Source organism: Bos indicus, chromosome 7, assembly GCF_029378745.1.
Source record: "Bos indicus isolate NIAB-ARS_2022 breed Sahiwal x Tharparkar chromosome 7, NIAB-ARS_B.indTharparkar_mat_pri_1.0, whole genome shotgun sequence".
Lineage (NCBI taxonomy): Eukaryota > Metazoa > Chordata > Mammalia > Artiodactyla > Bovidae > Bos > Bos indicus.
The window spans coordinates 7,116,377-7,188,465 of NC_091766.1; the positions used below are offsets into that span (position 1 = coordinate 7,116,377).

Sequence of the window (72,089 nt, forward strand, 5' to 3'; positions counted from 1 at the left end):
GGCACATGTGCCGTGAGTAGGGGCAGGCCCAGTGTGGCTGAGGCATTGCGAGCACACGCCAGTGTTATTTGTTTGCAGCATCCCTCCCTCCCCACAGTGCGACCGAACAAGTGAGCCTAAAAAAACAAAACAAAACAAAACAAGTGTCCACCACCGCCCGCTTTGTGTCAGGGCGGAAATCAGACACTGAAGAGACCAGCAAACAGAAGAAGCTAAAATAGAGGGAACCGCCTTGGAAGCGACAGGTGCAATAGATTAAAACCCTATGGTTAGTACTGACTACATAGGACTGCTACTGCTACTGCTAAGTCACTTCAGTCGTGTCCGACTCTGTGCGACCCCATAGACGGCAGCCCACCAGGCTCCCCTGTCCCTGGGATTCTCCAGGCAAGAACACTGGAGCGGGGTGCCATTGCCTTCTCCCGACTACATAGGAAGGGGCCTATAGATCTTAAGAAATATAAGCCAGACCAAGAAACTAGCCGAAAATGAACTGACCCCACAATACCCACAACAATACCAAAGTAAGTCCTAGATATATTTTTACTATTTTTACGATAATTCTTTCTTTTTTTTTAATTAAAAAAAAAATTTAAGTCCTCTATTACTCCTTTAATTTTCACTTTTATAACCTACTATTACTTTGCAAAAATAAAGACCCTATTTTTTTTAAAAGCAAACTTCATATATATATTTTTTATAATTTTTGTGACTTTGTTTTTTTTCTCTCTTTCTTTCTTTTTTATTTTTTTTCTTTCTCTTCTTCTCTTTAACATTGTATTTCTGAAATTCCAAACTCTACTCTAGATTTTTAATTTTTTCTTTTTGGTATTTGTTATCAATTTTGTACCTATATTTTTAAAATAGTTTTTGTGATTTTTTTCCCCCTCTGTTTATTTTTCTTCTTCTTTTCTTTAACACTGTATTTTTGAAATTCCAAACTCTACTCTAAATTTTTAATTTTTTCTTTTTGGTATTTGTTATCAATTTTGTACCTTTAAGAACCCAATCTTCAGTACCCATTTTTACTTGGGAGAGAGATTACTGGCTTGACTGCTCTCTCCCTCTTTGGACTCTCCTTTTTCTCCACCAGGTCGCCTGTGTCTCCTCCCTAACCCCTCTCTGCTCTACTCAACTCTGTGAATTTCTGTGTGTTCCAGATGGTGGAGAACACTTAGGGAAATAATTACTGGCTGTATCTGTCTCTCTCCTTTTCATTCCCCCCTTTTATCCTCCTGGCCACCTCTGTCTCCTTCCTCCCTCTTCTCTTCTTTGTATAACTCCATGAACATCTCTGAGCGGTCCAGTTGTGGAGTGCACATAAAGAAGTGATTACTGGCTAGCCTGCTCTCTCCTCTATTGATTCCACCTCATCTTATTTGGGTCACCTCTAACTCCCTCCTCCCTCTTCTTTTCTCCATGTAACTCTGTGAACCTCTCTGGGTGCCCCTCACTGTGGAGAAAGTTTTCATCTTTAACCTAGATGTTTTATCAATGGTGCTGTATAGAAGGAGAAGTTTTGAGACTACTATAAAAATAAGACTGAAAACCAGAAGCAGGAGGCTTAAGTTGAAACCCTGACTCCAGGGAACTCCTGACTCCAGGGAACATTAATTGACAGGAGCTCATCAAACACCTGCATACCTACACTGAAACCAAGCACCACACAAGGGCCAACAAGTTCCAGAGCAAGACATGCCACGCAAATTCTCCAGCAACACAGGAACACAGCCCTGAGCTCCAATATACAGGCTGCCCAAAGTTACTACAAAACCATAGACATCTCATAAGTCATTACTGGACACTTCATTGCACTCCAGAGAGAAGAAATCCAGCTCCACCCACCAGAACACAGACACAAGCTTCCCTAACCAAGATACCTTGACAAGCCACCTGCACAAACCCACACACAGTGAGGAAACTCCACAATAAAGAGAACCCCACAAACTGCCAGAATACAGAAAGGACACCCCAAACTCAGCAATATAAACAAGATGAAGAGATAGAGGAATACCCAGCAGGTTAAGGAACAGGATAAATGCCCACCAAACCAAACAAAAGAGGAAGAGATAAGGAATCTACCTGATAAAGAATTCCGAATAATGATAGTGAAAATGATCCAAAATCTTGAAATCAAAATGGAATCACAGATAAATAGCCTAGAGACAAGGATTGAGAAGATGCAAGAAAGGTTCAACAAGGACCTAGAAGAAATAAAAAAGAGTCAATATATAATGAATAATGCAATAAATGAGATAAAAAACAGTCTGGAGGCAACAAACAGTAGAATAACAGAGGTAGAAGACAGAATTAGTGAATTAGAAGATAGAATGGTAGAAATAAATGAATCAGAGAGGAAAAAAGAAAAATGAATTAAAAGAAATGAGAACAATCTCAGAGACCTCCAGGACAATATTAAACGCTATAACATTCAAATCATAAGAGTCCCAGAAGAAGACAAAAAGAAAGACCACGAGAAAATACTAGAGGAGATACTAGTTGAAAACTTCCCTAAAATGGGGAAGGAAATAATCACCCAAGTCCAAGAAACCCAGAGAGTCCCAAACAGGATAAACCCAAGGTGAAACACCCCAAGACACATATTAATCAAGTTAACAAAGATCAAACACAAAGAACAAATATTAAAAGCAGCAAGGGAAAAACAACAAATAACACACAAGGGAATTCCCATAAGGATAACAGCTGATCTTTCAATAGAAACTCTTCAAGCCAGGAGGGAATGGCAAGACATACTTAAAGTGATGAAAGAAAATAACCTACAGCCCAGATTATTGTACCCAGCAAGGATCTCATTCAAATATGAAGGAGAAATCACAAGCTTTACAGACAAGCAAAAGCTGAGAGAATTCAGCATCACCAAACCAGCTCTCAAACAAATACTAAAGGATATTCTCTAGACAGGAAACACAAAAAGGGTGTATAAACTCAAACCCAAAACAATAAAGTAAATGGCAACGGGATCATACTTATCAAAAATTACCTTAAATGTAAATGGGTTGAATGCCCCAACCAAAAGACAAAGACTGGCTGAATGGATACAAAAACAAGACCCCTACATATGTTGTCTACAAGAGACCCACCTCAAAACAGGGGACACATACAGACTGAAAGTGAAGGGCTGGAAAAAGATTTCCCATGCAAATAGAGACCAAAAGAAAGCAGGAGTAGCCATACTCATGTCAGATAAAATAGACTTTAAAGCAAAGGCTGTGGAAAGAGACAAAGCAGGTCACTACATAATAGTCAAAAGATCAATCCAAGAAGCAGATATAACAATTATAAATATATATGCACCCAACACGGGAGCACCGCAATATGTAAGACAAATGCTAACAAGTATGAAAGGGGAAATTAACAATAACACAGTAATAGTGGGAGACTTTTAATACCCCACTCACACCTATGGATAGATCAACTAAACAGAAAATTAACAAGGAAACACAAACTTTAAATGATACAATAGACCAGTTAGACCTAATTGATATCTGTAGGTCATTTCACCCCAAAACAATGAATTCACCTTTTTCTCAAGTGCACATGAAACCTTCTCCAAGATAGATCACATCTTGGGCCATACATCTAGCCTTGGTAAATTAAAAAAAAATGAAATCAAACTATTAAAAATTCCAACATATGGAAGCTGAACAACACGCTGCTGAATAACCAACAAATCACAGAAGAAATCAAAAGAGAAATCAAAATTTGCATAGAAACGAATGAAAATGAAAACACAACAACCCCAAACCTGTGGAACACTGTAAAAGCAGTCCTAAGGGGAAAGTACATATCAATACAGGCATACCTCAAGAAACAAGAAAAAGGTCAAATAAAACACCTAACTCTACACCTAAAGCAACTAGAAAAGGAAGAAATGAAGAACCCCAGGGTTAGTAGAAGGAAAGAAATCTTAAAAATTAGGGCAGAAATAAATGCAAAAGAAACAAAGTAGACGATAGCAAAAATCAACAAAGCCACAAGCTGGTTCTTTGAAAGGATAAATAAAATTGACAAACCATTAGCCAGACTTATCAAGAAACAAAGGGAGAAAAATCAAATCAATAAAATTAGAAATGAAAATGGAGAAATCACAACAGACAACACAGAAATACAAAGGATCATAAGAGACTACTATCAGCAATTGTATGCCAATAAAATGGACAACGGGGAAGAAATGGACAAATTCTTAGAAAAGTACAACTTTCCAAAACTGGACCAGGAAGAAATAGAAAATCTTAAGAGACCCATCACAAGCACGGAAATTGAAACTGTAATCAGAAATCTTCCAGCAAACAAAAGCCCAGGTCCAGACGGCTTCACAGCTGAATTCTACCAAAAATTTGGAGAAGAGCTAACACCTATCCTACTCAAACTCTTCCAGAAAATTGCAGAGGAAGGTAAACTTCCAAACTCATTCTATGAGGCCACCATCACCCAGGTACCAAAACCTGACAAAGATGTGACAAAAAAAGAAAACTACAGGCCAATATCACTGATGAACATAGATGCAAAAATCCTTAACAAAATTCTAGCAATCAGAATCCAACAACACATTAAAAAGATCATACACCATGACCAAGTGGGCTTTATCCCAGGGATGCAAGGATCCTTTAATATCTGCAAATCAATCAATGTAATACACCACATTAACAAATTGAAAAATAAAACCATATGATTATCTCTATAGATGCAGAGAAAGCCTTTGACAAAATTCAACATCCATTTATGATAAAAAAAATTTTCAGAGAGCAGGAATAGAAGGAACATACCTCAACATAATAAAAGCTATATATGACAAACCCACAGCAAACATTATCCTGAATGGTGAAAAATTGAAAGCATTTCCTCTAAAGTCAGGAACAAGACAAGGGTGCCCACTTTCACCATTACTATTCAACATAGTTTTAGAAGTTTTGGAAGTTTTTCAGAGCAGAAAAAGAAATCAAAGGAATCCAAACTGGAAAAGAAGAAGTAAAACTCTCACTGTTTGCAGATGACATGATCTTCTACATAGAAAACCCTAAAGACTCCACCAGAAAATTACTAGAACTAATCAATGATTATAGTAAAGTTGAAGGATATAAAATCAACACACAGAAATCCCTTGCATTCCTATACACTAATAATGAGAAAATAAAAAGAAAAATTAAGGAAACAATTCCATTCACCATTGCAACAAAAAGAATAAAATACTTAGGAATATATCTACATAAGAAACTAAAGACCTATATATAGAAAACTATAAAACACTGGTGAAAGAAATCAAAGAGGACACTAATAGATGGAGAAATATACCATGTTCATGGATTGGAAGAGTCAATATAGTGAAAATGAGTATACTACCCAAAACAATTTATAGATTCAATGTAATCCCTATCAAGCTACCAACGGTATTCTTCACAGAGCTAGAATAATTTCACAATTTGTATGGAAATACAAAAAACCTTGAATAGCCAAAGCAATCTTGAGAAAGAAGAATGGAACTGGAGGAATCAACCTGCCTGACTTCAGGCTCTACTACAAAGCCACAGTCATCAAGACAGTATGGTATTGGCACAAAGACAGAAATATAGATCAATGGAACAAGATAGAAAGCCCAGAGATAAATTCACGCACGTATGGACACCTTATCTTTGAATAAAGGAGGCAAGAATATGCAATGGAGAAAAGATAGTCTCTTTAACAAGTGGTGCTGGGAAAACTGGTCAACTACTTGTAAAAGAATGCAACTAGAACACTTTCTAACACCATACACAAAAATAAACTCAAAATGGATTAAAGATCTAAATGTAAGACCAGAAACTATAAAACTCCTAGAGGAGAACATAGGCAAAACACTCTCCAACATACATCACAGCAGGATCCTCTATGACCCACCTCCCAGAATATTGGAAATAAAAGCAAAAATAAACAAATGGGACCTAATTCAACTTAAAAGCTTCTGCACAACAAAGGAAAGGAAACTATCAGCAAGGTGAAAAGACAGCCTTCAGAATAGGAGAAAATAATAGCAAATGAAGCAACTGACAAACAACTAATCTCAAAAATATACAAGCAACTCCTGAAGCTCAATTCCAGAAAAATAAATGACCCAATCAAAAAATGGGCCAAAGAACTAAATAGACATTTCTCCAAAGAAGACATACAGATGGCTAACAAACACATGAAAAGATGCTCAACATCACTCATTATCAGAGAAATGCAAATCAAAATCACTATGAGGTACCATTTCACGCCAGTCAGAATGGCTGCAATCCAAAAGTCTACAAGCAATAAATGCTGGAGAAGGTGTGGAGAAAAGGGGACCTTCTTACACTGTTGGTGGGAATGCAAACTAGTATAGCCACTCTGGAGAACAGTGTGGAGATTCCTTAAAAAACTGGAAATAGAACTGCCTTATGACCCAGCAATCCCACTGCTGGGCATACACACTGAGGAAACCAGATTTGAAAGAGACACATGTACCCCAATGTCCATCGCAGCACTGTTTATAATAGCCAGGACATGGAAGCAACCTAGATGTCCATCAGCAGATGAATGGATAAGAAAGCAGTGGTACATATACACAATGGAGTATTACTCAGCCATTAAAAAGAACACATTTGAATCAGTTCTAATGAGGTGGATGAAACTGGAGCGTATTATACGGAGTGAAGTAAGCCAGAAAGAAAAACACCAATACAGTATACTAACGCATATATGTGGAATTTAGAAAGATGGTAACAATAACCCTGTATACAAGACAGCAAAAGAGACACTGATGTATAGAACAGTCTTTTGGACTCTGTGGGAGAGGGAGAGGGTGGGATGATTTGGGAGAACGGTATTGAAACATGTATAATATGATACATGAACGAGTCGCCAGTCCAGGTTCAATGCATGATACTGGATGCTTGGGGCTGGTGCACTGGGACGACCCAGAGGGATGGTACGGAGAGGGAGGAGGGAAGAGGGTTCAGGATGGGGAACAGGTGTATACCTTTGGCGATTCATGTTGATACATGGAAAAACCAATACAATATTGTAAAGTTAAAAAGTAAAATAAAATAAAAGGAATTAATTAAAGAATTCTTGGATTATCTAAAAAAATAAAGATAAGTCTTTATAATACTTAATGAACACTAGTTATGGTAATTCTGTTATACACAGCAACAAGTGTAATTAAAACATACAAGCAATTAATTAGACAAAGTAGCCAAAGTTAAAGGAAAAGAAAATATGTGTATTTATGTTTAAGTTGATGGGCTTCCCTGGTAGCTCAGCTGGTAAAAATCCCCCTGCAATGCAGGAGACCCTGGTTTGACTCCTGGGTTGGGAAGATCCCTTGGAGAAGTGATAGGCTATCCACTTCAGTATTCTTGGTCTTCCCTGGTGGCTCAGACAGTAAAGAATCTGCTTGCAATGCAGGAGACCTGGGTTCGATCCCTGGGTTGGGTAGGAGGAGGGCCCAACTGGAGGAGGGCATGACAACGCACTCCAGTATTCTTCCCTGGAGAATCCCTTAGAGGAGTCTGACCACCTGTAGTCCCTAGGGTTGCACAAAGTTTGATATGACTGAGTGACTAAGCACATGCACACACACGTTTAAGTTGAAGAGTAAACTATACCTCATTTGTCCTAAAGTTGAATTCAGTCCTTCTTTATAAGTTGAGCAGTAAACACCTCTCATGTTAACATGAAGTGTGAGGATGTGGAAACAAGTCCAGTCAAACTGGGGAACCCTGAGCAGCCTCCTTTGCAGAATATACGGCAGGTTGCCTGTTATTCTTCACATATGTTATCTCATTACATATATGAATGAGCCTCACAAAGAGGGATCAGGGCAGATAAACTCACACCCACTACGTCTGATAGAGGGGAGACTGAAGCTCAGGATGGTTGTATGACTCATTCAAGGTCACTCAACTTAGGCTTCCAATGTTTGTCTTTCAATCCAGCCCTTCACACATCACTTTCCTGCAATATGATATATCCACATCTTAGAATGGGCTTCCCAGGTGGCATTAATGGGAAAGAATCTGTCTGCCAACAGAGATGCAAGAGACATGGGCTTGACCCCTGGGGGAGAGGATGCCCTGGAGAAGGAAATGGCAACCCCCTCCAGTATTCTTGCCTGGAAAGTCCATGGGCGCAGGAACATGGAGGGCTACAGGCCATGGGAGTGCAAAGAGTGGCACATGACTGAAGCACTCATGCAACCTTCACACTTAGAGAAAAGTTGAAATAAGAGAGTCGCCATGTGGTAAAGAATCTGCCTGCAATACAGGAGACCAGGGTTTGATCCCTGGGTCAGGAAGATCCTCTGGAGGAGGGCATGGCAACCCACTCCAGTATTCTTGCCTGGAGAATCCCTTGGACAGAGGAGCCTGGTGGGCTAGTGTTCATAGGGTTGCAGACTGAGACATGATGGAAGCTACTTAACACACACGCATGCACCTGTTGGGATGGCTCAGAGAGTTAAATAACATCCTCTATGTAGGGCACTGACCATGATTGGCATGCAGTAAGGACGCAGTAAATGCCAGCTTTCAAAGATCTATTTAATAGTTACCTATGGCCTTCTGTGTCTCAACTCTTGTACTAGTTTTGAGAGTACAGAGATGGATCTGTTGTTAGTCTCTCTCTTCGAAGAGTTTCCATGGTGCTTAGTGGCAAGACACACAGAGAAATGTCAGAGCTCTCCCCAAGACATGGATCAGGTTCTAGTGTTAGTGTGTTATTCACTCAGTCGTGTTTGACTCTGTGACCCCATGGGCTGTAGCCGGCAAGGCTCCTGTGTCCGTGGAATTCTCCAGACAAGGATACTGGAGTGGGTTGCCCTTCCCTTTTCCAAGGGATCTTCCCAACCATACTTCCTCCAGGGGGTCTTCCTGACCTAGGGATCAAAGCCTGGTCTCCTGCATTGCAGGCAGATTCTTTACTCTCTGAGTCACCAGGGAAGCCCAGACCAGGTGCTAAGGGCCATCAAAAGGAGTGTGACTCTGCAGCTTGGGAGCATCAGCCAGGTTGTCCTTCATTCCTGTACTCCAACAGCTCTCACAAGCGACCCCTTCAAAGGATACTTGGGACTTTCTGGAGACATTTTTGATTGTTACAACTGGGGGAGGGGGAGATGTGCTATAATGTCTAGTGGGTCAAGGCCAGGGATGCTGTTCAACTTCTTAGAATGCACATCGACTTAAAAAATAGTCACAACCTAAAAGTTGAGACTTAGGTTTTATTTTGGAAGACACTTGCTCCTTGGAAGAAAAGCTATGAGAAACCTACACAACATATTAAAAAGCAGAGGTATTACTTTACTGACAAAGGTCCATCTAGTCAAAGCTATGGTTTTCCCAGGAGTCATATATGAAAGTGAGAGTTGGACCATAAAGAAAGCTAAGTGCCGAAGAATTGATGCTTTTCAACTGTGGTGTTGGAGAAGACTCCTGAGATTCCCTTGGACTGTAAGGAGATCCAACCAGTCCGTCCTAAAGGAGATGAGTCCTGGACGGATGCTGAAGCTGAAACTCCAATACTTTGGCCACCTGATGCGAAGAACTGACTCATTAGAAAAGATCCTGATGCCCGGGAAGATTGAAGGCAGGAGGAGAAGGGGATGATAGAGGATGAGATGGTTGGATGGCATCACTGACTGGATGGACATGAGTTTGAGAAAGCTCCGGGAGTTGGTGATGGACAGGAAAGCCTGGTGTGCTGCAGTCCATGGTGTTGCAAAGATTTGGACACAACTGAGTGACTGAATTGAATTGAAGGAGCCCCGGCATCATCTCTAGCAGCCTTGAGCAAATGACTCAGTGGAGGTGAGGGGAGGATCCAGGTTATATAGTTTATATAGAAGTTTTGTAATAAGGGCAGGTAGTGTGAACATCAAAAGGTTACTATTAAAGAAAACCAAATATCCCAAGTTAAGGAATTCAGGGCTTTTCTGTGTGTGGGAAGATACAGGAATCTGGGCTCACTGAAATCTTTCCTTTCATAGGCACCTCACATATCTTGGGCCAGTTTCCTGTGTGTTTCACATGCCTGAACTCCCTTGGGGCTCACTGTTGTTGTTTTTCAGTGACTAAGTCGTGTCTGACTCTTTGTGGCCCCATGGACTGCAGCACACCAGGCTCTCCTGTCTTTCACTATCTCCCAGAGTCTGCTCAAACTCATGTCCATTGGGTTGGTGATGCCATCCAAACATCTCATCCTTTGTCTCCCCATTCTTTTCCTGCTCTCACTCTTTCCCAGCATCAGGGTATTTTCCAATGAGTCGGCTCTTTGTGTCAGGTGGCCAAAGTACTAGAGCTTCAGCTTTAGCATCAGTCCTTCCAATGATTATTCAGGGTTGATTTCCTTTAGGATTGACTGGTTTGATCCTCTTTCTGTCCAAGGGACTCTCAAGAGTCTTCTCCAGCATCACAACTAGAAAGCATTAGTTCTTCAGCACTCAACCTTTATGACCCAGCTTGCACATCTGTACATATGAGTTCCTACAGGGCTCACCGTAGGGAACGGGTATAGTCTGATGGCTGCTAGAAGGTATTCTTCTCCTTCCAGAATGCCTTTAGGGCTCACCAGCTCACATTGGAGGGCTGCAATTGCCAATGATTGTGACCTGCTTGTTTACTGATATTGCAGGAAATAGTCCATCTCTCATACAGAATAGATCCCACTGCAAAGATGAGCCAGCTTCAGATGTCAGCAGTGCCAAGGAGGATAAACCCTGCAGTATTTACTTAGCAAGTGCTTCCCTGGCGGCTCAGTGGTAAAGAATCCACCTTCCACTGCAGGAGACGTGGTTCAGTTCCAGGGTTGGAAAGATCCCCTGGAGGAGGAAATGGCCCACTCCCATATTCTTGCCTGGGAAATCCCATTGACAGAGGAGCCTGGCAGGCTACAGTCCACGGGATCTCAAAGAGTCGGACATGACTGAAGTGACTTAGCACACACACAAGGGGAAGTCACTATAGTAGGGTTAGGACTAGATGCAAGCAAATCCCCTTGACAACTAAATTTAAGGGACCACCACACAATTCAGTGGCCAAGAAAAATCACATTTCATGCAATATTTTTAAAAATCAAAAGTAATGTAAAAAGTTCACAATGAACAGAGTATCAGCATTTTAAATAAAAATGGGCTACAACTCTGCACTTTCATCAACCTGCCTCACTCTTCTTACTCTGATCCAGCCCTTGGGGTCTAGAGCATGACTCTTAATTCTATGTACATTCACTAAGTTCAACTTCTTTGGTTGTTTTTAATTTGTAAATTAAATTAATGCCATGTAAAAATTCATAAATTTGTAAAGCAATTAATACAAAATATGGTAAAGGAGTAAAAATACAGTTTATTAAATTTCAGAATGCAATGACATTAGTCAAACTAGAATGAGTTGATTTTTTTCTTTAGTGATCCCAGGGAAGCACACTGACCCTTCTTGGATATAATTCAGAAGTCACCTATGCTGTCAATTCTCTCATATTCACATGGTCTGATTCTTACCCATTTCCCAGGATGATCAGTGTATTCTAAGATGTCTCCAGATTTGTGATCAGTCATGGCGCACTGGCTATACCCCGGGGCTTGTGTTAGCCACTTAGTCATCCATTGTACATAACTCTTTCAAAAGAGGCAGTCCTTACCATCTGGGACTTCTTCACAATTTATAGTAGAGACAAAGGATGTTTCCAAATATTGCTAGTGAACTAACATGATTCTTTCAATACAACCCAGGAGGCTGACTTTATAATAGGAGTCAAAATTATTTTTAGCTCAAGAAACTGTATTTAAACACAACAGTCTTTTTGTATTAATAAACCTGCTAACAAAACCAAACAGAAAAAGCATATAGCCTGTTTCATTAAACTTAAGACTTGTCTCTCCGGGCCCCTCATATTGGGTGTTTCTTCCTAACCACCTGAGAACAGTATATTTTAAGCTTTGGCTTCATTTCATTGATGTCTGCTAAAGTTGGTCTCTTCTTTCCAATCTAGGTTTTCATCCCTTCCTGGAACAGGGTGGCCTCTCCTCCTCATAACCCAAAGAAATGAATGCCTCTGAGCTCCAGCCCCAATTTAATGAATTCTGTTTTTTCCACTTAAGGGGCAAGCAGCTGATAGAGAGCCAAGTAGGAGCCAGCTCTTGCTTATAAGGTGGCTGAATAGAGGTCACTCATTTTCTGCAGGCTCAACTCTATGCTGTTATTGTTGTTTAGTTGCTAAAAGTGGTGTCCAACTCTTTGGGACCCCATGGACTGTAGCCCACCAGGCTCCTCTGCCCATGGGATTTCCCATGCAAGAGTACAGGAATGGGTTGCCATTTCCTTCTCCAGGGGATCTTCCCGACCCAGGGATCGAACAACCCAGGTCTCCTATATTGCAGGAGGATTGTTTACTGAGCCACCTGGGAAGCCCGTGGCTTGAACAAATAGCTCAATCTATCAGATTTTCATTTTCCTCCACTCAAAAATATGGGTAACAATAGATGTGGGTGTAACATATGCATGCATGCGTCAGTCGCTGAATCGTGTTCAATTCTTTGCAACCTCACAGAGTAGCTTGCCAGGCTCCTTTGTCTGTGGGATTTATTTTTCAGGTAAGAGTATTAGAATGGGTTGCCATTTCTTCTTCCAGGGGATCTTCCTGACCCAGGGATCAAACCTGCATCTCCTTCATTGCAGGCAGTTTCTTTACCTCCTGAGCCATCAGGGAAGCCCATAAATACAGATATATATGGATGTATTTTGTGAGTTTGAGAAGCTAACATAAATGAAATCTTACCACAATGTAAGACAAAATGCAGGCACTCATATATGATAGATATTCTTAAGATCCCTGTTTTAAAATCTCTTCTGCCTCCAACTTGAGGTCTGGTCTCACCCCAAGCTAAAACTTTACATCCCATGGAAGGCCCCCTTCCTGGATCCTCAGTCATATCATCCCCACGGGATCCAGCATGGGAATCAGATAGACCTAAACTTCCCCATGAGTCCACTCCCCGCCCCCCGCCCCCTGCCTTTATTTTGGCTGTGTTTGGTCTTCATTGCAGCATGCAGGCTCCCTAGCTGTGGTGCATGGGCTTAGTTGCCCCAAGGCATGTGGGATCTTAGTTCCCTGACCAAGGATTGAACCCACGTCCCTGCATTAGAAGGAGGACTATTTACCACTGGACTACCAGTGAGGTTCCCCCCATAAGTCTTTTATTCAGCAGTTGTGTGACCTCCACCCACATTTCTCATCTGCATAATGGGAGTATCCAAAAGTAGCCTCTGACCTCTGCGCCTTTTTTAGATAGCACTTTACCCTTGAACATACACCCCAAAGAGAAACAACTTATACACAGTCATGAGAAATTAATATTTTACTTAATGTATGTGCAGGAAAGGGGAAAAAGAATTTTCATAATATGTCAGCTAGAAACATCCTTTTAACACACTTTAGGTTCTTACTTAAGAACTGACCCTCTATTCTTTTTTCTTTCCCCCTCCTTTCTCTCTCTCCCTCCTCTCATTCACTCTATTTCTCTCCTATTTCACTCCCTCTTCCTCTATACATCCCTTTCTAAACCCCTTACATTTCCTCTTTTTCTTCTTCCTTATATGCAATTGACACCACCCTTATGGCAGAAAGCAAAGAACTAAAGGGCCAACAGTTTCATTCTATCTCTCTTTCCCAGATTTGACTCCGTTTCCTATTTTCAAAAAAAAAAAAAAATTATGGCCTGCACTGGGTCTTCATGACTGCTTGGAGACTTTCTCTAGTTGCGGTGAGTGGGGATTACTCTTTTCTGTGGGGCCTGGGCTTCTCACTGAGGTAGCTTCTCTAGTCATGGAGCACAGCATCTAGGTGCGTGGGCTTCGGTAGCTGTGGCCCACATCACTAGATCGTTGGCTCAGTAACTGTGCTGCAAGGGCTTAGTTGCCTCATAACATGTGCAATCTTTTCAGACTGGGGAGGAAACCCCTGTCTCCTGTGTTGGCAGGTGGATTCTTAACCTTTGGACCACCAGGGAAGTCCCCCATTTCCTATTTATCCAATGTATTTTACAGATGAATTTAAAAGATTCCCATTCACTAGTTCATTCTCTTTTTCTTTCCACCTGCATTCTGACCTACTTCACTCAGCTCAGCTCAAGACAGAAAACCTCTGGTAGGTCTATCCATTCCAGAGATAATATGGAAATGTAAATTGCAGACCATTATCTTGGAAACAAATAGTGTTCTTGTTTCACATGTGTTGTAACTAAGATGATGACAATTAAAAGACATTGGAGGGAACTTCTCTGGTGGCTCAGATGGGAAAGAATCTGCCTGCCATTCAGGAGACCAGGGTTCCATCCCTGGGTCAGGAAGATCTCCTGAAGAAGGAAATGGCAACCCACTCTGGTATTCTTGCCTAGAGAATCCCATGGACAGAGGAGCCTGAGGGCTCCAGTCCATGGAGTCATAAAGATTCGCATATGACTGAGTGATAACACACTCTCCCTGGTGGCCCACTGGTTAAGACTTTGCCTTTCCAGTGCAGGGGCTGTGGGTTTCAACCCTGGTCAGGGGGCTAAGATCCCACATGTCTTGCAGCCACAAAATCAAAACATAAAATAGAAGCAATATTGTAAAAACTTGAACAAAGACTTTTAAAATGGTCCACCTCAAAAAAAAAAAAAAATTTAAAAAGACATGTAACACAGTGCTTCATACATAAAACTGCTTAGTGTTTGGGTGGTACTTACTGGGCTGGCCAAAATGCTCCTTTAGGTTTTCTATAACATCTTACAACCATTTTGGCCAACCCAATATTATCAGCTTCACAGTTATCTTTTTATTTTTATTTTATATGAAAATCTTCTCTTGCTTGCCCATTCAAGACAATCCACCTGCATCTGTGCCTCCACACCCATCTGATGCTCCCCATCTGCTTATAGATAGATTACCATTCTAAGGCATAGATAATGAGACAGATTTTATCACATGAGGTATAAAAAAGAGATCATGATGGCTCAAGTCTATGCAAGAGGGAGACAAAAACATTGAGGCAAAACAAATAGCCAGTGTGTATCAAACTCTATGAAGTGTGGGTATACTCACAAACCTAAATCCTTACAACAGTTCTAAGGAGATAGACATTATTACACCAGCCCTTTGTTCATATTTCTCCACCACCCAGCTGGCCATTAGAAGCCTAGAGAAGAGAATTTTCTGTGGAAGCTTCTCTGAATGGCAATCTTCAGCTCCTTATTCCTCAGACTGAAAATGATGGGGCTAAGAAAGGGGGTGAAGACTGTGTAGGTGGTGGCCAGCAGAGTGTTAAGGTCGATAGAATGGGGGCCCTTGGGTTTGAGGTAGATGATGGAGGCAAAACTGTAGTGCACGACCACTATGGTGAGGTGGGAGACACAGGTGGAGAAGGTCTTGTGCCGGCCCTCATTGGAGGGGATCCTCAGGATGGCAGCCACGATGAAGACATAGGAGAGGAAAATGAGGAATAAGCACCCCATCAGGGCTGTGACACAGACCAGGATCACACCTGTGGTGACAGCGGCTGTCCCCTTCCCACAGGCCAACTTCAAGAGGGCAAACACGTGACAGCCATAATGGTGAATCTCATTAGACCCGCAAAAGGTGAGGCGAAAAACTATCAATGTCAGTATCATCCCCATGACTGAGCCACCAGCCCAGCACCAGGACACAAGACGGGCACAGTCACGGGTGCTCATGAGCACGTTGTAGCGCAGGGGGGTGGCAGATGGCCACGTAGCGGTCGTAGCCCATGATCATGAGCAGGAAGGAGTGGGTGAAGCCAAACGTAAAGGAGAAGAACATCTGGCTGGCACAGGCCACAAAGGTGATGGAGCGGTGGGTGGAGAGCATGTCCGCCAGCATGCGAGGGGTGACTGCAACAGTGAACAGGATCTCGGAGGTGGAGAGGGCACACAAGAAGAGGTACATGGGGGTGTGGAGGCTGTGCTCCCTCCAGATGGTGCCCATGATGAGCAGGTTCCCCAGCAGTGTGAACAGGTACATCATCAGGAACAGCAGGAAGAAGGTGGGCAGGAAATGCTGAGGGAAGCTGGAGAAGCCAATGAGGATGAATTCAGACACTGTGCTGTAGTTCTGACTAGATGAGGATGCTGCACCTGGGGAGATCAGAAAGAGAATCAACAATGGTTAAAGCATAGGCTCTGATGTAGATCAAATGGAAATTTAAGAGCTGTGTACTATTTTAAATGTCCTTAATTTATCTGGGTCTCACCATCTTTATGGAGAAGGCAATGGCACCTCACTCCAGTACTCTTGTCTGGAAAATCCCATGGACGGACAAGCCTGGAAGGCTGCGGTCCATGGGGTCGCTAGGAGTCAGACACGACTGAGCGACTTCACGTTCACTTTTCACTTTCCTGCATTGGAGAAGGAAATGGCAACCCACTCCAGTGTTCTTGCCTGAAGAATCCCAGGGGCGGGGGAGCCTGGTGGGCTGCCGTCTCCGGGGTCGCACAGAGTCGGACACGAATGAAGCGACTAAGCAGCAGCAGCACCATCTTCATCAGTAAAATGGGCGAAATCATAATACTTCTTAATATTCAGTCTTGTGATAAAGATAAACTGAGATTAAATGCTTACGTGTATCAAGTGCTTAAGACATAGTTTGGCCACTGGGTTCTCATTAGAATCTTTTCTTTCAAAAGTAAATCATAAAATAAATTCAGAAATATTTCTAATTGAATAGTTCAAACATCAAATATCAAAGTTTTAGGGTAAAATAATACTGGAGTTAAATATACAAATTTAGATATTTTATTAAGAAATTTTATCCAGGAAAAAAATGTGCTCAAATAAAGTCAAATTAGATATCTGGGAAAGATTAATAAGATAGAGAGACAGAAAGAAAAGATACTAACAACTAAACATGAAATTAAAATTAGGAAGTAAATATAAATATAATGAATATTGGAAATTAACAAAAATAGTAAAACAGTATGTCAACAGATATGAAACTCTAGATGAAATGAATGAACTCTTAAAAGAGTGTAAAATTCCAAAAATGGCACAAGAAAAATTAGGAGTCCCAGATACATAAATATTTTGTAAAAGTTTTAGTTAGGTAAAAAGCTTTCCTCCCTAAAATCATTTCCCCGATTGGGTTTGCAAGTAAGCTCTCTAAACTTTTAAGGAACAGTGGGTAAGTATCATATGCATGTTCTTCAACAAACAGAAAAATACATGAAATTGCCCAGCTCATTGCATCAGGTTCATGCAATCTGGATTCTAAAACCAGGTAAGAATATTTGTAAGAGAAGATAATCATGAACTCATTTTATCTACTCATGCAGATTTAAAAATTCATAGTAGGATATAACCCAGTAAAATCTCAAGGTAGTAAAAATAATATATTATGATCATGTAGCTTTGATTTATCCTATTAATGACAAGGATGGTTCAACATCAGAAAATCTATCATGTGATTCACTACATCAATAAGCTATAAAAGAAAAATCATTTATTACTATTCCAAATAAGGCAGGAATAATGTCCTAATATTCAACTTTTATTCACATTAAAAAAAAAACAAACTCTTTTGACCATGTGGGAAGGTGACTTTCATAGCTAGATTAAGAATATATACTAAATGTCTGAAAAAGAGAGGATATATGTATACAGGGATCTTCTTGATACCTTAGATGGTAAAGAATCCACCTGCAATGCAAGAGACCCAGTTTCAATACCTGAGTCAAGAAGATCCCTTGGAGAAGAGAATGGCCAGCCACTCCAGTATTATTGCTTGGAAAATCCATGGACAGAGGAGCCTGGTGGGCTATGGTCCATGGGGGTCATGGAGAGTTGAAAATGACCAAGCAACTAAGACTTTCACTTTTTCGTATGTACACATATAGCTGATTCACTTTGCTGTACAGCAGAAGCTATAATAACATAGTAAAGCAACTGAATTCCAATAAAAATAAGTTTAAGAAGAGAAAATATACCATAAAGACAGCAAGTAGTATACTAATGGGGAAACTAGATGCATTATTTTAGGATCAAGAACAAGCCAAGCATACTTACTGTCTCTGTTGTTCTTTAACATGGAACTGAAAGTCATGAGGGGTGCTACAAGGGAAAAAAGAAGATACATAAGGATTGGAAGGGAAGACCTGAGCATCTATCTAGAAAAGATAGAAGAATAAAGATGTAACATGTTAGAACAATAAGAGATCACAAGGCTACATAAAGAAAGATGAACTTCCAAAGATTCATGATCTTTCTCATAATATTATATCTAATAATCATTCAAAGTATACAATTTTAGTTAAAATGAAGATAAAACTCCCAATAGCAACAGCAGCTATACAGAAACCACTCTCAAGCATTTTTGTCTCAGGATATCTTTACACTAAAAAATTACTGAGGCCCCTAAAAGGTTTTTGTTTGAGTGGATTGTAACTATCAACTGTTACTATGCTAGAAATTAAAACCAAGAATTAAAAATATTTAATTATTAGTACATTTAAAAGAACACTAAGAAAACTAGCACATGCTAATTTAAGTAACATATTTTAGTCAAGTAACATTTTCAGAAAAACTTAAAGTGAGAAGAATGGCTTTGTTGCACTTTTTTTTGAATACACCTAATATGTGCCTTGTAGGAGACAATTTGATGGCAGTGTCTGCTTCTTCATTCAATCTAAAACATGTTGTTTTAGTTGAAGTAGATGATGAAAAACATTCTCATTGGTCGAATAAGGATCTCACAGACCTGCAGAATAGTTGTCAGGAACCCCAAGACGTCTTCACATCACATTCAGATTATCTCTGCTACAAAACAGCTGGAGTTAACCAGAAATGTAAATATTCCAAAGACTTGGGTCTGAGAACCACTGACTCACAAACTGAAAAGGGCACCTATGTAGGGTGAGAGCTAAAGACTCAGAAAGACAAACTGAGAAGACCTCAGGCAGCCTCCCGAGATGGAGCTCTTCCCTAATGACCTTCTCCCCAGAACTGACCTCCATTGCCAGGTTGGGTGATGCTTCCCACAACTGTAGGGTTCTTCCTTCCTACCATTCCCTCCAGGTCTCCCTCAGCCTGGCCTGCCTTTTCCATGAAGTGACCAGTAGGGAAGGGCAGAAGAATCTCAGCTGCGTGATGCTATCAGTGGTACCCATAAGCTGGGGTGGGCTTGGACCTCCTAGAGCAGATACTGTCTGCTTATTTCTGCTGTAGCCTTTCCTGCTGGCTGCTCCCTAGGGTCTCTTCAGGATGCCAGCCTAGAAGATCTGTCCTTAGAGTCTGGAGAGGCTGGCAGGGGCCACAAGGGATCTTCAGGGACTGCTGCCTCTAAATTTCCTCCAAATATCCACACACAAAAAGACTCCCTGCTTTCTGTATTCCGAGAAATCTCAGCCCATGTTCAGGGCTGAGAAGCTCCCAGGCATTGAGGAGACTAGGTTGGACACAGATAATGTCATCAACTTGGGATCAAGGAAGGGTCAGAGGTATGGCAGGAGCTGGAGAAATCCCAAGTGGGAATCAGTGACTCTGCCCTAGGGTGAGGGCAGCTGGAGGGCTTCCCAGACAAGGATAATTGAGAGCTGAATCTTGGATACAGGTTTCTCTTGGGCATTTTATTGTTCAACATCTCTGGTCAAATTGGATCATCTTACTTTTCTTCTCAGTCAAATTACACCCTATTCCCATGGTCCTGGTGACCTAGTCACATAGTCTGACATTCACATATGCGTCCTTGTTATGTTATAAAACACAAATATTTGGGGTTTTGGTGTTGTCCTTGGTCTCTGACCCTGTGATAAGAGTGTCTTTTGTATGCTAATGAGATGACTGGTGGCTGTGGGTTTATCCTTATAAAATGTCTTTTGTTTGCAACTCAAATATTTGACCTCATCTTTTAAGTTAACAATTTACATTCCACAGAGGAATGTGAATTCCTGGATCCTCAATCATATATTCTGAAATTTCAGCATGGGAGTGAAACAGATATACGTGTTATGTGACCTCCACCAACATTTCCTTTCTGCATAATGAAGATACCTGTAGGTAGCCTCTGATCTCTCTTTGTGCCATCTTGAGATAGCCCTCTGCCCTTTAAACACACTACCCCAAAAGATACAACTTTAACACAGTAATGAGACATGTATGTGTTACTGAAAGTTAAGTGTGGGAAAAAGATTTCTGTAAGACATGAGATAACAACACACTTTTAACATGTGTACGTGCTTACCTAAGCATTGATGCCTCTTCCCTTTCTCCTTCCCTCTGTCACCCTTCTTTCTCCTCTAAATCACTCTTTACTTCTTACTTTTTCTCCCTCCTTCATTTTCGCTTCTACTTCTTCTCTCTTATAGCCCTGTAATTAATAAACAATTGCCATGGAGACAAATAATTTATTTATTTATTTTTTACATTTGTCATAGCTAAAAAGATAGTTATAAAACACCGGACACAGTGCTTGATATAGAGAAAATTTTCAATGTTTTTTGGTTTTTATAATTATTTTCTGTTGTTGTTTTTTATTTTATATTGGTGGGTAAAGAGAAAAATAAAGTCTTTTCTTGCTTGTCCATTCAGAAAGAACCATGGGCATCAGGACCAACACTCATTCATGGGATGCTCCCTACTTGACCATAATACATGTTCTAAGACGTAGATGATGGGATGGAGTTTATCACACAGTGTCATGAAAGAGTGGTGCCAGAAGGACTGCCAATGGAGGAAAAATAAATAGCTAGTATGGAATGTAGATATTTTAACACATCTGAATCCTTACCATAGTTCTACGGAGACAAATATTATGATCCTAGCCCTTTTCTTCACCACCCAACTGGTCATCAGGAGTTTAGAGAAGAGAATTTTCTGCGGAAGCTTCTCTGTATGGCGTTCTTCAGCTCCTTATTCCTGAAACTGAAAATGATGGGGCTAAGAAAGGGGGTGAAGACTGTGTAGGTGGTGGCCAGCAGAGTGTTACTGTCCATAGAATGAGGGCCCTTGGGTTTGAGGTAGATGATGGAGGCAAAACCGTAGTGCACGACCACTATGGTGAGGTGGGAGACACAGGTGGAGAAGGTCTTGTGCCGGCCCTCAGTGGAGGGGATCCTCAGGATGGCAGCCACAATGAAGACATAGGAGAGGACGATGAACAATAAGCACCCCATCAGGGCTGTGACACAGACCAGGATCACACCCATGGTGACAGAGGCTGTTTCCTTTCCACAGGCCAACTTCAACAGGGCAAGGACATGACAAGCAAAATGGTAAATCTTATTAGACCTACAGAAAGTGAGGTGGAAAACTATCAGTGTCACCATCATCCCCATGACCGAGCCTCCAGCCCAGCACCAAGACACAAGACGGGCACAGTCACGGGTGCTCATGAGCACGTTGTAGCGCAGAGGGTGGCAGATGGCCACATAGCGGTCATAGCCCATGATCATGAGCAGGAAGGAGTGGGTGAAGCCAAACGTAAAGGAGAAGAACATCTGGCTGGCACAGGCCACAAAGGTGATGGAGCGGTGGGTGGAGAGCATGTCCGCCAGCATGCGAGGGGTGACTGCAACAGTGAACAGGATCTCGGAGATGGAGAGGGCACACAGGAAGAGGTACATGGGGGTGTGGAGGCTGTGCTCCCTCCAGATGGTGCCCATGATGAGCAGGTTCCCCAGCAGTGTGAACAGGTACATCAGCAGGTACAGCAGGAAGAAGGTGGGCAGGAGCTGCTGAGGGAAGTTGGAGAAGCCAATGAGGTTGAATTCAGACACTGTGCTGTAGTTCTGTCCAGATGAGGATGCTTCATCTGGGGAGATCAGAAACAAGATGAAGGCCCAGTGGTTAAAACAGAGGTTCTAAAATAGGTTAAATGATAATTGAAGGCTTCTATATTATATAGCTACCTTCTTAACTTTTCTGGGTCTCAAAATTTTCATCAGTAAAATGGAATAAATCATAATGGCTGTTATCATTCCATAATGTGATAAAAATAAAATGAGACCAGTATATTTAATGCTGAAGACATAGTTTAGCTCCTGGGTTTTCCACGGTGATGACAACATGAAAAGTTTTCACTTTTTGGAGGTATTGGAGACAAACATAGGTGATCAGGATCATATTCTCTTGAATAATGTGCCTGTTGTAGGAAATACTTATCTGGTTCTCAAGGCTGTAAAATGTTTTTCCTCTCAGACTCTTTGTCTTTTAATTGATAATTTATTACATCCATATTTATTTTAATACTATATTAATGGAACTGTTTTTTCTGTGTTGTTTCATATTGATATTTCCTATTCTAAATGAGCTGAACAGAAAAGTTTGAAAACAAATGGGTGGAAGAATATATGCCAGAAAAAATGTACCAAGTGACAGCTGAGGCAGTAATTTTGAAAACAGACAAAATGAAATTTAAAGAAACAGTAATTATCTTCCATTTACAATTGCAACTCAAAGCATCAAGTTTCCCTGGAGAAATCTTCTGAGAAAGAAACCAAGCTTAGGACATCTTGTGCCAGTGTGAAAGGAAACTTTCAGTGAGTAATGGCTTAATGTGAAATGCATGCCAGAACCAGATTGCAAATGTGCCGACTAAGCTGATTGCCAGAATGAAGGATCATTGTACAAAGAATGGAGGAACAAGCTAAATGACACCACGAAGATGCAATCAGACAAATCTAGAGATGGAACATGCTACAGAACAATTGATTTTGTAATGTAGATATCACTCTCACTAAAGAATATGGAAAATTCAAGGGACATAACAAGCAATTGCAATATACAGTCCTAGCTTGGATACTAGTTTAGATGAGCCAGTGTAAACTAATTTTAAGGCAACAGAGGAAATTTTCAATATATTATGAATGAATAATTAGGTGTAAATACTGTGAGATCATTATTAACTTAATTATTGAGCAGGCCAAAAAGTTTATTCAGGTTTTTCTGTAATATCTTATGGAAAAACCTGAGTGAACTCTTTGGCAACCCAATATTAATTTTAAATGTGATCTTGTGATTTTGTGCATGATGAAAGCATTCTTAGTTTAAATGCAGACTGAAATTAAAAATTACAGAGACACACACACATTCACACTTCAAGAGAAAAAGAAAATTATTTTATTAAGTATAGAAGAACATCATAATGATTGACTTAAATATCACTAATCTATGTAACTGTATACTTTGGAATAGGAAGTGATAAATAATCAGCATAATTTCAGTGAATAGATATAAACAGGAAAAGATAAATCAATATGAGTTACATAGATGTAATATGTAGCTAGATTTGCTCAAAGTATAGAAAGGTAACTTATGAATTATTAATTAGAATGCAATTAATAATATTTGTAAATGGTGGCTTAGTAAAGAATCTGCCCACAATGTGTGAGACTTGGGTTCTATCCCTGGGTTGAGAAGATCTCCTAGACAGTGCATTGTAACCCACTCCAGTATTCTTTTCTGGAGAATCCCCATGGACAGAGGTGCCTGTCAGGCTACAGTCCATGGGATTGCAAAGAGTTGGACATGACTGAGTGACTAAGAACAGAACAGCATAAATTAGTTATTGGATATATTTAGACTCTTAAATAAAGAGATAGTAAACAGTTTCTTTAAAGAGTTCATGGAACTTTTACAAAAACTGAACTTGTATATAGGACATAAAGACATTTTCCATGAATTTCAAGTATAAAAATGAGGTAGATTACAGTGCATTAAAAGTAGACATTGTTGTTTAGTAGCTTCTTAGATCCACTGTGTTTGGGAGCTAAAGGTTGTATTAAATAATACTTTGTAACAGTAGTAAAATGTAAAGTAAATTTTAATACTTTATAAAATTTTATAATTAAATAATTGAAACACATAATCACAAATTTTAAACTAAATTTGTACTATGAAAAAACACAGGAGGCAAGAATATACAATGGAGAAAAGACAATCTCTTTAACAAGTGGTGCTGGGAAATCTGGTCAACCACTTGTAAAAGAATGAAAGTAGAACACTTTCTAACACCATACACAAAAATAAACTCAAAATGGATTAAAGATCTAAACGTAAGACGAGAAACTATAAAACTCCTAGAGGAGAACAGAGGCAAAACATTCTCTGACATACATCACAGCAGGATCCTCTATGACCCACCTCCCAGAGTAATGGAAATAAAAGCAAAATAAACAAATGGGACCTAATTACACTTAAAAGCTTCTGCACAACAAAGGAAACTATAAGCAAGGTGAAAAGACAGCCTTCAGAATGGGAGAAAATAATAGCAAATGAAGCAACTGACAAACAACTGATCTCAAAAATACACAAGCAACTCCTGCACCTCATTCCAGAAAAATAAACGACCCAATCAAAAAATGGGCCAAAGAACTAAATAGACATTTCTCCAAAGAAGACATACAGGTGGCTAACAAACACATGAAAAGATGCTCAACATCACTCATTATCAGAGAAATGCAAATCAAAACCACTATGAGGTACCATTTCACGCCAGTCAGAATGGCTGCGATCCAAAAGTCTACAAGCAATAAATGCTGGAGAGGGTGTGGAGAAAAAGGAACCCTCTTACACTATTGGTGGGAATGCAAACTAGTATAGCCACTCTGGAGAACAGTGTGGAGATTCCTTAAAAAACTGGAAATAGAACTGCCATATGACCCAGCAATCCCACTGCTGGGCATACACACCAAGGAAACCAGAATTGAAAGAGACACGTGTACCCCAATGTTCATCGCAGCACTGTTTACAATAGCCAGGACATGGAAGCAACCTAGATGTCCATCAGCAGATGAATGGATAAGAAAGCTGTGGTACATATATACAATGGAATATTACTCAGCATGATACTGGATGCTTGGGGCTGGTGCCCTGGGATGACCTAGAGGGATTGGATGGGGTGGGAGGTGGGAGAGGGGTTTGGGATGGAGAACACATGTACACCTGTGGCGGATTCAAGCCAATGTATGGCAAAACCAACACAATATTGTAAAGTAAAAAAAAAAAACAAAAAACACACAGCTTTCAATATATTTATGGAGAAATTTTTACAAGAAGAAAGTCATGCTTAATAAAATCAAAATCAGGTTGTTGTAGAAGATTAAAACAAGGAGAAGATGCCAATAAGAAAACACAAAAAATAAAATTGAAAAATAACTAGAGAAATAATGGATATTTTTAAATTAATAAAGATAGAAAAATACAAGTTAGGAAATTTGAAATAATACACTAAGGAAATAAGTTTAGAATATATATGGAAATGTAGCTTAGAAAACTATTAAATTCCAAATCTGGTGCTAGAAAAAATAGAGACCTTGGGGACTCAAGTCAATTTTGAGGAAACTGAAAAATTTGATGAAATGCAGTCATTCCTCAATAACCTTGGCCCCAGTGGGTTTTCAGGTAACCTCTCTTAAATTTTTAAGGAACATTTGAGGAGTATCTTATACTCATTTCTAAAAGCCAGAAAAATCATATGAAGTATGCTCTCCCCTTTTCATTAAGTTAATGCAATCTTGGTTCTAAATCAAGTTGAATGCTAATAAGAAATGAAAATTATGGGTCCATTTCACCTACCCATGCAAAGTTTTAAAAACTAAGTGTTCTTGCCTGGAGAATCCCAGGGATGGGGGAGCTTGGTGGGCTGCTGTCTATGGGGTCGCACAGAGTCGGACATGACTTAAGCAACTTAGCAGCAGCAGCAGCAAGAAGACATAGCCTAGTCAAATCCATTCTTTTTTCAAAAGTAGTGTACGATGATAAAGTGTTTTGACTTCTCCCGTACATGACAAGAATGGTGCAACATCAGAAAACCTACCATCTGACTCATCAGGTGAATAAACTAAAGCAAAAAATCATATAATTATTTCTATCAAGGCAGGAATCTATTTCCTAAAATTCCAGTCCTATATTTATGATTTTAAAAATTGGCATGTATTTAATATAAGTATTAGTATATATACATAAAATATTGTTTTATATATACAACATAATGAATGATATATATATGTGTGTGTATATATATACACACACACATATATTTACATATACACACACAATCAGTTATGATTTTAAAAAGCCTCCACAACATGTTACGGAAAGGGATTTTCTTAGCTAGGTAAAGAATATACACTTTAAGTACTGGCACAAAACAGACACATACAATCAATTGAACCGAATGGAGAGATCATAAATAAACCCACACACCTATGTTCATTTAATCTATGACAAAATAGACCAGAATATAAATTGGAGAAAAGATAGTCTCTTCAATAAGTGTTGCTGGAAAAACTGAACTAGGTGTAAAACAATGAAATTAGAACATTTTCTCACAACATATTAAAAAATAAACTGAAATGGATTAAAGACGTAAATGTCTTTACCTCTCCCACGAAATTCCTGGGAGAAAACATGGGCAGAACATGTTTGACATAAATTATAGCAATATTTTTGTCTCCTAAACCAAAAGAAAAAGCAGAAATAAGTGAATGGAACCTAATTAACTTTAAAAGCTTTTGCACAGCAAGGGAAACATGGACAAAACAAGAAAACAGCCTACAGAATGGAAGAAAATATGACTGAAAAGGGTTAATATCCAAAACATAATCATACATCTCAATATCAAAAAACAACCTAATCAAAAAATAGGTAGAAGATCTGAGTCCTCAGGTTTCCAAAGAAGACATACAGTTGGCTAACAGGAACAGGAAAAGATGTTCAGCCTTGCTAATTATTAGAGAAATGCAAACAATAAAAAGAGCTATCATTGTACATCTGTCAGAAGGGCTATCAACAAAGTCTAGAAATAACAAATGTTTGAGATGATGTGAAGAAAAAGAACCCTTGTACATTGCTCGTGGCAATGCAAATTGGTGCAGCCACTATGAAAAATAGTATAGAGGTTTCTAAAAAAAAAAAACTAAAAAGAAAACTACCATATCATTCAGAAATTCCACTCCTGGTTATACATTTGGAAGAAATGAAAACACTTATGTGAAAATATACATGCACCTTAGTGTTCATAGCAGGACAATTTACAAGAGCCATGATTTGGAGTATCCCAAGTGCCCAAACAGCAGATAGATGAATGGCTTAAGAAGATTAATAATATTATTAATATAAATAATAATGTAATGGAATATTATTCAGCCATAAAAAGAATGGAATTCTGCCACTTGCAACAGCTGGGTGGATCCAGACAATATTATGCTTGTGAAATAAGAAAGAGAAATGCAAATATTGTGTGATATCACTTATAATTGTAATCTAAAGACTAATACACACAAATGTATATGTAAAACAGAGACAGACTCACAGGTACAGAAAACAAACTAGTGAGTACCAAAGTGGTGAGGGAAGAGGTGAGGGAAAAACTAAGGGTAGGGGATTGAGAGTTTCCAACTTCTGTGTATAAATAGATAAGCCACAAAGAAATATTGTATAGCATAGGAAATTATAGCCATTGTCTTATAATAACGTTTAACAGAATGTAATCTGTAAAATTACTGGGTCACTATGCTGGACACCAGAAACTCGTGCAACATTGTGAAATTCAACTGCATTTCAATAAAAAAACACCTTAAAACAGAATATGTGCTACAAAACTAGCAAATAGGTTACTAATGGGGAACTTTAGATGCATTATTTTAGGAGCAAGAATCCAAGGTTACTTACTGTCTCTGCTGTCCTTGAACATGGAACTGAAAGTCTTGAGCAGTGCACTAAGGAAAGGAAAAGAGAGAAGGCATGCAAGGTTGGAAGGGAATAAACATGATTATGCACACAGAGAAGTTGAAAGAATGAAAATGAAGTTTATTAGAACAACAGAAGCACAAAGTTTCAGAAGGCAAGATCGACAACAAAGAAAGATAGTATTTCTCATAGTATTACACCAGTGATTATCATTTAATACATATAATTTAAGTTAAGTAGGATAAGACAGGGCAAAGGCTAATAGAGCTTTGCCAAGAGAATAGACTGGTTATAGCAAACACCCTCTTTCAACAACATAAGAGATGACTCTACAAGTGGACATTACCCGATGGCCAATACTGAAATCAGATTGATTATATTCTTTTCAGCCAGAGATGGAGAAAAAACAAGACTGGGAGCTAACTGTGGTTCAGATCATGAACTCCTTATTGCAAAATTCAGACTTGAAGAAAGTAGTGAAAACCAGTAGACCATTTGGATCTAACCTAAATCAAATCTGTTACAATTATACAGTGGAAGTGACAAATAGATTCAAGGGATTAGATCTGATAGACAGAGTGCCTGAAGAACTATGGATGGAGTTTCATGACATGGTACAGGAGGCAGTGATCAAGACCATCCCCAAGAAAAAGAAACGCAAAAAGTCAAAATTTTTGTCTGAGGAGGCCTTACAAATAGCTGAGAAAAGAAGAGAAGCTAAAGGCAAAGGAGAAAAGGAAAGATACCCATTCGAATGCAGAGTTCCAAAGAATAGCAAGGAGAGATAAGAAAGTCTACCTCACGTGTACACCCGTGGCAGATTCATGTTGATGTATGGCAAAACCAATACAATATTGTAAAGTAAAAAATAAAATAAAATGCAGCTGAATAATTTATTAAAAAAAAAAAAAAGTCTACCTCAGTGATCAATGCAAAGAAATAGAGGAAAACAATACAATGGGAAAGACTAGAGATCTCTTCAAGAAAATTAAAGAAACCAAGGGAACATTTCATGCAAAGACGGGCTCAATAAAGGGCAGAAATGGTATGGAACTAACAGGAACAGAAGATATTAAGAAGAGGTGGCAAGAAAACACAGAACTCTACAAAAAAATCTTCATGACCCAGATAACCACGATGTGATCACTCACCCAGAGCCAGACATCCTGGAACGCAAAGTCAAGTGGACCTTAGGGAGCATCACTACGAACAAAGCTAGTGGAGATGATGGAATTCCAATTGAGTTATTTTGAATCCTAAAAGATGATGCTGTGAAAGTGCTGCACTCAATTTGCCAGTAAATTTGGAAAACTCAGCAGTGGCCACAGGACTGGAAAAGGTGTTTTCATTCCAATCTTAAAGAAAGGCAATGCCAAAGAGTGTTCAAACCACCACACAATTGCACTCATCTCACACACTAGAAAAGTAATGCTCAAATAAGAAAGCTATGGTACATATACACAATGGAGTATTACTCAGCCATTAAAAAGAATACATTTGAATCAGTTCTAATGAGGTGGATGAAACTGAGCCTATTATACAGAGTGAAGTAAGCCAGAAAGAAAAACACCAATACAGTATACTAACGCATATATACAGAATTTAGAAAGAGGGTAACGATAACCCTGTGTACGAGACAGCAAAAGAGACACTGATGTATAGAACAGTCTTATAGACTCTGTGGGAGAGGGAGAGGGTGGGAAGATTTGGGAGAATGGCATTGAAACATGTAAAATATCATGTATGAAATGAGATGCCAGTCCAGGTTCGATGCACGATACTGGATGCTTGGGGCTAGTGCACTGGGACGACCCAGAGGGATGGTATGGGGAGGGAGGAGGGAGAAGGGTTCAGGATGGGGAAAACATGTATACCTGTGGTGGATTCATTTTGATATTTGGCAAAACTAATACAATTATGTAAAGTTTAAAAATAAAATTAAAAAAAAAATTCTCCAAGTCAGGCTTCAACAGTACGTGAACCGTGAACTTCCAGATGTTCAAGTTGGATTTAGAAAAGGCAGAGGAATCAGAAATAAAATTGCCAACATCTGTTGGATCATTGAAAAAGCAAGAGAATACCAGAAAAATATCTACTTCTGCTTTATTTACTATACCAAAGCCTTTGACCATGTAGATGACAACAAACTGTGGAAAATTCTTAAAGAGATGGGAATAACAGAACATCTTACCTGCCTTCTGAGAAACCTGTATGCAAGTCAAGAAGCAACAATTAGAACTGGACATGGAATAACAGAGTGGTTCCAAATTGGGAAAGGATTATGTCAAGGCTGTGTATTGTCACCTGCTTATTTAACTTATATGCAGAGTACATCATATGAAATGCCAGGCTGGATGAGGCACAAGCTGGAATCAAGATTGCTGGGAGAAATATCAATAACCTCAGGTATGCAGATGACCCCACCTTTATGGCAGAAAGTGAAGAGGAACTAAAGAGCCTCTTGATGAAAGTGAAAGAGGAGAGTGAAATAGTTGGCTTAAAGCTCAACATTCAGAAAACGAAGATCATGGCATCTGGTCCCATCACTTCATGACAAATAGATGGGGAAACAATGGAAACAGTGAGAGACTTTATTTTCTTGGGCTCAAAAATCACTGCAGATGGTGACTGCAGCCATGAAGTTAAAAGATGCTTGCTCCTTAGAGGAAAAGCTGTGAGAAACCTAGACAGCATATTAAGTAGAGACATTATTTTGTCAAAGGTTCATTTAGTCAAAACTATGGTTTTTCCTGTAGTCATGTATGGATGTGAGAATTGGACTATAAAGAAAGCTGAGTGCCAAAGAATTGATATTTTTGAACTGTGGTGTTGGAGAAGACTCTTGAACGTCCCTTGGACTGCAAGGAGATCAAACCAGTCAATCCAGAGGAAATCAGTCCTGAATATTCATTGGAAAGACTGATGTTGAACTCCAATACTTTGGCCACCTGATGCGAAGAACTGACTCTTTGGAAAGACCCGGATGCTGGGCAAGATTGAAGGCAGGAAGAGAAGGAGATGACAGAGGATGAGATGGCTGAATGATATCACTGACTTGATGGGCATGAGTTTGAGCAAGCTTCAGGATTTGGTGATGGACAGGGAAGCCTGGCTGCAGTCCATGGGGTTGCAAAGAGTTGGAAAGACTGAATGACTGAACTGAACTGAGCATAAGACTGGCAGCAGTGACACAGACTATAAAGAAAAGCCCTAAACATCTTGTTCTCAGGATCCTTGAAACAAAAATTATTGTGCTTGCAAAAGGTCTTTTCTTTGGGTGAGTTATCACTACTGATCTTCACCATTTTAGGAATTGAATCTGAGAATGATTTAAAATATTTAGTATTTGCACATTTAAAAGAACAATAATAAACCCATTACATTTTAATATAGCAACACTTTTAGGAAAGCAGCTGCATTTTCAAAAACTAGTGAGAATAGTGGTCTGGTTTCAGATTTTCTCAAATATGTTTGATTTCTGGCCGACTGCAAGACAACTAGATTCTGGTGTTTGATGCTTAACTTCATCTGTGGCAATGAAGCATATGACAAAAATACCTCCTGACCTGAGCTGGGAAAATAAGGATCTGATGGCCCTCTAGAAATGGTCCCTGGAAACCCATGGGTCCTCATATGACATTTTGAAAAGCTCTTATACAAAATATCTAGGATTTAACCAAAGACATGCAATACCTCCTGAGACAAATATTTTACTCTTTAACAAACATGTAGAGGATGACTGGAATACATGTAAAATCATACATACTCTTGAATGGGATGACCTAATATGGTAATAATATCTCTTCTTCCCTAAATTATCCTGTCAGCACAATTGCATTAACTACTCCATGAATGGATAATAAATTTAATAATTATACTAACTTCTTCTAAAAATAAAGTCAGAGTGAAACTATACATCTTATAAATTGAAGCAAACAGGAGAAATATTGTATGTCTTCCCAGATATTGTGACACATTATAGAGTCACAGTCATTTTTAACAGTGTGAACCAAGAATAGAAAAAGACACTGGTACATTGAATGGATAACTCAGAAAATACCCCATCATTATAAAAAAATCTAATATTTGATAAATATGGCATTGTTTACTAGTTTCTGGTGGGAAGACTGATCCTTTTTTATGAAGCAAAATTCATCTGAATTTCTACCCAAGACCACATACAAGGTGGAATCCAGATGGATTCATGACATATATATGCAATATAAACCATAGAGTTAATGGGAGGGAGTGTATGAGAACTACTTTGTTGATCAAGCTGTGAGTGGAGAAGGACTTCCTAAACAAAACTTCTAAAACACAAACCTAAAGGTGACATGAAAGCATCAGCATTTTGAATTTTGGTTCCACAAAAGATATCCTGAATAAAGTTAAGAAGCAGATGGAAAATTGGTACAAGATCATCTGCACTGTCTAAAACAGGTAACACTCTCAAGAAGAATAAAGAAGAAGTAGGTACTTTGATATAGGTATGAGCAAAAGATATGAAAAGAGAAATCACAGGAGTTACTCAGGCAAATGAAAAGATGCTCGAAGAAGGGACTGGGGGGAATGAATGAAAGCAATGGAATTTCACTGTGTACATATTCACATGTACATATTCAATTTCCCAAATCGGAAAATGCCATGGTGATTGGGCAATGGGAAGAGGGAAATCCTCCTGCACTGCTGGTTGGAATGTACAATGGTGAAAATTAAAATATAACATGCTCTGTACACCAGCAAATTCATACCATATCATAACAAATTTGTTAAAATGCATAGAAGTTACAACACAAAGAGAGACTTCTAAGGTAAACTATGAACTTCAGTTAATTATAATTGATCGAAAATGGTTCATCAGTTGGGACAGGAATGCCAGACTATTACATTTGCTCAGTATGTAACAGCATCCCAGGCATCAAGACACCAGGTATCTGTAGCATCCCTCCATTCCAAGATCATGACAACCAAGTTATCTCTGAACATGTCCAATGTCAACTGTAGGACAGAACCACCCCAGATTAAGAACTGCTGACCTAGGAGCAGCAAAGCGAACCTAGGCTGGGTGAGAACCAACGATTCAGAATGGGTAAACAGAGAAGAGCCCCAGCAGCCTCTTGGGAATGAAAGCCTCTCTTTTGGACGGTCTCCCCAGCCCTGACTCCATCCGTAGGCTGGCCAGAGCTACCCACAACTATCTGATTCTACTTTCCTACCCTCTCCCTTCTGATTGCCCTCAGCCTGGCCTGCCTCTTCCATGAAGCAGCCAGCAGGGAAGGGTTGATGATGCTCTCCTGCCTGATGCTCTCAGTGGTGCCCACAAGCAGGGGTGGAGTCACACCTCGGGCTCCTGGAAGTGATCCTGTGTGCTTTATCCCTGCTGTAGGTTTCCAGCAGGCTGCTCTCCAGGAAGCCAACCTAGAAGCTTTGTCCTCAGGGTCTGGGGAGTCGGAGAGGGACTTCAAGGGGCCTTTGGGAGCTTGTAGCATCTACTTCTTCCTCTCATTATCCACATAGACAAAGGTCATGAGTCTCTCCTCTCCCAGAGAGGCATGAGCCCCTGCTGAGGGCTGAGGAGCTCCAAATCTTGGGGGAAGACAGGGCTGGAGACAGATGTCCTCAGTCCACTGGGGTCAAGGTAGGGTCAGAGGGAAGACAGAAGCTGGAGGAGCCAAGAGTGAGATTGTAGGACTGTGTCTTCAGGAGAGGACAGCTGGTTGGCTTTTCAGAATAAAAAGCTCATTTGGAGCTGGGTCTTGGAGAGTCATTTGCCTTGTGTAACATACGTCTTCTGGCCAAATTGGCCAAAAGTTACCTCTTATCCCAATCAAATTCTACCCTATTCCCATAGTCCTGGTAGTTCAAAACAGAGAGTGTGATATCCACATAGGTCTCCTAACGATGTCATAAAACATAACTATATGGCAGAAAGCAAAGAAGAACTAAAGAATCTCTTGATGAAAAGTGAAAGAGGAGAGTGAAAAAGTTGACTTAAAACTCAACATTCAGAAAACTAAGATCATGGCATCCAGTCCCATCACTTCATGGCAAATAGATGGGGAAACAATGGAAACAGTGAGAGACTTTACTTTCTTGGGCTCCAAAATCACTGCAAACGGTGACTGCAGCCATGAAACTAAAAGACGCTTGCTTCTTGGAAGGAAAGCTATGATCAACCTAGACAGCAAATTAAAAAGCAGAGACATTACTTTACCAGCAAAGGTCCATTTAGTCAAAGCTATGGTTTTTCCAGTAGTCATGTATGGATGTGAGAGTTGGACTATAAAGAAAGGTGAGTGCTGAGGAATTGATGCTTTTGAACTGTAGTGTTGGAGAAGACTCCTGAGTGTCTCTTGGGCAGCAAGGAGATCCAACCAGTCTATCCTAAAGGAAATCAGTCCTGAATATCCATTGGAAGGACTGATGCTGAAGTTGAAACTCCAATACTTTGGCTACCTGATGCAAAGAACTGACTCACTAGAAAAGACCCTGATGATGCGCAAGATTGAAGGCAGGAGGAGAAGGGGACGACAGAGGATGAGATGGTTGGATGGCATCATTGACTCAATGAGTTTGAGTAAACTCTGAGAGTTTGTGATGGACAGGGAAGCCTGGTGTGCTGCAGCCCATGGGGTCACAAAGAATCAGACACGACTGAGGGACTAAAGTAACTGGCTGACTGATTTGGTCTTTTGGTGTTGTCTTTGGTTCCTGACCCTCTGATTAGAGTGTCTTTTGTACACCAATGACATGACTGGTGGCTCTGGGTTTATCCTTTTATAAAAGGTTTATCTTTTATAAAAGATCTTCCGCCTCAACCCAAATATTTGGCCTTATCTTTGAGTTAACAATTGACATCCCACATCAGGTTCCCTTTCTTGGTCCTCAGTGATATATATTCCCAAACACCAGTGAGGGACTCAGATAGACATAAAGTGCCTCATGATTCCCTCCATTCACATTTGTGTGACTTCCACCAATATTTCCCATCTGCATACTGAAGGTACCCATCTTTGGCCTCTGACCTCTCAATATAATCTTGAGACAGCATTCTATCTTTTAACACACTTCTCAAAGAGGTGCAAGTATAATACAGTAGTAAAAATTGATGTTTTACTGAAAATTATGTGTGGGAAAGGAATATCCCCTGGAGAAGAAAATGGTAACCTGCTCCAGTATTCTTGCCTGGAGAATCCCATGGGCAGAGGATAGAGGAGCCCGGCAGGCTACAATCCATGGGGTCACAAGAGTTGGACATAATTTAGCAACTGAACCAACACACGTGTGGGAAAAATAGAGATTTCCATAAGATGTTGGATAAAAACACCTTTAATATGTCCATGTTCTTAGCTAAGCACCCATCCCTCTTCCTTTTCTCTCCCCTCTGTCTCTCCCTTGCTCCCTCCAGCCTCTTTCCTTTCTTCCCTTTCTTCATATGCAGATTGCTCTATTAGCAACCTTCTTCTGTTCCTCTCATCTTGCCCAGATTTTGCCCCATATGCTTTAATCACGGAGAAGGCAATGGCAACCCACTCCAGTACTCTTGCCTGGAAAATTCCATGGACAGAGGGGCCTGGTGGGCTGCAGTCCATGGGGTCGTGAAGAGTTGGACACGACTGAGTGACTTCACTTTCACTTTTCACTTTCATGCATTGGAGAAGGAAATGGCAATCCACTCCAGTGTTCTTGCCTGGAGAATCCCAGGGACGGGGGAGCCTGGTGGGCTGCCGTCTCTGGGGTCGCACAGAGTCAGACACGACTGAAGCGACTTAGCAGCAGCAGCAGCAGCATGCTTTAATCAATTGAATGATCAGATCTAATGAGCTAAATACTACTCGCCTGCTTTGTCTCTCCCTCTCTCTTTGTCTCTCCCTCACTCTCACTCTCACAGTTGCTCTCTACTTGGAATTTCTTCCATAGTTCACTCAGTTCAGCTCAACAGAAAGACTTCTTTTTCTGTCTATAACTCCAAAACCAAGTGAGAAACTGTAAACAGTAAGCCATGTTCTCTGACAATTACTTTATTTTCCATTGTACATGTGTAATAATTAACATATGTCAATAATAATAAAGCACTAGGCACCGTACTTTATGCATAATTATAAGGACTCAATTCTGATGGCATTTATGACTATCTTTAGGTTATTTTGTTTATTACTATCTTTGAAGACGGGGGAATAAAATCTCCTCCTTGCTGTCTATTCAAGAAGAATCACATATGTCAGGGTCCTCACTCATTCTTCTGGGGGTCCCCACCTGCCTATAGAAAGATAAGATATTCTTAGGCATAGATAATGGGATGAAGTTCCTCTCACTGCAAATAAGCTAAAGATTATGATGATAGAACTTATGGAAGAGAGGGAAATATCAGAGAAGAACAAACAGTATGCATGAAACTGAATTGGAGTATGGATACTCTACAGACCTGAATCATTGCAAGAGTTCTATGGAGACAGACATTATTAAGCCCAAGCCTTCTGTCACACTTCCATAACACTTAACTAGCCATCAGGAACTTAAGGGACAGAAGGTTCTGCGGAAGCTTCTCTGTATGGCGTTCTTCAGCTCCTTATTCCTGAGACTGAAAATGATGGGGCTAAGAAAGGGGGTGAAGACTGTATATGTGGTGGCCATGAGAGTGTTACTGTCCATGGAATGGGCGCCTTTGGGCTTGAGGTAGATGATGGAGGCAAAACCGTAGTGCACGACCACTATGGTGAGGTGGGAGACACAGGTGGAGAAGGTCTTGTGCCGGCCCTCAGTGGAGGGGATCCTCAGGATGGCAGCCACAATGAAGACATAGGAGAGGAAAATGAGGAATAAGCACCCCATCAGGGCTGTGACACAAAGCAGAATCACAGCCATGGAGACAGTGGCTGTCTCCTTTCCACAAGCCAACTTCAAGAGGGCAAACACGTGACAGAGAAAATGGTGAATCACATTAGACCCACAGAAGGTGAGGTGAAAAATTATCAATGTCAACATCATCCCCATGACTGAGCCACCAGCCCAGCACCAGGACACAAGACGGGCACAGTCACGGGTGCTCATGAGCACATTGTAGCGCAGCGGGTGGCAGATGGCCACGTAGCGGTCGTAGCCCATGATCATGAGCAGGAAGGAGTGGGTGAAGCCAAACGTGAAGGAGAAGAACATCTGGCTGGCACAGGCCACAAAGGTGATGGAGCGGTGGGTGGAGAGCATGTCCACCAACATTCGAGGGGTGACTGCAACAGTGAACAGGATCTCGGAGATGGAGAGGGCACACAGGAAGAGGTACATGGGGGTGTGGAGGCTGTGCTCCCTCCAGATGGTGCCCATGATGAGCAGGTTCCCCAGCAGCGTGAACAGGTACATCAGCAGGTACAGCAGGAAGAAAGTGGGCAGGAGCTGCTGAGGGAAGTTGGAGAAGCCGATGAGGATGAATTCAGACACCGTGCTGTAGTTCTGTCCAGACGAGGATGCTGCATCTGGAGAGATTAGAAGCAAGATGAAGGCCCAGTGGTTACAACAGAGGCTCTTCCATAGATTAATGGAGAATTGAAGAGCTCTATACTACATAACTTCCTGAGCTTCCCTGGTGGCTCAGATGGTAAAGAATCTAGCTGCAATGTGGAAGACCCAGTTTCCATCCCTGGTTGGGGAGATCCCCTGTAGAAGGGAATGGCAACCCACTCTAGTATTCTTGAATGCAGAATTCCATGGACAGGGGAGCCTGGCTACAGTCCATGGGGTCACAAAGGGTCGAACAGGACTGAGCCACTAACACTTTCACTTCATATTATGTAACTGCTTTTTAAACTTGTCTGGGTCTCAAAATCTTCATCAGTAAGATGGAGTAAATCATAGTAATTCCTGCCATTCATCTTTATGATAACTATAAAGCAAGACACAGATAAAGCAGACACAGACAATCAAGGTCATATTCTCTTCAATATTGTGCCTATTCTAGAACACATATATTTGGATATTGAGGCTATAAAATTTTTTTGAGAGACTTTGGCCTTTATTGAGTAGCCCTTTTATATTTATTTTAATTCTGTTTGGTACTCACTTCAGCATCTTATTTTGAATTATGTATTACTTTCCTAAAGAAGCATAAGCAAAGGTTTGAAAATAAAGGAATAGGCTGCAACTAAAGAAAGATCCCACATGGCACAACTAAGACCTGGTGCAGTCAATACAATAAATAAATACTTTAAAAAAGAAAATAAAATGATGGACAAACGTATCCCAGCCAAATAAGCACCAAAGGAAAGCTGAAGCAGTAATCCTGGAAGCAGAAAAAATGATTTTTCCTTAAAAAAAAATTTAAGGAAAGACTAATTATAACATCTGTTACCCTATTCCATTGAAAGGAGCCAAGTTACCTAGAGAAATGATCTGTGCATGGATGGCAAGCCTAGGACACTGCTGCCACCGTGAAATGGAACTTCCACTGAGCAACGTGCTTATGTTCAATGATGCCAGAACAGTATGGATGGTCCTCAAAAAACTAAAAATAGAACTACCATATGATCTGGAAATTCCAATCCTGGGTGTGTAACTGGAGAAAATGAAAACACTAATTCAAAAAGTACATTCACCCCAATGATCACAGCAGCAGTATTTACAATAGCCAAGATATGGGAGCAACCTAACTGCCCATCAGCAGAAGAACAGATAAAGAAGATGTGGTATATAAATACAATGGATTATAATTCAGCCAATAAAATAATGAAAACTGTCATTTGCAGAAACCATGAACAGACCTAAAGAATATTTTTCTTAGTGAAATATATCAGATGGAGAAAGACAAACACTGTAAGATATCACTTATATGTGGGATCTAAAAAACAATACAAACAGACTCACAGATAAAGAAAAGAAGCTAGTGGTTACCAAAAGGGAAAGGGAAGGGGAGAGGAAGAAAACCAGGGGACTGGGATTAACATATACAAACTACTATACAATATAGATACAAGTTACTATATACAAAGATATATTGTATAATACAGGGAATTATAGTCATTATGTTGTAATAACTTAGAAACTTTGAATGGAATATAATCTGTAAAAATACTGAATTACTAAACTGTAAACCTGAAACTAATATAATGTTGTAAATTAACAAAACCTCAATAAGAAATAAAATAAGTTATAAAACATGCACACATCAAGGAAAAAAGAAGAATATTTTATGAAGTGTAGAAGAAAATTTTAGAGACCTGAATATCATTTAACATATGACAACGTACACTAGAGTATTAGTAATAAATAGATGATGTCAGGGAAATAGATATAAAATACAAAGAGGTAAATCAATTTTGGATAGTTGGATAAAATAAGTTGGAAATTTTAAGAGTTCAGAAGTGCAATTTGGGAATTATAATGCAATTAATACATACAGACATAGGCTCCTGAATATACTTATGCCTCTCACCAGAAATTAAACATTTTCTTTCAAGAACATAGAGAACTTTAACGAAATTTGTTTGAAGGCCAAGAGAAACCTCCATCAACTTCAAAGTATAAATATTATATAGATTACAATGCATTATATTTGGAAGTCGATGGAGAAGAAATAGCTTTTGAAATTCCATAAGCCAGGAAGCCCAATACAGTATTAAATATGCTTTTGTTTCAGTAGTAAATCATGAAATAAAGAAATATTTATAATTAAATAATTTAAACATCAAATATAAATATTTTAAGCTAAAATAGTATGAGGGAATGAGGGAAATTTACAGATCTACATATAATTATCAAGAAACTATCCAGAAAAAATTATGCTTCTGACAGCCAATATCAGGTGAATGAAAAAAGACTAATAAGATAGAAACAAAGAAAAGATGCCAATAAGAAAACTAAAATTAAAATTGGGAAATAACTTTAAAAATTATGGATATTTAAAAATTAATAAAAATAGAAATTATAAGTTAAGAAATTTAAAACAATACATGAAATTAACATATTCTCAGAAATATAAAATTCCAAACTGGTGCAAGAAAAAACAGACTCTGGATATTCAAAAAAGATATAAGGAAAAGGAAGTGGTTAAAGAACTTCTCTTTCTATAATCATCAGTCCCTCTTGGCTTACAAGTGAGAGCTTATAAATTTTTAAAGAGCAGTTGATGAAAACCTTATACATGTTCTTCAAGTTAACACAATGGAGTATTACTCAGCCATTAAAAAGAAAACATTTGAATCGGTTCTAATGAGAGGATGAAACTGGAGCCTATTATACAGAGTGAAGTAAGCTAGAAGGAAAAACACCAATACAGTATAATAACACATATATATGGAATTTAGAAAGATGGTAACAATAACCCTGTGTACAAGACAGCAAAAGAGACACTGATGTATAGAACAGTCTCATGGACTCTATGGGAGAGGGAGAGGGTGGGAAGATTTGGGAGAATGGCATTGAAACATGTAAAATATCATGTATGAAACGGGATGCCAGTCCAGGTTTGATGCATGATACTGGATGCTTGGGGCTAGTGCACTGGGACGACCCAGAGGGATGGTATGGGGAGGGAGGAGGGAGGAGGGTTCAGGATGGGGAACACATGTATACCTGTGGCGGATTCATTTTGATATTTGGCAAAACTAATACAATTATGTAAAGTTTAAAAAATAAAAAATAAATAAAATTTTAAAAAATTGGAAAAATAAAGTGTTCAATTCATTTCATCATTCAGGTTAATGCAAGCTTTATACTATTAATAAAACCAGGTGAGAATGTTTATAAGACAAGGCAAATTATGGACCCACTTCATCTATCCATGCAAGTGTAAAAATCCATTATAAGTCAAATAGAATGTGGTAGTAAATATAGTGAATTATGATCAAGTGGTGTTGGTTTATCCCATGAATGACAAGATGGTACAGTGTCAGATAACCTATCATGTGATTCATTACATACATAAGCTGAAAATATTTATATAATTATTTAGATTAAGGAAGGAATATGTTTCTAAAATTCAACTCATTTAAAATTGTAGAAATTTTGATACAATTGTCATATAACATTGTATTCGTTTGAGGTGTACAACGTAGCAGTTTGATATAACTGTATCTGCTTATGACTTTTAAAAAACATTTTTTGCAACATGAAGTCAAAGGGGACTTTCTTAACTAGATAAGTATAAAACTAGCAAACAGTATACCAGCTGGGGACATTGACATGCATTATTTTAGGACCAGGAACAAGCCAAGGTTACTCACTGTCTCTGCTGGTCTTTAACATGGAACTTAAAGTCATGAGCGGTGCTACAAGGAAAGAAAAAGAAAAAAGATATATAAGGATAGCAAGGGAAGAGACATGACCATCTATCCAGAAATGATAAAAGAATCAAGACGAAATATTTAAGAACAATATGAGAGGGCAATGATGCAGAGAAAAAGATCGATTTCCAAAAATCACACTTTTTCTCCCACTGTTACTCCAGTAATAGTCATTCAAAGCATAGAATTTAGGTGAAAGTAAGAAAACGCTTCCGATAAGGCACTTAACTATAAAGAAATAGCTCTCAAGCATTCCTGTCTTCAATCCCTTTGTGTTCAAAAATTATTGAGGCCCCTTAAAGGATTTTTGTTTGGGTGGGTATAATAACTATCACTTTTACCATATTAGAAATTAACATCTGAGAATATTTTAAAAATTGAGCTAGTGTGGGAAGGGAGGTGGGAGGGGTTTCAGAATGGTGGAACACATGGCAGATTCACATTGATGCATGGCAAAAACCACCACAATACTATACTGTAAAGTAATTATCCTCCAATTAAGATAAATTAATTTTTCAAAGTATGTTTATAATAATAATAATAATAAAACTGTTTCACGTTCATATTAGTAACAACATATTTATTATATGAGAGTGATTATATTTTCTTTTTTTTTTTTTGACATTAGAAACCTTTTATTGAGACAAGGCCAACAGAGGGCTGGACATATTACAGGGTCAAGGAAGACTGAGGAAACTAATCTCATTTCTTTTTCTTCTGTGGAAGAGTGGGCAGCCCAAATAATGAACAGAAGCCACTCTGAGATTACTATTTATACTTAAGGCAATTTAAAAAATGAGATCTCAGCCAAAAAGCCTATACCCAGCATAAAAAAAAAATTACATCTTTTGGATGGATGGACTAAAAAGGCTAAATTGTCTACTCAAAATCTGTACAGCAGGAACCTGTTTTCAGCAGGTAAGCCTATTTACAAGTAAGATCCTCTTACTCTTGTAACATTGTCCTGTTTTAAGAAAATATATACAACCCATCCTCTGCAGAGTTAGTCCGTAAGGCCTCTGTGACTCCACAGAAGTATAAAACTGTCTCTATTACAGAACTATTTATACAGCAGTGTAAATACATATAAACACACTTGCCCCTCGCCCCATCCTACAAACAGGTTATAAATATCTTGAATGAGAAGTTATGGCTCATTCATTTTTATATCTTCAGTGACAATTAATAGGCACTCTCTCTCACTCTTTCTTTATACATGTGTATATAATTATTTTCTTGCATGAGTACTAAATGAAAATGATTTTATACCATGACTGTTTACATTTCAAACATTCCCACCATTACGCATCTCTAAAATAAGAACACCCAAAGCTACCAAGTTTACTGTGGTTTCCACAAAACATTTAGTGAGAACAATGGCCTTGTTTTACATTTTTACAGATATGCCTGATATCTGCTTTGATAGGAGACAACTTGATGCTCATGTCTGCTTCTTCATTCAGATTGTGGCAATATACTGTTTTAATTGAAATATCTAATGAAAACACATTCTCACATGTAACTGGAAAATAAGGACTTGATGGACTACAAAAAAGATCTTTGGAACCCCCAGGAATCCTTATGTCATTTTGAGAACCTGTCTAATAAAGTATCTAGAAATTAATGAAAAACATACAATACACCCAAAACAAAAAGTTTTAACCACTAATAAAAATGTAGGAGATGATAAGAATATTTGAAAACAGTCAACACTCTCACATGAGTTGAACTAATTTTGTGATGATGTCAATTCTACCCAAATTATATTATCAGTGCCATTGCACTTAAAATTCCAGTGAATTGACTGTGAATTTGATAAAAACTAACCTAAAATTCCCTTTGTAAAAAAAGTGGACTTCCCTGGTGGTCCAGTGGTTAAGTATCTGCCTGTCAATACAGAGGACGCTGATTCAATCCCTGGTCCAGGAAGATCCCACATGCTGCAGGGCAACTGAGCCTGTGCGCCTCAACTGCTGAAGCCTGAGTGCTCTAGAGCCCGTGCTCGGGGACAAGAGGAGCCACAGGAACGGGAGGCCCACGTGCCGCAACTGCAGAGTAGCCCCAGCTCACCGCAGCGGGAGAAAGCCTGTGCACACAGAGGAAGACCCAGTGTAGGCAAAAAAAAGTAAAAAACCATACTAATCTTATAAAAATGGAGTAAAGAGAAGACATATGCCCTCTTATGTCATGAGACGCCCTGTAGATTCAAAATCATTTTTTAAAGTGTAAACCTTGAACAGACATAGATACTGATTAGATTGATTGAATATCTCAGAAGATATCCCTTTATTATTCACATCCTGATAGATGATAAAGGTGGCAGCACAAATCAAAGGGAAAAGATAGATTGTTTTCTAGTTTGTGGCACAAAAACTCTTCATGTTATGAAGCAAAGAAAATTTGAATTTCTGCCCAAGACTACATGTGAAGGTAAATCCATAAGATATAAATATAAAACATAAACTATAAGGTTATTAGAAGTGAAAGAAAAGAATATAGTTGAGTTTCTAAAACATAAACATTAAGGTGATTTTTAAAAGTGATATGAAAATACCAACATTAAGAAGTATTAAAGGATACCCTAGATAAAGTTATTAGACTTTATTTATTAGAATTCCACCAGAAATTCCCTGGTGGCTCAGCAGGAAAGAATCTGCCTGCCAAAGCAGAAGACCCTGGTTCGATCCCTGGGTTGGGAAAATCCCCTGCAGAAGGAAATGGCAACCTGCTCCAGTATTCCTGTCTGGGAAATCCCACGGACAGAGGAACTTGGTGGGCTACCGTCCATGGGGTTACAAAGAGTCAGAGATGACTTAGCAACTAAACAACAAAACAACAAAACTGACAAGAAAAGACTATTTAGAAGAATGAAAATGTAGGAATACAGAGATGGGGGAAAGATACGGGCAGAGAAACCACAGAGGAAGTTACCCACACAAATGAAAAAGCTCAGTAAAAAGGGAAAGGGAAGGAGGAAGAGAGAGAGAAGAAAGAAGATATCAATGGAATTTTCCAATATGCCTATTCAATTTTCAAAAGTAGAAAATGCCATGTTGATTGGACTTTGATTGGACTATAGGGAGAAAGAATTTTTTCAACCATGCTGGTGAGAATGTAGAATGATGACAATTCAGAATGTACATATTCTGTATGCTAGCAAATTTAGTCCTAAGCATACCTTCTCATACCTTCTTATAGGCAAGCATATAAAGATGTTCCTCATAGCATTGCTTTAGTGTGGGCACTGGACAAGTCTGCTTATCCATAACTGGGGTAAGAACATGTAAGATGGGGTGGATGAAAGCATTGAAACCCCAGCAGATGTTAGAGGTACATATAGCAATGTCAATGAATTTTTAAAATAATATTGAGTGAATAAGCAAAAAAACAAAAAAACAAAAAAAAAACCCATGATGAACCCTCTACCATAATTCCATTTGGGCATATTAAAAATATAGTGCATGAAACAATTCATGAAGCTGGAACAGTGGATACATGTCATTACACATTTGTCAAAACCCATAGAACATACCACACAAAGAATGAAACTTAATGTAAACTTGAACTTTGGTTAATTATAATGTATTATACTGGTTCATAAATTGTAAAAAAATGTACCAAACAATTGCAAGATGTAGAAATGGAGAAAAATCTGTGCTTGGAGAGGAGGCAAATGGGAACCTGCTATATGATCTGATCATCTTTTCTATAAACTTAAAATTCCTCTAATAAAATAAAGCCCATTAATTTAAAAATTGATTTAAAGAGATATGCATATAGAAAGCAATACAAAAGTGCAAAAATACACACATATACACAAATCGAAGAGTATGTATGAAATATTTTTAAATGATTGGCAAAACAAAAAGGAAATGGGGTGAAAGGGAATATATAATACAGGAAAGATCTTATGCAAACAAATGCTATTCAAATGCTGAAAACTAAAGTATCATTGACTAAAGCTCTGCACCTAAATTCCATCCAAACATTTTAAATATATATTTTTATGAATAATTTGAGCTATGTTGCTACCCAGAGATCCTGAACTTCTTGGTTCTGGGACAGGGACCCCCTGCTTCCCCCTCATTATTGCAGCTGCTAGTCGTCGTATTAGAATATTGTCTGTAAGTATTCCCCACAGTAGGGATCAGCCTAGAATTTGGAGGACACAGAATCTCTAGGATATTAAGGAACTTAGCTGGAGTGAGGATACTCTATGGAGTGAGGAAGATGTATTTATGACAAAAAAAAAAAAAACCAAAAAACAACAACAGTCTTCTGACCACCTAAGCACCCCACCCAGAAACTAAGACATGGGTGTCACCTGCCTTCTGTGCTTTATCCCTTAATTCACTCAGCATTCTCCTTTCTAACTGAACAGTTCTGGGTTTCTCCCACTCCTCTCCATCCTTATGGTTCCATCTTCTCTCTCCTGGACCACAGCAGGCTCCTCCTACATCCCCTCCTCTGCTCTCACTCCACTCTGGCTTCCAGAAAGAATTTTCTGAAACATACACAAGGTATGCAGTCATCAGACCCAGGGTTCGAATCTCAGCTCCCACTGTGTGTCTTTGAGAAGAAACTTGACATCTCTGAGCCTCCTTGCCCCAAATGAAAATGATGGGTACCCAGAGAACAGCCTTCAGTGGGTATGCGATAATTCACATAAAGGGCTCAGGTTACCTAATAGATGTAGTTATCACTGACTTTGAGACTGTGCGCCTTCTTCTGAGTTGGCTTATTGTCATTCTGCACCAGATAGCACCCATTGGCCCCATTCTAAATTCACAGTCTCTGAACCCAGTGGAAAACTTGTGTGTGTTAGTTGCTCAGTCGTGTCTGACTCTTTGCAACCCCATGGACTGAAGTCCGTCAGGCTCCTCTGTCCATGGACTTCTCTAGGCAAGAATATTGGAGTAGGTTGCCATTTCCTTCCCCAGGGGATCTTCCCAACCCAGGGATTGAACCCTGGTCTCCTGCACTGCAGGCAGATTCTTTACCATCTAAGTCACCAGGGAAGTCCACCAGTGGAGTACTCAGTATCTGCATTAACCATACAATGCAATTCCACCCAAGAGACTGATTCAACCTCCGTTTTCTCCTCCAGCCCCCGCAACATGGTTATAGTCGACCTTCCTACCTCCTGCTTGGTGAAACAGCTATGATTCTTGAGGCTGGGCTCTCCCAATTCCTCTGACAGGTGAACAGAATTCTGTCTCCTCTCTGGTCTTACAGAGAATGGCTTACATATCACACACATCACAGGAATGCACCTAGCTCACACCTGTCTCCCTCAGAGCCTCTCCCTCAGGTTCGCAGGGGCCAGCCCAGGACACAACAACAGAGACAAGATATGTCTACAGTGACATTTCTCAACCTCAGCACTGGTGATATTTGGGAGCAGATCATGCTTTGGCTGTCCTTTTCATTGCACAATATTTAGCAGCATCCCTGGCCTCACCCACCAGATACCAGCAGCATTCCCTCCCCACTGTAAGTTATGACAATCAAAACTGCTCCAGATATATCCAAATATCCACAATGAGAGAGAATGGCCCTGGGCTAAGAACTACTGACCTAAAAGCTACAAAGGGCACCCAGGCTAAATGAAAATCAGGGACCCAGAGTGGGCAAACTGAGAAGACCACCAGAAACATTCCAAAACTAAGATCCTCTTGTATTATCCATCTCCCCAGCACTGACCTCATCTTCAGGCTGAACAGCGCTACCCACAATTGAATTATCCTTCCCTCCTACCCTTTCCCTGCTGGTCCTCCTCTGCTGGAGTTGCCTCTTCCAAGAAACACCCAGCAAGGAAGGGTAGAAGAAGTTCTGCTTGTTGCTGTCAGTGGCATCCACAGGCAGGTGTGGGGTCAGACCTAAGGGTTCCTGCACCTGATACAGTGTGCTTTATCCCTGCTGAAGGCTGCCAAGCAGGCTGTCCCCAAGAGCCTCGCATGAAACCAGTCTGAATGAGCAGTCCTCGGGGTCTGAGGGGCTGGGAGGGACCCCAGGAGGCCTTCTGGGATCTGCCGTCTATCTCCTCCTTCAACTATCCACACACAACAGACTCCTTGCTGTCTCTCTCTGCCCAGGGAGGTTGCATCCCCTCCTGAGGGCTGAGGAGCTCCCAGTATTGAGGGATGCAGGGCTGGGTACATATGCTCTCAATCTCTTGGCATCAAGGTAGGGTCAGAGCAAAGTCAGGAGCTGGAGGAGCCAAGAGTGAGAGTCCAGGGCTGTACCCTTGGATAAAGGCAGTTGGAACATATCCCAAAATAAGGATGGTTTGGACCTGAATCGTGGAGAGTGATTTCTCTGAAGTAGTGCATGTGCTCAATTTCTTCTAGCCAAACTAGAAAGCCTCCCCTCTCTTCTGCATCAAGGTGTCCCCTACCCCTGTTCTTTGGTGATCCAGGCCAGAAAATCTAACAATCACACATGCCTCCAGGAGGTGCAGTGGTAAACAATCCACCTGCTCATGCAGGAGGCGCAGAAGACATGAGTTCGATCACTGGGTCAGGCAGATCCCTTGAAGAAGGAAATGGCAACCCACTCCAGTATTTTTGTCTGGGAAATCTCATGGATAGAGGAGCCTGGAGGGCTACAGTCCATGGGGTTGCAAAGAGTCAGACACGACTGGAGCAACTGAGTGCATGCACACACACACACACAAACACACACACAAACACACACACACACACTGTAATAAAATATAAATATGTGATCTTTGCTCCTTGTCCGTGATTCTTAACACTTAGTCCTGACACAATTTGTGTCTCAGGAGTGATAAGAGTATCTTTATTATGCTGATGAGATGACCAGTAGCAGGGGGCCCCTAAGTAGCTTCAGGAAGGGGGATGCTTTCAGAAAAGACCAAGGTATGATTAAAGTATTGGAACTTGCCACCCTACTCCCTAGACCTTCAGGGCTGGAGATTGAGTTAATCACCAATGGCCAATGATCTAACTAATCATAACTCTGGGATGAAAACTCCATTAAAAATTCCTTAAACAACAGAATGGGAGAGCTTCCAGTCTGGTGAACACCTGGAGGTGCTAGTAGAGTGGTGCATCCAGAGAGGGCTTGAAAGTTCCTCACTTCTCCCATAAAGAAAGAAAGTGAAGTTGCTCAGTCATTTTGGACTCTTGAAACCCTGCCAGGCTCCTCCATCCATGGGATTTTCCAGGCAAGAATACTGGAGTGGGTTGTCCACTTCCTTCTCCAGGGGGATCTTCCCAACCTGGGGATCGAACCCTGGTATCCTGAATTGGAGGCAGACTCTTTACTGTCTGAGCCACCAGGGAATCTCTCCCACTTGGCTGTTCCTGGGTTTATTGTGTGTATGTATATGTGTGCACGCACACTCAGTCACATCCGATTATTTGACCTCTCTGTGTTGTCTTTGATCACATAAAAGCTTCCACATTGAACCATAAGAAACTGAGTGCAGAGACCACTCTGTTCTTGGTCATTACTGGTCATTTTCATATAAAACAAGCACTGGATAAACTTTTGTTGATTTTGTGTGTGTGTGCTCAGTCATGTCTGACTCTTTGCAACCCCATTGACTGTAGCCCACCAGGTTCCTCTGTCCATGGAATTTCCTAGGCAAGAATACTAGAGTGGGTTGCCATTTCCTGCCCCCGGGGAGGTTCTCAACCCAGGGATTGAACGTGCTTCTCTTGCATCTCTTGTATTGGGAGGTGGACTCTTTACCACTGTGCCACCTGGGAATTCCTTGTTGACTATAAGGATGACTAAATAAGGGTAAATGCTGTGAGGACATAGAGAGATAAGATAATCAAAGTGAGTTCATAGAAGAGGCATGATTTAACCTGGAGCACTTTGAAGGACAAAGAAGAGTTTCATAAGCAAAGTTGTGATGGCATTCAAGGCAAAGGGAGCAGTCGGAGGAAAGGTGTGCTGAGCACAGATGGGGAGGGAGGAACTTGGCTTGAAGGATCTCTTAGAATAATTTCTGTGAGGCCCAAAATGAGGCCAGTAAGAGGCTTGACAGGTAGTAGATTAAGGCGGAGTTCAATACGGACTGAGGCAGTCCTGCCATCACTCTCACGTGAGTTCCACAGATGCCCAGAACACCCTGGATCTAGATATTTGGGGAAACACCACATGGTTCACCTGTGTACACTGGTGGCAAGTTTCCTCAGCTCAGCAGAAGTCCAGAGAGAAGCTGAGGGAGAGCCAGTCATTCTGTCAGCAAAAAATTGCTGGGTTCCATGAACTCACTCTTTACTGATGCCTCTGGCACACAAAGGCCAGAGAAGAAAGAGACCTAGATTTCAGGCTCAGAGATGGAGTGGACGGGGACCAGGGGAGGGCCTCTGTTTCTCCTCACAGATCCACCTGTCCAAATGGCCATTCTGCAGGAAGCATGGTAGGGACCATGATGGAGCATCTTGATGCAGTCTTTAGATTCTTGGATGCTGTTTGTCCCCAATGTTCACACTTCTGTGAAAAGACAAAGGTATCCTGATGCAGAAACATTCATTTCTTGGCTCCAGGATTGTGTGTGTTTGTGTGAAGTTGCTCAGTCGTGTCCTACTCTTTGCGACCCCGTGGACTGTAGCCCGCCAGGCTCCTCTGTCCATGGGATTCTCCAGGCAAGAATACTGGGGTGGGTTGCCATTTCCTTCTCCAGGGGATCTTCCCAACCCAGGGATCGAACCTGGCTCTCCTGCATTGCAGGCAGACGCTCTATTCTCTGAGCCAAGTTGCGGGGGAGGGGAGGCAAAACTGGAATCCAATCTCTTCAACACCTAGGGTTCCAAAGGGAATTCTCCAATCACATCTCAGGAAAGTTAACCTCACTAGATTCACAGAATGAAAGAGGAAGCATTCAGGTTTAGTTCCCATAGTAAGTCTGTGCCACCCTGACCACTGCCAGGGCACCACCTCTGTATCCCCAGTCCATGGTTAGCTCTCTCTCTATGAGGGAGAGTCTCCTTAATTGTCTGCAACAGCCTGTGATTAGATTCTGGAACCAGCGTCGTGAAGTTGAACAAGTAACTTGTTTTTCTCTGAGCTTCAGTTTTCCGTTTGATGGGAGACTGGTTTCGGAGGACAGAAGGTCAAGCCCCTGTAGAACATATACATAGTAGTGATGGGTCTGTCAAGTCCAACACACACTTTGGAGAGGAGTGGTAACCTAAGACAGCCTCCTGCAGGAGCTGAGTGGTCTGGCTGTAGACGCACACACCTGCATTTCAACCCAGATTCGGCTGTGTGATCTTGGCACCTTATCAAATTTACCTAGCCTCAGTTTCCTCGGGTGGAGCATAGAGGTGAAAACACAACTACACCTCATAATTGTTGTGAGTATTCAATGAACTAATGTGCAAACAGGGCCTGACACAGGAAGCAGTCATGGAAGGGGTTCTAAGAGTATGATCATAGAACACTGAATGCAAGGCTAAGAATTTTGGTATATTTCATAGAGACATGTTTCTGGCCTTCAACATATATATTAAGGACCGGGCTCTGTAATCAATACAAGGACCACAGAGATGGACTGGGTCTCATTCCTTTTCTGAAGGTACTCCAGTTTATCAGAGAAGCACAGGCATGAGAATATAACTACAGGAAGAGGCATATATATGTGACGCTGGAAATTTTGTAACTGTGTCAAGCATACCAAGATTCCTTTTATAGGCTACAGGCATTCCCAGAAGGAAAGAAGAGAGAAAAAAGGGTCAAAAAAGTATCTGATGAAATTATGGTGGAAAACTTCCCAAAGCCGAAGAAAGAAGCGGAATCCCACACATAGAAAGCACAGAGAATCCCAAACAAGATGAATGCAAAGAGAAACACATTAAGACATGCCATAATGAAAATGGCAAATGTTAATGATACAGAGAGAATTCTAAAGGCAGCAAGAGAAAAACAAAGAGTCGCATACAATAGCTATAATCAACAAGACTGATAACAAGTGTTGACAAGGATGTGGAGAAATTGAACCCTGCTACATTGCTGGTGGAAACTTAAGATGGTTCAGCCACTTTGGAAGTTTCTAAAAAATTTAGAAGTTTCTAAAAAAACCAATACAATATTGTAAAGTTAAAAATAAATAAATAAAGTTTCTAAATACAGTGTTACAATTTGACCCAGAAACTCAATTCCTTCATACATACAACACAAAAATGAAACCATATATTCAAGAAAAAACTTGTATGCAAATGTTTATAGCAGCACTGCTAAAATACTAAAGGGTAGAAACACTGAAATGTTGATCAAATGATGAATAGATGGATAGGTGAAATGTAGTCTATTTGTAGAGTGGAATACTATTTAGCAATATAAAGGGATCAAGTTCTGATACATTCTACAATATTGAAGAACCTTATGCAGGTCAGGAAGCAACAGCTAGAACTGGATGGGACAACAGACTGGTTTCAAATAGGAAAAGGCGTATGTCAAGGCTGTATATTGTCACCCCACTTATTTAACTTATAGGCAGAGTCCATCATGAGAAATTCTGGGCTGGATGAAGCACAAGCTGGAATGAAGATTGCCGGGAGAAATATCAATAACCTCAGATATGCAGATGACACTACCCTTATGGAAGAAAGTAAAGAAGAACTAAAGAGCCTCTTGATGGGTGAAAGAGGAGAGTGAAAAAGTTGGCTTAAAGCTCAACTTTCAGAAAATTAAGATCATGGCATACAGTTCCATCACTGCATGGCAAATAGATGGGGAAACAGTGGCTGACTTTATTTTTGGGGGGCTCCAAAATCACTGCAGATGGTGACTGTAGCCATGAAATTAAAACATGCTTACTCCTTGGAAGGAAAGTTATGACCAACCTAGACAGCATGTTAAAAAACAGAGACATTACTTGTCAACAAAGGTCCGTCTAGTCAAGGCTATGGTTTTTCCAGTAGTCATGTATGAATGTGAGAGTTAGACTATAAAGAAAGCTGAGCACTGAAGAATTGATGTTTTTGAACTGTGGTATTGGAAAAGACTCTTGAGAGTCCCTTGGAATGCAAGAAGATCCAAGCAGTCCATCCGAAAGGAGTTGAGTCCTGAGTGTTCATTGGTAGGACTGATGTTGAAGCTGAAACTCTAATACTTTGGCCACCTGATGTGAAGAGCTGACTCATTTGAAAAGACCCTGATGCTGGGAAAGACTGAAGGCAGGAGGAGAAGAAGATGACAGAGGATGAGATGGTTGGATGGCATCACCGACATGAGTTTGGGTAAACTCCGGGAGTTGGTGATGCACAGGGAGACCTGGCATACTGCAGTCCATGGGGTCACAAAGAGTTGGACACAACTGAGTGACGGAACTGAACAGAATGAACTGAACATGTGTGCTAAGTGAAAGAATCCACTCAAAAAGATCACATAATATATCAATAACCTCAGATATGCAGATAACACCACCCTTATGGCAGAAAGTGAAGAGGAACTAAAAACCTTGTTGATGACAGTGAAAGAAGAGAGTGGAAAAGTTGGCTTAAAGCTCAACTTTCAGAAAACTAAGATCATGGCATCCGGTCCCATCACTTCATGGGAAATAGATGGGGAAACAGTGGAAACAGTGTCAGACTTTATTTTTTTGGGCTCCAAAATCACTGCAGATGGTCACTGCAGCCATGAAATTAAAGGACGTTTACTCCTTGGAAGGAAAGTTATGACCAACCTAGATAGCATATTCAAAAGCAGAGACATTACTTTGCCAACAAAGGTCCGTCTAGTCAAGGCTATGGTTTTTCCAGTAGTCATGTATGGATGGGAGAGTTGGTCTGTGAAGAAAGCTGAGCACTGAAGAATTGATGCTTTTGAACTGTGGTGTTGGAGAAGACTCTTGAGAGTCCCTTGGACTGCAAGGAGATCCAACCAGTCCATTCTAAAGGAGATCTGTCCTGGGTGTTCATTGGAAGGAATGATGCTAAAGCTGAAACTCCAATACTTTGGCCACCTCATGCGAAGAGTTGACTCATTGGAAAAGACCCTGATGCTGGGAGGGATTAGGGGCAGGAGAAGAAGGTGATGACAGAGGATGAGATGGTATCACCGACTTGATGGACCTGAGTTTGAGTGAACTCCGGGAGTTGGTGATGGACAGGGAGGCCTGGTGTGCTGCAATTCATGGGGTCACGAAGAGCTGGACATGACTGAGCGACTGAACTGAACTGAACTGAATGTATGATTCCATTTATGCAAAATACCCAGAATAGGCAAAATGGGAGAGAAAAAAATAAGTGATTTCCTGTTCAGTCACTAAGTCATGTCGAACTCTGCTATCCCATGGACTGCAACATGCCAAACTGCCCTGTCCTTTACTATCTCTCAGAGTTTTCTCAAACTCTTGTCCATGGGCTTCCCTGGTGGCTCAGTCAGTAAAAATCCACCTTCAATGTGAGAGACTTGGGTTCAATCCCTTGGTTGGGAAGACCCCCTGGAGGAGGGTATGGCAACACACTCTAGTATTACTGCCTGGAGAATCCCCACGGACAGAGGAGCCTGGTGGGATACAGTCCATGGAGTCACAAAGAGTTGGACATGACTGAGTGACTAAGCACCTGTCCACTGAGTCAGTGATGCCATCAACCATCTCATCCTCTGTCACCCCCTTCTCCTCCTGCCTCAACCTTTCCCAGCATCAAGGTCTTTTCAAGTGAGTCAGTTCTTCATATCAGGTGACCAAAGTATTGGAGCTTCAGCTTCAGCATCTGTCCTTCCAATGAATATTTAGAGTTGATTTCCTTTAGAATTGACTGGTTTTATCTCCCAGAGTTAGGGGCAAGTGCATTGGGAGGAAAAAGGAAGTTACTGATGAAAACTCACAGTGTATGGGTTTCTTTCTTGAGTGACAAAAATATTTTTAATTGATTGTGGTGACTACTGTTTATGCATATAATGAAGAGCAACTGAACTGTGTACATGGTTGAATTATAATAGTACATAAATTATATCTCAATAAAACTATTTGATTAAAAATAAAACTAATATCAGACACACAGACCAAGGGAGGAAAAATAAGTTAATATTTTTTGAGCACTTACTATGTGATGAGTGCTGTCATTCACACACACACACACACACACACACACACACACACACACCAATCATACAAGGTAGTCATTATTAACCTCAACCTACTGCTGGTCATCCTGCCATATCCTGAGGAAGGTCTTCTTTATGGCGATCTTCAGCTCCTTGTTCCTGAGACTAAAGATGATCGGGCTGAGGAAGGGAGTGAGGACCGTGTAGGTGATGGCCATCAGAGTATTGCCTTCCTCAGAGTAGAGACCCTTGGGCTTGAGGTAGATGACAGAGGCGAAGCTATAGTGCACAACGACCACAGTCAGATGAGACGCACATGTGGAGAAGGCTTTGTGCCGGCCCTCGGTGGAAGGGATCCTCAAGATGGTGGACACGATGAAGGCGTAAGAGAGCAGGATGAGGAGAAAGCAACCCAGCAGAGCCGTGATACACACAACGCCAACCCCCAGGGCTACTCCCGGTACATTATTTCCACAGGCTAACTTCAGTAGTGGAGGCACATGACATAAGAAATGGTGAACCTCACTGAGACCACAGAAGGGGAGGTGGAAAATGGCAGATGTCACCAGCAGTCCAATGAATAAGCCTCCAACCCAGGACCAGGCCACCAGGCAGGCACAGCCTCGGGGGCTCATGAGCACGTTGTAGCGCAGGGGATGGCAGATGGCCACGTAGCGGTCGTAGCCCATGACGGTGAGCAGGAAGGAGTGGGTGAAGCCGGGCGTGAAGGAGAAGAACATCTGGCTGGCACAGGCCGTGAAGGAGATGGAGCGGTCGGTGGAGAGCAGGTCGGCCAGCATGCGCGGGATGATGGCGAAGGTGTAGAGGACCTCAGAGATGGAGAGGGCGCACAGCAAGAGGTACATGGGGGTGTGGAGGCTGCGCTCGCTCCAGACGGTGGCCATGATGAGCAGGTTCCCCAGCAGTGTGAACAGGTACATCAGCAGGAACAGAAGGAAGAAGACGGGCAGGAGATGCTAAGGGAAGGTGGAGAAGCCGATGAGGATGAATTCAGACACGGAGGTGTAGTTTAGCCCCAACATGGCAGCATACCTGCTTGAGGAGAGAGTGAAGACCCAGTGGGAAGGAATTTAGAGGCTCTAATGAGCCCTACCTGGGAAGACTTCCTGGAGAGGTTCCTTCACCTCTCCAAGCCATGGTTAATCCATCTGCAAAATGGTGTTCATAATAATGGGTTGAGGTTTAAATAAGATCATGCATCTTAAGTGCTGTAGCACATATACTGACACATAGAAAGAAGTCAATAAAACATAATATGGATAATAACAATTATTGTGACTACTATTATTACTATTGTCAACTCCATGCAGGACCCCTCACCCCCCCCACCCCACCCCTGCTCCCCCAACCAGTCTTTTCTTAAGCTTTTCTGTCTCTGAGCTTGCTGGTCACTATGTACTTCTCCCCATCTCCATGAGACCAACTCCCTCCTAAACTTTAAGATCAATCTATTCCTTAATTGCTACCTTCAGTTAGAAGTCAACTCTGCTACCACATGGAAGGACTTAGGTTCTATTTTTATTTCTCAGCACCACTCTTTGCAGCTCACCTGGAAATGAAGTAATATTCCTTATTCCACAGGGCTACTTTTTTGCTTCGATGAGGTGATGCACCTTAAACTCTTAGCTACTACTTTTGTTGCATTAGTTCCTCACAAGGATGTGATACTGACTGGAATCACCATAAAGTCCTGTTCTCTGACCCCAACTGGACCCTCTATCTCTGGTCACTTCCCAGTGCTAGTCTCTGAAGCTCCTCACCTCTCTTCAACTCTTATGCCACTCTCCTATCAACAACCTACTTGTTGTTGAAGTAAAAATGATGCTTCATGGAGAAGCCAAGATGCTCAGTGGTAGGTTCTCTCATCTCCCTCCCTGAGTGGCAGCAGATTCATATCTGTTCCAGTTCCTTGTGAGGTCAGCTCTCCTTCCAGGAACCTGCTCCACCAGCAATCCTTTTCTCTCTCCCTCTGGTTCTCTCTCGCTTTCATTTGTCACAAAAGAACTTGATGCAAAATACAACAATTTTTAGCTGGGCATACACACTGAGGAAACCAGAATTGAAAGAGACACGTGTACCCCAATGTTCATTGCAGCACTGTTTATAATAGCCAGGACATGGAAGCAACCTAGATGTCCATCAGCAGACAAATGGATAAGAAAGCTGTGGTACATATACACAATGGAGTATTACTCAGCCATTAAAAAGAATACATTTGAATCCATTCTAATGAGATGGATGAAACTGGAGCCTATTATACAGGGTGAAGTAAACCAGAAAGAAAAACACCAATACAGTATACTAATGCATATATATGGAATTTAGAAAGATGGTAATGATAACCCTGTATGTGAGACAGCAAAAGAGACACAGATGTATAGAAGAGGCTTTTGGACTCTGTGGGAGAGGGCAAGGGTGGGATGATATGGGAGAACGGCATTGAAACATGTGAATTATCACATGTGAAATGAATCGCCAGTCCAGGTTCAATGCATGATACAGGATGCTCCGGGCTGGTGCACTGGGATGACCCAGAGGGATGGGATGGGGAAGGAGGTGGGAGGGGGGTTCAGGATGGGGAACACATGTACACCTATGGTGGGTTCATGTCAGTGTATGGCAAAACCAATACAATATTGTAAAGTAAAAAAAAAAAAAAAACAGATTCAGAATGAGTAATGAAAATATGGTATACCATTTGACATACAAAAAAACAAACTACTGATACATGCTACAACATGGATGAACCTCAAACCTATACTAAGTGGAGGTAGCCTGCCACAAAGGACCATCTATTGTATGACTCCATTTATTTGCAATACCTTGGATAGGTAACCCTATCAAATTAGGAAGCAGATTAGTAATGGGAATAGGCTGGAATGGAGAATGACTGTTAATGGGTTCAAGATTTCCTTTAAGGATGGTGAAATGTCTTGGACCTAAATGGAAGTGATAATTCCACAATATTGTGAATGTCCTAAATGCCACTGAACTGTGCTGTTTAAAATGGTGAGGCTGTGAATAAGTTGGAATACTTGTGAACTGTTGGTGGGATTGTAAACAGCTCTGGAAAACCATCTGGATATTCCTCAAAATATTAAAAATAGAACTACCATATCATATAGTAATCCTACTTCTGGATATGTCTGTAAAAGCATTGAGAGTAGGATCTCAGGAAGATATTTGCACATCCCTGTTCATAGCAGCATTTGTCAAAACAACCATGAGCTGGAAGCAACCCAAATACCTATCACTGGATGAATAGTGAACAAATAAAACCCATATAACATCATGTCATTCAACTTTGAAAGGAAGTTAATCCCGTGTCATGCTGCAACATAAATGAACCTCAGGAACATTATGCTAAGTAGGATCAGTCAGTCCTCCCCAAAGGAAAGATCTTTCATAATTCCATTTCTTGAAGTACCTAAAATAGTCAAATTCACAGAAATGGAAAGTACAATGAATTTGGCCGAGGGCTGGGGGGAAGGGGAGATGGACAGTTACTGGTTAATGGGTATAGAGTTTCCCTTTTGCACAATGAATAGAGTTTTGGAGGTCTATATACAGCATTATAAATAGGCTTAACATTACCAAAAAAAGTTGTGTTTGACTCTTTGTGACCCAAAGACTGTAGCCCTCCAGGCTCCTCTATCCATAGATTTCTCCAGGCAAGAATACTGGAGCAGGTTGCCAGGCTCTCCTCCGGGGGATCCTCCCAGGACTGAGCCCTGGTCTCCTGTATTGCAGGCAGGTTCTTTACCATCTGAACCACCAGGGAAGCCCAACACTACCAAACTGCTTATCTAAAAATGGTTCAGATAATAAATTTTATATTATATGCTTTACACACACAAAAGAGTAGTGCTGACCCATGCTACAACATGGAGGAAACTTGAAAACGGTATGCTATATGAAAAAAGGCAGATACAAAAGAATGCCTGATCCTATTAACATGAAATGCCTAAAATAAGCAAATGTATAGAGACAAAGAGCAGATTACTGGTTTCCAGGGGCTAAGGGCAATGAAGGAGTCTGGCTGCTAATGAGAGCAAGGTTTCCTTTTGGGATGATGAAAATATTTTGCAACTAGATACAGGTAATAGCTGCACATTGTGAATGTACTAAATGCCACTGAAATGTACACTTTAAGATGATTAATTCTATAGTATGTGAATTTTGCTTCAATTTTTTTAAAAGCAAAATGATCCCTTCATTCAGCCCTCTTAAACCTCTGCACTGTCTTTCCCCTGGTTCACAGCCCAGCCGGTCCCCAGAAATGGAGAAGGAGGCTCTCAGAGTGCCCAGGGCCCACCCTGAGCCAAGGGAGGAAGAATGCACCTTCTCTGGTTCAGCCTCCCTGCTCCTGCTGTGCGCAGCCTCTGACCTTGACCCAAGCAGAAGGGGAGGCACTTCAGGACAGTTCTTCTGAGGGGTGGGCACCTTCCTGTCCCTACAGACTGGGACCCAGGTACCCCTTGTTTCTCTCACACACACCTACATATGGGTGTCCCCACATCTCCACATCCCGGCATCCCACCACCGTCTCCCCCACTACATACAGTATTTTATGTTCTTACTTCCACCAGATACGCATGTGGCAGTCCACTGCACTCAGACCTGTGCACTCACACAGATGCAGAGACCCCACCCTCGAGGCTGGATGCACGCCTGCCGAGTCCTGGCCTCCAGCACACCTGGATGTGCACCCAGACCTATACACTGTCACAGCACGATACTGCAGAAACTCGAGGAAGATGACCGATGCCTGTGCTGCTGTCTGGCAACTTTCACTCTGTGGTCTGCCTGACAACTACATTGTGCACACAAATGTGCATGAGTGTGTGTGCCCACTGGAGCCTGGGTGCAGGATTCAGGAGTAAGGAGCTTTTGCTCAGGCACTGCTTACCCTGAACTTTGTTCCATTGGGTTCCTGATCTGCATTCCACACCCAACACTCCTATTATCCATGGCCAGTCCCCCTATCTCATGCTTGCATCACCTTCTCCAGGAAAACATCCAGGACTCACACTCCCTGCTCCTGGCAGCCACCAGGAGCACTCTAAAGAGGTAGCAGAGAAGGCCCTGGCCCCCTCACTCACACAGGGAGCTCAGAAGGGAGTGGGTGAGGTGGGAGGCTTCTCCCTCACTTTATCCCTTTCTTCTTCAGAGGCACATTTCAAAAGCATCCCAGGGGAGCCTGGTGTAGGATGCAGGGGGGCTCCCTCAGGGCCCAGAGTCAGGTGGGATGGGGCCTTTGGGGGACTTCTGGGCACACCAGGCACCCCTGGGATCAACCCACAGAGGTATATGCAGCCTGCAAACCTTCCCTGACAGCCCTCTGTGCTCTGCTGGGAGCTGGGCTATTTTGTAGCACCAAAGGGAATATTAGGTTGGGAGATAGAGGTGACAAGACAGCCCCTAACTAGACCAAGGAACGAATAGAGAAGAAGTAGATGCCCCTCCCCTAATCTCTCAACCCCAGGGGCTCCTTCCCTTCCTGGAAGGGTCCACTGTGGGCCTTGCAGCTCAAAAGGCTACGACCATCCACACCCCATAAAGATACCCTTGGGCCATCCCAGAAGACATCACAAGGTTCCCAGACCAGACCTGTCCCCACTTTGGTCAGGAAGCCCTGGCTCCCAGCTACAGGAAGTGTCCTAGTAGACGCTGATGCTCTGACCTCTGTGGGAAGGAGAGGGGTTAGGTCAGACATGGAATCTCTAAAGCATGAACCTGCTCTGGACCCAAGCCCTTGAAACTGAAGGACTGGAGAGGGAAGGAGTGTCAGGCCCTGACATCCACAAACAACTGGGCTTCCAGGTTGTTGGGCTAAAATGCAGCTCAGTGTCTGCTCTCTTTCCATTTTCCACACTTTCATCTCCAAGACCCCAGCCTGGTTGGTACGAGCACATAGAACCTGGAGGATAGGTATTGGTGTAACCCTGTAACTAATAACCCTGTATTAGTGTCCTAGGGCTGATAAAGCAATTTACCACACAATGGGTGGACTTAAAGCAGCAGAAATTTATTCTCTCGTGGTACTGGAAGGCCAAAGTCAAAATCAAGATTTGGTACAGACCCCATATTTGATCTCCCTGAGTCATACAGCAAATTCCCATTGATTATCTGTTTTATATACGGGAGGGGGTGGAAGGTGGGAGGGAGGTGAAGGAGGGAGGGGACACATGTATACCTATGGCTGACTCATGTTGATGTATGGCAGAGGCCAACACAATATTGTGAAGCAATTTTCCTTCAATTAAAGATAAATAACTTTTGGGGGAAAAAAGCATAAAGAATGACAAAAAGAAGAATTGGTTCTTCTGGAATCTCTGAAGGAGAATCTGTTCTATGCCTCGCTCCTGGTGGGCTGCTGGTAACCCTTGACTGCATTGATGCAATCTCTGGCTACTTTTTCAGATGGATTTCTCCTTGTATGGCTGTATATCTTTTCATGTTTTTTTTTTTCTAATTTTATTTTATTTTTAAACTTTACATAATTGTATTAGTTTTGCCAAATATCAAAATGAATCCGCCACAGGTATACATGTGTTCCCCATCCCGAACCCTCCTCCCTCCTCCCTCCCCATACCATCCCTCTGGGCCGTCCCAGTGCACCAGCCCCAAGCATCCAGCATCGTGCATAGAACCTGGACTGGCAACTCGTTTCCTACATGATATTTTACATGTTTCAATGCCACTCTCCCAAATCTTCCCACCCTCTCCCTCTCCCACAGAGTCCATAAGACTGTTCTATACATCAGTGTCTCTTTTGCTGTCTCGTACACCGGGTTATTGTAGGAGAGAAGTCATTAGTGTCCACCCAAATGCAAGGATGATTTCATTTTGAGATGCTTAACTAATTACAACTGAAAAGACCCTATTTCTGAAAGAAGTCTAATTCTGAGGCTCCAAGTGGACATGGACTTCTGAAGGACACTATTTTAACTCACTATAGCATCCTTCTTGTTATAATTTTCTGCTTCAGCTGTTACCTCTACATCCACTTCTTACACAACAGAAGAGAGATCCTGCTAAACAGGCTGATTACTTCCTTCTCCTGCTTAAAGCCAGCCATGGCTCCCTAGTGCCCAGATGCTTCACTGTGTCCTACAGGGCCCTGTGCAATCTGGTTCTTGTTAGCATCTCCAGTTTCCAATCTCAGCTCCCATCCCCTCCTCCAATGCAACACTGTGAAATGGAATATCTCCTGTCATATCAATAAATGAGGATATAACAGCCATCAGCAATTTTGGGCCTCCAAATGTGAAGAGGGATCCCAAAAGGGAACACAACACGTGTTATCCAGCAGATGCTGGAGGATGGGGTAGGGGGATTCAAGAAATCAAAAAGACAGGATGCTGGCCCCAAATAGCTGAGATGCACAATAATCCCAGACTCTTGCATCTTCACATACGTAGAAGAGTGCTAAATTCTTTAATTTGATATCTGGTTTTCCTTACTTAACAACAATCTTTGACGTTCCAACTGCCTGCCCTCTTTGCTGCAAACTTGCATGTAGCCTGACTCCCTCTCCTGCCTCTTCAGAGCAGTTTCTCGGGGCTACTGAGATGCTTTCTTCTGGGCTTGGATTCCTAACTATTGTCACTGAATAAAACACTCTGTTTTGGGGTTGTGACTGATTTTTAAGTCGACCACTCCCATTTTTATATCTCCAGCCTAAAATAAGACAGGAACATTTTCTGACTCCCATCTTCCCCTGGAGTACTGTAGCAAAGTTGTCATCATCGCCTGGTTATGAGTCAGGGTCTCCCACTAGACTGAATTCCCAAGGGTAAGAGTGGTGCCTTACTGATTTCCATGCTATGTTCCCAGCACATAGTGAACAGTCAATAAATATTGAAGAAAATAGTGAATAGAGGAACTTTCATAGTGCCCTTGAGACTTTATCATGCAGGCAGAGGAGTGAGGAGGTGGCATCTGAACTGAACTTTGAAGGATGGACAAGAGTCATTGGGTACATGGTGTCAGAGAGGGAATCCAAGGCAGAGGAACCAGCTTGAGCAAAGGCATGGAGAAGAGTCCAGAGTAGGGTTAGGATAGGTTGGGAATTCAAACTGGGGTTGAATTATGAAGGGTCTTGATAGCACCTCAGAACCACCCCTCTATCCCTCAGAGTGTGAGTGGGCTGGAAGAAGAGGCCAGGAAGAGGGGCTGGGGCAGCCAGATGGCACAGGCAGATGACAGCCTGGACTGAGGGTCTAGCCAAGACTGTCTACTGAGTTCCATCCTCTTGGGACAGCAGAAGACTCAGAATTTAAGGAATTTCTTGGCACAGTCCACTTCTAGAAAGTGAGAGGGACAGAATGAAGGGACAATATAGGTGATTAAATAGTTAACCCCACTAGGATAGTAAGGGCTTCCTTGGTGGCTCAGATGGTAAAGCATCTGCCTGCAATGTGGGAGACCCGGGTTCAATCTGTGGGTTGGGAAGGTCCCCTGGAGAAGGAAATGGCAACCCACTCCAGTATTCTTGCCTGGAAAACCCCATGGATAGAGGAGCCTGGAGGGCTACAGTCCATGGAGTCACAAAGAATACACAACTGAGTGACTAACACAGCAAAGGGGATTATAAGTAGAAAAATATGGGAAACTTCTGTAAGTTAGTGATTATTCAGAAAGCAGGCTTGTTTAGCAACAGAAGCATGGTACATGCCCCCAAACAATAAAACAATGGTGGCATGAAACCCACAGTGAGCTCAATAAGTTAATGACCCCCAAAACAGGCTCTGTGCACTCAAAAAAACATCATTTATGGGAAGGTGACCTTTTCAAAATGAAAATCCCTCATTGTACTGAGGCCAGAAAATATTTTTCCAAAGTGCGATGACATTCCTGGTCTGACCATGTAGGGAGGGATAAGAAAACTTCCCTGCCCTATGTAGGGTGGGAACTGATGATGGAAACATGACGTCAACTCAAGAAAGACAAAGAAAGTCTTCTCCGCACCCCCCCCAACTTTTCCTTTGATTATAAAGCTGTAGCCCACTAAGTTCTCAGAGCACACAGCATGTCTTGCCTGCCCATTTGTAAGTCTCACAAGCGTCCTATTCTAATATATCATGTCTTATATCACTTTGCTCTTGCTGAATTCTTCTCTGCACTGACATGTAAAGAACTGTGGTACCAGAGTTCTTCGGAGCCCCCCTGAAATGATACCAATCAAGTTCAAAAGAACATCAGAGGGACAAGTGTTCAGCCAAGAAATGGAGTCAAGACATAGGCAAAAGATCTAAATGTCTGTTTCCGCATGGCCAGAGGTCAGGAAATGTGACTGGAGTCATAGAATGCAGTCAGTAATAAGCCTAGAAACAGAATACAGGAAACCAAGGTCACAATTAAGCTGTATCTTAGTGTCTTCACTGGAGGCAGTGCTGTGACCAGGACACAGGTCTTAGACTCTCTGGGTCTCATGCTCTCTATTGTAAAATGGGGCTGAAATATACAATGCATGTAAGGAGACTGGCACAGGGTAGGTGAGTGGTGGGGGCAAAATCCCCTCCATCTACCTCCATTTCAAGTTTGTGTGTATGTGTGCATGTGAACTGTGGATGCTGTTCTTTCATTTGCGTCACAAATATTTGTTGAGCAATGACGATGTTCCTTAACAGTGTGTGGCCACTAGAGAAACAATGACAAGAAGCCAAATTCCCTTTGAACCACGGCCTTGTAGCTTTGCTAAGATTTTCTCCCAGGCAGGACCCATGCATCTCTTGATCTCTCCACTGGGTTTGTCCCAGGGTATGACCAGTAAACATCGATAGTGACCCAAGTTGTTTCATTCCCCAAACGTTTCTCATCCCCTGCTTTGTGCTAGTCCTATGCTCAGGGCAACCCATGAGAATATGGATCAGATTCAAGAAGAATGTTCTCCGTCCACTTTCCTCCACTGTACCAAGCCCTTGAGTTAATGGGTGTGCTGGTAGTTTCCCATATGTATTCAACCTGATCCCTAATATATAAATCTGACAGATACCCTTTCATGTTTATGCTACCGTGTCCAAGCTCTGTTTGCTCATGACTCAATGAATCTGAGCGACAAGGGGTGGAGGCAAGGAATACGACTGTATTCAGAAACCCACCAAAAGCTGGTTCTTTAAAAGGATAAATAAAATTGACAAACCATTAGCCAGACTCATCAAGAAACAAAGGGAGAAAAATCAAATCAATAAAATTAGAAACAAAAATGGAGAGATCACAACAGACAACACAGAAATACAAAGGATCATAAGAGACTACTATCAACAATTATATACCAATAAAATGGACAACATGGAAGAAATGGACAAATTCTTAGAAAAGTACAACTTTCCCAAACTCGACCAGGAAAAAATAGAAAATTTTAACAGACCCATCACAAGCACGGAAATTGAAACTCTAATCAAAAATCTTCCAGCAAACGAAAACCCAGGTCCAGACGGCTTCACAGCTGAATTCTACCAAAAATTTAGAGAAGAGCTAACACCAATCCTGCTCAAACTCTTCCAGAAAATTGCAGAGGAAGGTAAACTTCCAAACTCATTCTATGAGGCCACCATCACCCAGGTACCAAAACCTGACAAAGATGCAACAAAAAAAGAAAACTACAGGCCAATATCACTGATGAACATAGATGCAAAAATCCTTAACAAAATTCTAGCAATCAGAATCCAACAACACATTAAAAAGATCATACACCATGACCAAGTGGGCTTTATCCCAGGGATGCAAGAATTCTTCAATATCGACAAATCTATCAATGTAATACACCACATTAACAAATTGAAAAATAAAAACCATATGATTATCTCAATAGATGCAGAGAAAGCCTTTGACAAAGTTCAACATCCATTTATGATAAAAACTCTCCAGAAAGCAGGAATAGAAGGAACATACCTCAACATAATAAAAGCTATATATGACAAACCCACAGCAAACATTATCCTCAATGGTGAAAAATTGAAAGCATTTCCTCTAAAGACAGGAACAAGACAAGGGTGCCCACTTTCACCATTACTATTCAACATAGTTTTGGAAGTTTTGGCCAGAGCAATCAGAGCAGAAAAAGAAATAAAAGGAATCCAAATTGGAAAAGAAGAAGTAAAACTCTCACTGTTTGCAGATGACATGATCCTCTACATAGAAAACCCTAAAGACATCACCAGAAAATTACTAGAACTAATCAATGACTATAGTAAAACTGCAGGATATAAAATCAACACATAGAAATCCCTTGCATTCCTATACACTAATAATGAGAAAACTGAAAGAGAAATTAAGGAAACAATTCCACTCACCATTACAACGGAAAGAATAAAATACTTAGGAATATATCTACCTAAAGAAACTAAAGACCTATACATAGAAAACTATAAAACACTAGTGAAAGAAATCAAAGAGGACACTAATAGATGGAGAAATATACCATGTTCATGGATTGGAAGAATCAATATAGTGAAAATGAGTATACTACCCAAAGCAATTTATAGATTCAATGCAATCCCTATCAAGCTACCAACAGTATTCTTCACAGAGCTAGAACAAATAATTTCACAATTTGTATGGAAATACAAAAAACCTCGAATAGCCAAAGTGATCTTGAGAAAGAAGAATGGAACTGGAGGAATCAACCCACCTGACTTCAGGCTCTACTACAAAGCCACAGTTATCAAGACGGTATGGTACTGGCACAAAGCCAGAAATATAGATCAATGGAACAAAATAGAAAGCCCAGAGATAAATCCACGCACATATGGACACCTTATCTTTGACAAAGGAGGCAAGAATATACAATGGATTAAAGACAATCTCTTTAACAAGTGGTGCTGGGAAATCTGGTCAACCACTTGTAAAAGAATGAAACTAGAACACTTTCTAACACCATACACAAAAATAAACTCAAAATGGATTAAAGATCTAAATGTAAGACTAGAAACTATAAAACTCTTAGAGGAGAACATAGGCAAAACACTCTCTGACATACATCATAGCAGGATCCTCTATGACTCACTTCTGAGAATATTGGAAATAAAAGCAAAAATAAACAAATGGGACCTAATTAACCTTAAAAGCTTCTGCACATCAAAGGAAACTATTAGCAAGGTGAAAAGGCAGCCTTCAGAATGGGAGAAAATAATAGCAAATGAAGCAACAGACAAACAACTAATCTCAAAAATATACAAGCAACTCCTACAGCTCAACTCTAGAAAAATAAATGACCCAATCAAAAAATGGGCCAAAGAACTAAATAGACATTTCTCCAAAGAAGACATACAGATGGCTAACAAACACATGAAAAGATGCTCAACATCACTCATTATCAGAGAAATGCAAATCAAAACCACTATGAGGTACCATCTCACACCAGTCAGAATGGCTGCAATCCAAAAGTCTTTATTACAAATAATAAATGCTGGAGAGGGTGTGGAGAAAAGGGAACCCTCTTACACTGTTGGTGGGAATGCAAACTAGTACAGCCACTATGGAGAACAGTGTGGAGATTCCTTAAAAAACTGGAAATAGAACTGCCTTATGATCCAGCAATCCCACTGCTGGGCATACACACTGAGGAAACTGGAAGGAAAAGATACACGTGTACCCCAATGTTCATCGCAGCACTGTTTATAATAGCCAGGACATGGAAGCAACCTAGATGTCCATCAGCAGATGAATGGATAAGAAAGCTGTGGTACGTATACACAATGGAGTATTACTCAGCCATTAAAAAGGATACATTTGAGTCAGTTCTAATGAGGTGGATGAAACTGGAACCTATTATACAGAGTGAAGTAAGCCAGAAAGAAAAACACCAATACAGTATACTAATGCATATATATGGAATTTAGAAAGATGGTAACAATAACCCTGTGTACGAGACAGCAAAAGAGACACTGATGTATAGAACAGTCTTATGGACTCTGTGGGAGAGGGAGAGGGTGGGAAGATTTGAGAGAATGGCATTGAGACATGTAAAATATCATGTATGAAACGAGTTGCCAGTCCAGGTTCGATGCACGATACTGGATGCTTGGGGCTAGTGCACTGGGATGACCCAGAGGGAGGGTATGGGGAGGGAGGAGGGAGGAGGGTTCAGGATGGGGAACACATGTATACCTGTGGCGGATTCATTTTGATATTTGGCAAAACTAATACAATTTGTAAAGTTTAAAAATAAAATAAAATTAAAAAAAAAAAAGAACAGAAGCAATATTTTAACAAATTCAAAAAAAAAAAAAAAAAAGGAAACCCAGCAGAGGAAGAAGATAGCAAACCAGTGTCTCAGAATATCCATCTTATGGGGTCTGGATGTCAAATTCTTTTACAGAAAAAAGATGGGGGAAAGTGAGGAAATTAAGTAAAAATGCCACTAGTCTTGTAAATATCTCCTAGAATGGTAAGCTTCAGGGAGGGGATTTGTTAATTTATTTCTTCCTGCCATCCACCAGAGGACAGGGTTCTGAAAAAAGGCACTGTAACTTAACAGTCAGGCAGAGAGGCAGGATTCTCTGAAGCAGGTCATTTTGTGTGATTTTAATAATACAAGCAACCAAAAGCAAGTCAAAGAAACATTTCCAACCGGGAGTCAGTATTGGCCCTTCCCTGCAACATTTATAACAACTTGGTTCTCAGTGGATTTTTTTTGGGGGGATCTTTTTATCTTGAGATTCACATCTCCATTGTATTCATGTTGCAGTATCTAAATGACTTAGGCACTTGCCTGTCTCCATCCCTCATCCAGAGTCTCTTAGAAATGGAATCTGAGTCCCACTGACTTTTTATGTCTAGCACATGCTAGGTATACCATAAATATTTACAGGATAAAATTCCCACCAAGGATCGGGCCATTAAATGGAGTTGAACTCTTCTTCAATTTCTAGGTGTTGGCTTGCTCAGGAGGTGTCCTCTTTTCTGAGGCTGTGCAGTGGTAAATAGAAGAATACTTGATTCTTCTTCTTGAATACCTGAATCAAATACTTGATCTGCTCTTTTACAACTAGGAGAAGTCAGAGCCAACCACCCTTGCAGAATAGTTTGATAAGCATGACCAGCCTCAGTACCTAAAGACTGTGCATGAAATAACTCTTATCTCCAGTTCAGAGGAAGCCCGGCTCCAGCACCCATGTATTCAACAGATGTGTATGGAGCATCTGAGCCCATCTCTGGGGAGACCACAGTGACCAGGACAGGGATACCTGCTCTCATGGACCTTACAAGGGAGAGAAGAAGTAGATGGTGAGTAACTTACAAAAGAAGTTACAAGTAGGAGGAAGAGAAAGCAGAGTGCCATGAAAGCTCAATAACTGAATTCATAGAGAATGTTGCAGACTAGGGGGAGACCTCATGGAGAAGGTAGCATTTCAATAAGACTTTCTGGTCAAAAGGGAGAGGAAAAGGGGCACTAGACAAAAGGAACAGCATGTGCAAAGGACCTAAGGTGGGAAGACAATTGCCTGTTTGAGGAACCGAGGAAGGCCAATATGACAGGGCACTTGGGCAGCAAGGAGAGGCTGTGGCTCATGGTGACTACTGGCAGGGGTCTGAATAATAGTGTTGCAGGGAAAAGCCAGTTCTGACTCCATGTTGGAAATGTTTCTTTGACTTGATTTTTGGTGCTTTTGTTATTATAATTATACACAACGGCCTGCCTCAAAAAGCCTTGTCCCTCTGCCTTAAACTAAAAGTTCTTTTGTTCAGAGCCCTGTCCACCTGTGGATGGAAGAAATTAACACATCCCCTTGCCTGAAACTTTCTGTTCTAGGAGATATTTGCAAGATGAATGGTCTTTTTACTTTGTTTCCTCACCTCCCCACATCTCTGATCCATAAAATAATCTGACATCCAGACTCCATAAGATGGTTATTTTGAGACATTGGTCTGCCACCTTCTGAGTCTGCTATTTTCCAAACAAAGCTGTATTCCTTGTCTCAACACCTCAGCTCTGATTCACTGGCCTGTCGTGCGACAAGCAGGGTGAGCTTGGATTCAGTAACAATAGGACCTTACTCCATAGCCCCACAGCCACAAGATGACACTCACTGGCACAGGGACACTAGCTATGACACATACACAAGAGGAAGCAGGTTTCTGTGATGCCAGCCAGGCCTGAAAATGAGTTTCAGAGAAGCTAGAGGATAGCCATTTACACTTCAGAAGCATTTTGTAGCTCACAGATTCCATAGAGTTGTAATGAGAGAGCTGTTTGCTTGTTTAGAAACAAGCACCTACTATTTGTCAGGTTTTAGAAACACAATGGCAAGCAAATCCAGAGTGGTCCTACCCCTTTGGGGTTGCCAACAGGACAAGGAAAGAGGGGAGGTATTGAACATGTAATTTATATCACATAGGAATGTGAGCATTATGATTGAAGAAGTAGAAGCTTCAGCTCCCAGGAGTATGCAACACTTAGCTGCTTTGTGTGCCTTGGGTTTGCAGCCTGGGGCACCAAGGTGCATGACGTAGCATTTGGCTGCTTGGAGGTCTGGCAATCCTGTGCCTTGGGGAAAAAGAAGGCCACCTCCAATTCCCACTTATATCTCTTGCTGCCAATTAAATTTGGGGCTTGAAAGTAAGTGGGAAAAAGTAGGCCTGGGACCATTCCTCCAGAGTGGGGTGGACTTGTGGCTTTGTCTGTACCTTATCCTTGAGCTATGCATCTAACCTCATCTGCCTTAGCTTTGTGCCTGAAACTTTAAAAAAAATTCAGAAATGAAGTGGGGATGGGAATTATGTGTCAACTTTTAATGAGTCCCCAGGGATCACAGAATATCCCTTGGCTCATTTGCTAATGAAACTTGGAATTGGCTCACAGGGAATGTTATGTCAGTGGAGTTTCACAGGCAGTTCAGGGCAAGTGTTGTTCATCTCTCTATGTCCTCCAAGAAGGATGAGCAGGGACCTTCACTGATGACAACACTGGGGTACAGCTGGAAGTGGCAGGTTCAGATGAGATATACTAACTGTCTGTGAGAAATGGAGTATTTCCTACCATATCAGTAACAAGAATGTCATAGTCATCAGCAATTCTGGCCCTCAAAATGTGAATTCCTGAGCCCTAAGGACAACCAAAAAGGAGAACAATACCTGTGCAACCTGGCAGCCACAAGGCTGCAGCCACTCCCTGTGGTGAACACTGAGGAACTCAGGATGTAAAAAAACACAGAACACTGGCCCCAGATAGCTGAGATGCAGAGGAAAAAATGATTTCAATGAGCCTGGACTCTTGCATCTTCCCATAAATAGAAAAGTGCTAGATTCCTTGACTTGAGATACTTAGTTTTCCTTTATTAGCAATAATCTTTTTGATGTTCAGACTACCTGTCCCTTGTTGCAAACCTCTGTATAACCTGACTCCTCTGCTTGCCTCCTTGGAGCAGCTCTCTCAGGGTTCTTGAGATGCTGTCTCCCAGGTTTGAAGTTCTAAAAATTCCCATCAAATAAAACATAACTCTCAACTTTTAGGTTGTGACTATTTTTTTAGTTGACATCTGCTAAGAAGACCATACTACATCATTTCAGCTCAGTTTTTAGGAATTTTTCAATTTGTGTTCTTAAACAGAGAGAAGCTGACTGTAGATGTTATTTAGTTGCTCAGTTGTGTCCAACTCTTTGTGACCTCATGGCCTGCAGCACACCAGGCTTCCCTGCTCTTCACCATCTCCCAGAGCTTGCTCAAACTCACGTCCATTGAGTCGGTGATATCATCCAACCATCTCATCCTCTGTCATCCCCTTCTCCTCCTGTCTTCAGTCTTTCCCAGCATCAGGGTCTTTTCCAATGAGTTGGCTTTTCACATCAAGCGGCCAAAGTATTGGAGTTTCTGCTTCAACATCAGTTCTTCCAATGAATATTCAGGTTGACTTCCTTTAGGATAGACTAGTTTGGTCTCCTTGCAGTCCAAGGGACTCTCAAAAGTCTTCTCCAACACCACAGCTCAAAAGCACTAATTCTTTGGTGCTCAGCCTTTTTTATGGTCCAACTCTCATATTTGTACATGACTGCTGGAAAAACCATAGCTTTGACTATATGGACCTTTGTCAACAAAGTGATGTCTCTTCTTTTTAATGTGCTGTCTAGGTTGGTCATATCTTTTCTTCCAAGGAGCAAACATCTTTTAACTTCATGCCTGCAGTCACCATCTGCAGGGAATTTGGAGCTCAAGAAAATAAAGTCTGTCACTGTTTCCATTGATTCCCCATCTATTTGCCATTAAGTGATGGGACCAAATGCCATGATCTTAGTTTTTTGAATGTTGAGTTTTAAGCCAACTTTTTCACTCTTCTCTTTCACCTTCATCAAGAGGCTCTTCAGTTCCTCTTCACTTTCTGCCATTAGGGTGGTGTCATCTGCATACCTGAGGTTGTTGATATTTCTCCCAGCAATTTTGATTATAGCTTGTGCTTCATCCAGCCCAGGATTTTGCATGATATACTCTGCATATACGGAGAAGGCAATGGCACCCCACTCCAGTACTCTTTCCTGGAAACTCCCATGGACGGAGGAGCCTGGTAGGCTGCAGTCCATGGGGTCCCGAAGAGTCGGACAGGACTGAGCGACTTCACTTTCACTTTTCACTTTCATGCATTGGAGAAGGAAATGGCAACCCACTCCAGTGTTCTTGCCTGGAGAATCCAAGGGATGGGGGAGCCTGATGGGCTGCCGTCTGTGGGGTCGCACAGAGTCAGACACGACTGAAGCGACTTAGCAGCAGCAGCAGCAGCACTCTGCATATAAGTTAAATAAGCAGGGTGAAAATATACAGCCTTTCCCAATTTGGAACCAGTCCATTGTTCCATGTCTGGTTCTAATTGTTGCTTCTTGACTTGCATACAGATTTCTCAGGAGGCAGGTCAGGTGGTCTGGTATTCCCATCTCTTTATGAATTTTCCATAGTTTGTTGTGATCCACACAATCAAAGGCTTTAGCATAGTCAATGAAGCTGGTGAGAACTGTTCTCTCCACATTCTTAAAGGTATATTGAAAACCAAGGCCTGGATAACTTAGTGCTTCTTTGAATGACTCATATCAGAAGACTCACATTCAAACCCTGGTCCATCCAATTTCTTGCTGTGAGATTTTAGTG

General features: G+C 41.1%; 2 protein-coding genes and 2 pseudogenes across 2 annotated transcripts; all 4 read right to left on the reverse strand.

Moving 5' to 3' along the window:
• Positions 1-15,175: 15,175 nt before the first annotated feature.
• On the reverse strand, positions 15,176-20,331 carry LOC109560878 (olfactory receptor 10H4-like; annotated as a pseudogene).
• Positions 20,332-20,842: 511 nt separating this feature from the next.
• LOC109560879 (olfactory receptor 10H3-like) lies at positions 20,843-34,694 on the reverse strand. Its single transcript, XM_019963346.2, has 2 exons — positions 34,691-34,694; positions 20,843-21,804 (listed from the first exon to the last, which is right to left on the reverse strand). Exons 1-2 carry the CDS (start codon positions 34,692-34,694, stop codon positions 20,843-20,845), a joined length of 966 nt encoding a protein of 321 aa, XP_019818905.2.
• Positions 34,695-36,191: 1,497 nt separating this feature from the next.
• LOC109560880 (olfactory receptor 10H3-like) lies at positions 36,192-40,931 on the reverse strand. The gene is made up of 2 exons (XM_019963347.2): positions 40,895-40,931; positions 36,192-37,153 (listed from the first exon to the last, which is right to left on the reverse strand). The coding sequence occupies exons 1-2, from the start codon at positions 40,929-40,931 to the stop codon at positions 36,192-36,194; spliced, it is 999 nt and encodes a 332-aa protein (XP_019818906.1).
• A 13,147-nt stretch (positions 40,932-54,078) lies between these two features.
• LOC109560881 (olfactory receptor 10H2-like) lies at positions 54,079-55,029 on the reverse strand (annotated as a pseudogene).
• Positions 55,030-72,089: the final 17,060 nt, after the last annotated feature.

Bases quoted from the DNA above. Each gene is read 5' to 3' on its own strand.
- LOC109560880 (XM_019963347.2), bottom strand. From the start codon at position 40,931: ATGACTTTAAGTTCCATGTTAAAGACCAGCAGAGACA. The intron at 37,154-40,894 runs GTGAGTAACCTT...TAATCTCTCCAG, and splicing joins GTTAAAGACCAGCAGAGACA to ATGCAGCATCCTCGTCTGGA.